Below are 71,585 nucleotides of genomic sequence, written 5' to 3'. Positions count from 1 at the left end.
GGGTTTATGGGTTTGACCAAGTTTGACCATGACCTTTACCTGGTTCGGAACAAGTGTTGTGTGGAAGCAATGATGCATGATATTTGTAACGGAAATGTTCATTATAATATATTAAAATATATTCATTGTTAACTAGGTAGTCATGACATACTGCTAGGTGTCACTCATTACTTACGAGTTATTTAATAATGAGTTATTAAATATTACTCGTTGCTAGTTTTGACAATGAACCTAGAAAGTCACACCTTAATGGTTCGTGGTAATGCTGAGAACTTTAAAAGAAATTGATAAAGAGTTATCGATATTGAATTAATACATTAATAATTGATTAATGGATTAATTCAATATTGGGTAGTTTTGGGCTTTTAAAGGCTAGCACTTTTGGGCCCAATCCAGGCTATATATATATATATAGCCTTACCCAATTTCTTAAAAGAGAGAGAAGCAATACAGAGATTAGTCTGAAAAGAGTTTCACGTAGAAATCTCTGGGAGTTCTCGCGTGCCCGATCGGTGGACAGACTAGAGGCCAGACGATTGGACGGTTTTGATTCTGCCAAAGCACGCTTCAAAGGTAAACCTTTCGAACTTCCTCTTTAAACATAGAATCATGAAAAAGTGATTTGATTCTTCCGCTGCGCCTGTATGTTTTTCTAACACATGGCACTTTCTTTCCCCATCCTTGCTACCCCAAAGGAAGTCTTTGATTATTTTCTCATAGGATGAAACGACTCCTGAGGGTAGTAGTATTGTTTGCATGGTGAAGTAGGGTATGGCCGATAGCACCGATTGAGATTACCACGAGGAACTACCTTTTCTGGTGAATCCTGGACGTTGATCTTGGCCAATTTGCTAAAGTCTCCTGAAACATTTTCTGATTTATCGACCATGGCCAATTTGCTAGTCTCTGTGTTAGCTTAATTACTTGAAAGATATTATTAGGTCAAAAATCATTTGAATTGAATCTCAAAAGTGTGCATCATGTGTAATAGCTCGCAAGCCATACAGGTGAAGTAAACTACACTAGGAAAATCATGTAGGATATGTTTGACTAATAGGGTGTTGACATAAATCGAACTCATGAACTTCTAATATGAAAATCATGCTCCATCCACTTAACCACTCCTTTCGTGAAAAAAAAAAAAAAAGAAAGAATTTTCTTAAATATTCTCAAAGTGTGTGGTCATATTGAGCGTTATAATTTCGGTATATGTTAGGCTTCAAAGCGATGAAGCGGTTGTCAACTGTGTATGTGATGAATGAAAATAAAGATGAAACGTCAAATTAAGAATAAAAGGTACCAAATTTAATGTGGTATCTCAATATGCATATGATTGTGTATTTAATGTACATTTTAGGAATATTTGTTACTTGCTAAAGTCTATTATTTATAGACAAATCAAGAATTGTCACGTAAATGTGATAGCAATTGGGGGATTCTGATGCGAACATGAGGCAGTGGATGTACAAAAGCAAAGAAGGAAATATTCTGTATTTATTGTAGCTAGGAAAAATCAGATTTTTTTTTTTAAGAATAGAGAAAAAATTCATATTATTCAAAGAAATATTCCTTCATTTCCTTGTGATATCACAAGAAATTCGATTAAAAGCATCCCCATTTTAAGACAAGAGATGCTGTGGGACAAGATCTTCTTGTGATTATCTATTTAGACAATCATAGCTAAATAAAATTAATCCTTTTTTTCTTAAATAATTTTTTTCAATACTAAGGGGTGTTTGGTATACCGCTATTAGTAGGGGTGAGCAAAAAAGCCGAACCGACCGAAAAATCGACGACCGAAAACCGAACCGACCGAATATTTCGGTTTTCGATTCGGTTTCGGTTATTAAGGTCAAAAAAATTCGGTTATTTCGGTTTTTCGGTCGGTTATCGGTTTTTCAAGGGAAAACCGAAAACCGACCGAAAAACCGAAGATTAATTTAAAGAAAACAAATCCCTTTTATATTTTACAAGTCCATAGTCTATCACATTAATTTTAATCACTTCATTTTACTAATATTATTTTAGGAATATTATATTTTCTTAATCCCAATTATTTTAAGAATATTATATTGAGTCTTATAGTTCTTATAATCCTAATATATATGTGGTACACACAATATTTTTATAATCATATATATATACACACACACATACTATACAGTGTACATATATATAGGTCTATACGTACTGTACTCATTTTCATATATATATATGTTCAGTATATTAAATATATATATGTATGAAAATATGCACAGTACCTCTATATATATATATACCTCATCATTCACTAATCCTAACCATTAGTATATAGATTTATATAAGCTACACGGTAGTACGTATTGGATTGCACGGCATTTGTTAACCGTATAATGTATACAAATCGTTCATTTATATCTCACTAAACTACTATTGTACTAGAGGATATTAATTTTAATTAATTATAAATACTAAGATATTGTTTTTTCCGCTTAATAATGTAGTTTTTTAGCATTGGTCGAATAAATAAAATAAATTTAGCTATTTTACTAAAAAAAATTCGGTTATATTTAACCGACCGAAACCGACCGAAAACCGTCGGTTTCGGTTATTTCGGTTATGAATGTTGGTCGGTCGGTTTTCGGTCGGTTATGAAGGTTCGGTTAAAATTTCGGTTATTTCGGTTATTAACCGAAAACCGACCGAAACCGACCGATGCTCACCCATAGCTATTAGCTGATAGTTGTTAGCTGATTAGTTAGTGAGTTTGACTAGTTGATAACATTAACTGATTATAGAAAACTGTACTGTTTGGTAAATTAGATGTTAGTTGATAGCTGATTACATGCAAAATGACTATGTCAAAAGTTGATTGGGAAAGTTACTTTGAGCAGCTATTTGAATTTCAGCATTTTGGAGCAATAAGTTGTTACTAATTAATCAAACACTCATATTAATTGCTTAACCAAGTCAAACAATTAATAGTGGTCAAATAAACCAAAATTGGTCGATAAACTAACTATGTTACCAAATAGAGCTTAAATCTTACCTAATGAAGCATATAATTTCTATTTAATGAAAAATCCGTAGTTTTTATTAGAACATGCACTCTAGGTGAAATCCTTCTTGTAACCTTAGTCAAAGGAGGAAAATCAACCTAGATTATCCATAATTGAAAAGTTCAAACCATAAAGTTAATACATATATAGCTTGTCGAACTTGGAAGCTTGTGATTATCAAGTCAATAGTCTACCTAACTGGCAAGGTTGCCATGTGGAACATATAATTATCAATGAGGTAGCTAATTTCACCACGAATAATTATATAATGGGTCACACTTGTGTGAGACCGTCACACAGATCTTTATTTGTGAGACGGGTCAGGTCGGGTTGAAGCAACATGCAAATGCCATGCTTATATGTGTAAATGCCATACTTGTTTGCTCAAATATAATGCTAATCAGGAATATAATTTTTGTTACTTATAAGAGAAAAAATTTCATAATAAGTAATGTTGACAAGTGTCCCTTACTTCTAAGGTTAAATATAATACTTTTGAGGAAAAATGTAATACTTTTAAATCGAGCATTACATTGAACATATAAATATGACATTTATGCGTATAAGTATTACATTTTCATCTTGACTCGACCCATCTCACGGTGAGACGGTCTCACACAAATTTTTGTCTTATATAATAAGTGACGAGTAGAGTCAATATAAGATACTCCGTATTATGACTATTATCTAGTTTATATTTTAGTACGCAAATTGAATTAAGAAGTAATATTTGATGAAAGAAAAAATAAAACAGTTACCGTGAATGGTTAATCAAATATTGGGGTACAAATGTCTACAACTAGGAGTACCTTGACCTTTAATCAAATATTGGGGGTACAAATGTCTACAACTAGAGTACCTTAACCAAAGCTAAAATGTTCAATTAGTGACTTTGAGTATGTAGCAATTTTAAATTTTTAAGTCAGTTGTCCTCTTTAATAGAGGTCTCTACAATTTAATGAAAAGATTAGTCAATATTTATTATATTCGATCAATTGGACCAAATCAATTACCAATATTTCAATAAGGAGATTAAAAAAATTATGAGATGAGTTTAGAAAGATGGTGTAACAACACTTTCTTCTTCCTTATTTTTTGTCCATATAATTAATTAGGATTTTTCAAACATTGTGTCTTAATGAACTGAGGATATTTATAATACATGAATTGACAAATATTGACATACTTGATTTGAGCCGGCTAGGGTTACAATGTGAGATCTATTCCGTGTATATTTTTATGTAGTGGTTTAGAAATTTTTCCGAGAATAAAAAATTTAGTTAAAAATTGATTAAATTTTTATTTAAATTTTTTTTTCCCACAAGGTTGAATCCCAACCTACATAGTATCTGAGATGGTGTAAATCATGGTAACTCAACTGAATACAGATGCTAGGAGGCTAGACCTTTGCTTACTGCGCACAAGGAGCTCTCTCACTTTGAGAGTTTGCTCTCATACTACCGCTAATGAGATTCAATATTTGGTCTTTTTAAACTTCATTTCATGTGACCACCTGAATTGCTCATGCGGACAATTTTTATTTAAATTTTTATTTAAATTTGATAGTGCTATGTGATGTGGTCCGACTTATAAAATAAAGAATGGGGAAATAATTGGAGAAGTATAGGATAAGGAAGAATGATGAGATAAATGTTAGGAAAGATCAAGTGGTGCATAAAGGCTCTTCACACAAAAAAGTTGCTTATAGTACAATGATTGCTTAAACTTGATGGAGAAATGTTTGGAGAAAAAAAACAAAAAAGTAGGCTTGATGCCCGAAAGAAACCACAATCAACTTGTTGCGGCCAGATATTTCACTTATTTATGCCAACTTCTGGTTCAACAAACTTGTAGTTTTTTAATGTTCTCTCATACACATTTATAGAAAAATAACTCACAAATTATACAAGAAAAGTAAGTCGTAATAGTAAAATTCTATACAACGAGATCAATCGATCGAGAAAATGTTGGTATGAATTAAACTTGTGACCTTCTGATACGAAAATCATGTTTCACCTAGGACCGCTCTAATCAAAATAGAGATCCTATACAATATCTTAATTTGAACTTTTTTTTCAAGTAATTCCAATATATATAGCGAGCGAGAGAGAGTTGTAAAAATATAAAACATTCTTTAAAAAATAAATTTAAAATTTACTTAAAATCAACTTGCGTCGTGCACATTTAGACGAAAAATCATTCACTAAATTTTTGATAAACTTCTTTCAAAATATCATTTTCAATTGTAATTAAAGCTATTTAGAATGGTAGATATGACAATCCTAACAGACTAATCACCGATCGAACAACAGTTCCATAGTCCATACTTCCTATTTTTCGCAAATGGCATCTATATCTATATATAATAACAGAAGTACCTGAACAATTTTTCCCGCTCAAACTCAGAGGCATTTTTATAAAATCAAACTCAAAATTATTTTAGTAAATTCATTGATTTTATTAATCAATCATATATATTTTCATAAAATTAGCAATCAATTATTATTAGAATTAAAATTAATTATACTTTCCTTTGAGAACCATTTGCTTCACAATTTGTGCTATATATATCACCATACTCTCTCTTTATTGTCTCACAATTTGTGCTTTATATATATCACCAAGTAGGTCCATATCAAAATACTCGAACAAACTCTTATGAACCACACCCGTAGCCGCGTATTCTGGATCACCTGCCCTCCCTGCAACCACGCCATTTTATCACTGCTCCTCCCCTGCACCGACACACTCTCCGATCTGCCCACCTCCATTTCTCCTCCCCTTCAGTCCTCATCGCAGAGTCCTCATTCCCGAATCAAACCGAACAGTTTTTCGAGTGTTTTCTAAATAGTTGTTAGAGTTGATTGGGTTAGTGTGATTTTTTTTTCATCTTATTTTTTTCATCATATTTCTATTTTTTTATTAAAATGCATCTTATTATTTATATACATAAGAACTGTTGTTCATTGCCACATTCTTGGTGGCATTTTTTAATCAATTTCTGTTAACTTTTTTAATCTTGTAGGTGTAGAAGTCTATTTTTCATATGATGTTAGTTATTGTTTCTTTTACTATCTTTTCTTATTATCAATTGCAGATGTAGAAAACTGTGTTAAACTGGCAGATTATGAAAAAATAGTTCTATATTAAATTTGTATTTTTTAGTGTGTAATTGAATTTTTTTTAAAGAGAAGTATTGTGTACTTCTTTACTTTATAAGTAAAACTAAATTTAATAACTTCCTCTACTTTTTAATAATTGACTCCCTCACAACCTATTCGTTAATAATAATAATAATAATAATAATAATAATAATAATAATAATAATAATAATAAATATAAATTTTAGCAGCAAAAGCCAAGCAATTCTCAATTTGTGAGAATTCCTTTTTAGTTCTTCCCATGTCTTACTGATGTATACTATATGTATTTATTTTAACCTTTTTTTTTGTTTTTTTTTGTTTTTACAGTTGGGCCCTATTTTTGGGATCCTGTGTAGTGTGTAGATAATTTTTTTTGAGTACTACTGACTAGTGTGTAGATAATGATTGTCAAATGAAACTGTAGTAGAATTAAAATGATACTTTAGTGTTATTATAATAAAATGGGATAAGGGTCAAATAGACTCTCAAACTATACGGCATTATGCAATTAGGCCCTCCAACTTTAAAAATCTCCAATTAGGCACTCAAACTTATTATTTTGGAGCAAATAAACCATTTAACTCATTTGTGACCTGTGATTGAAGGTCAATCAAAATTCAGTCGAACCTCCGATCAAATTCCGATCACCATATCAAAACTACAGCCACCGGCAAGACGAGTCCAGCCAGCGCCGGTCACGCCCGGCCAAAGAAGGCGGGTCGCTTTCTCCGACCGTGGAGATGGCGACCAGTTTGGGATCTCCAGTTTGGGATTGTTTGGGATCTACACTGGGTGTTTGGGATTGTATTGGGTGTACTAGGATTAAATAATACTTAGAACCCGCAGCTAGAATAAGCTTTAAAACACCCAGTACAATCCCAAACCGGCGACGATCCGGCGTCGTGATAGGCAGGGCAGGTGAATCCCGAGAAATGTGCGGTCTCAGCCTGGCCAACCATGGGTGAATGCGAGGTAGCCTCATGGTGGGGCTTCCGCCCTGTCCGATCTAACCCGCGAGAGAGAATCATGCCGCACAAACTGAAAACCAGGAGTTTCTTCCACCCTGTCCGATCTATGAAATATATGCTCACGACGGAGTTGACGGCGTTGAGCCCGGCGGTGACTAGCGAAAGGAAGAGCGCCATCCGGTTTGAGGCGATACCTGCCAGCTGAACTATGGTGGGGCTGTAATACATGACGGTGCACTGGATCTACACTGGGTGTTTGGGATTGTACACTTGGTCGCCATCTCTTGGAGATGGCGACCAGTTTGGTCACCATCTCCACGAGCGGAGAAGGCGACCAGCCTTCTCCGGTTGGGCGTGACCGCGCCGGCAGGACTCAACTGGCGCCGATGACTGTAGTTTTGATTTCGTGACCGGAATTTGATCGGAGGTTCGCCGGAAGTTTGATTGACCTGCAATCACAGGTCACAAATGAGTAAAAGGTTTTATTTGTTCCAAAATAACAAGTTTGAGTGCCTAATTGGATCTTTTTGAAGTTGGAGGACCTGATTGCACAATGTCCTATAGTTTGAGGGTCTATTTGACCCTTATCCCTAATAAAATTAGTGTGTGAAAAATAAAATTTAAAAACATAGCTCATTCAATGATGTATATTGCCAAATGAAGCTGTAGTATAATTAAGACGATGCTTTAGTACTACTATAATGAAACTAAAATTCAGAGTCATACAATAACATATATCGTCAAATAAACTTAAAGTGTAATTAAAATAATACTTCACAATTACTATAATTAAACTAGTGTGTGTGAAAAATGAAACTAAAAAATAGAGCTAATGTAATAATGTATATTGTCAAATGAAACTGTAATAGAATTAAAATAATACTTTGTATTGTAATAATGAAACTAGTGTGCAAAAAATGAAACTGAAAAACAGAGCAATATTGTCAAATGAAACTCAAGTATAATTAGAATGATACCTATTTCATGATCTACGTTGCTACATTGACCATATGGTCCTCAATAAAATTTGTCTGCCTTAGACAAACGACCCTGCCTTCACCTACTCGATCACCTTTTTATTGCATATTATATCAGCGGTACGGTTAGTATGGAGGGATTGTGTTTTATCTAATTAATTTTTTTGGTCTTGGCTTTGACTATCTAACACATGAAAAAAAATGCAGTGTTTAGATTGAAACTTATCATGTCCAACATTGCAAGGTTGTAACTAAGCAAATAAACATGGTCTAGATGGGCAAATTTTAGTGTGGATCAATACTCATATAGGGATGTGGTCCATGAAATAAGTATCATTATTTTAATTACGCTTCAGTTTCATTTGACAATATTGCTCTGTTTTTTAGCTTCATTTTTCACATACACTAGTTTCATTATAGTAATACTAAAGTATCATTTTAATTATACTACAGCTTCATTTTTCACACACATTAGTTTAATTATAATATTAGTTCTATTTTGTAGTTTCATTTTCATACACACTAGTTTAATTATAATAATGCTAAAGTATTATTTTAATTACTATCCACGTTCATTTGACAATATATATTATTGTATGGCTCTGAATTTTAGTTTCATTTTTCACACACACTAATTTAATTTTAACAACACTAAAGTATTATTTTAATTATACAACAGTTTCATTCAACAATATACATTGTTGAATAAGCTCTCTTTTTTAGTTTCATTTTAGCAATACTAAAGTATCATTTTAATTATACTACAGTTTCATTTGGCGACCATGGTCCACATAGCACTATGGACTATCGTCTACTGTATAACAACCGATTTAGATGTCGCTTGGCTTGATCGGGCCACCTATATATCTCACGGTCCAACCCATTGTGCTTGAGATCGTCTCACTGATTCTTATTCGTGAGACGTGGCGAGTCGGATCAATGTGTAAATTTAATCCTATACTAGTAAATGTAATACTAAATTAGGAATAAAATTTTTGTTACTTATAAGGAAAAAAATAATACTTTTGAGGACAAATGTAATACATTTATATTTTGATGTAAAAGTATTACTTTTTTTTTTAATCAAAAGTATTATATTTTTCCTAATAAGTAATGTTTCACTTATAAAGAAAAATGTATACTTTTACATCAAAATGTAAAACTATTACATTTTTCTCAAAAGTATTACATTTTTCTATATAAGTAATAAACATTTTATTCTTGATTTAGTATTACATTTGCTAATATAAGTATTACATTTCATCTTGACCCGATCGACCCTTCTCACGGACAAGGATCCGTGAGATGGTCTCACATAAATTTTTGTCCTACAAGACTACATTTAAATGACTTAATTGACTAACTTTCATGTATGAGAATGTCTCACGTGAGACGTATAATACTTTTTGATTAAAATGTAATATTTTTTATAAGTTCATTGAAAAGTATTACCCTTCTCATACGGTCTCACAAAATATTTACTCTTACTTTTGACACAAGAAAAAATCTTTCGTCACTAGACTTCGGCTCTACCATCCTCTGATCTATATGAGCTTAGTAGCCCATTACACACATCCAAAATGCGACATACGAGACTAAGAGAGCTCTCTATTGACATTTTTGATTTGAGCCTCAGCTATGTCAACTTAGGTAAGTTTACCTCATTGTGGTCCTTTGTCAACTAGGGTCACAAGACGAACTTCACCGAAATCTCACTTTCAAGTAGTGGTTGCAGGCGTTCCCGTAAATTAAAGACTAAGGAATTAGTTTAGACATCATCTTTAAAAAAAAATAAAAAATACAGCAATATAAATATGTAATTTATAAATAGTGCGTAAAATTATACATATTAATTCTTAATAGTATAGTGGGGGATATTATCACATATTATTAATATATGGAAGATGGGCATAAATTAATAGCCCACACGTAAATGAATCAATATAAAAATGGGAGCAAATAAATAAATAAACAGTAGTGTGGTAAATGGATATGATGTGCACAATGATGATTGGTTGGACTGTCCAAATTCTATGAAATGGATGTGTTCCAACTCAGTAATTCACTTCACGGGCAATCAAAATATAAATCATCAAAAATGTGGTCCAACTCAGCGTTTCACTTGAAAAATGTGGCTGCTGGGATTCGAGCCCAGGTCTCCACGGCCACAACGTGGAATTCTTACCACTAAACTACAGCCACTTTGTTGCTTAGTGTTTCTTTTACTATATAACATATGTTACTTGTCAACCATTTTCTATATTCCTCGTGTATATATTTATATGACAAATATATTTCAATATTTGGTACTTTTCAAACTCTTATATAATACTCATTGATAGCCGAGGTTGCGTCTCGAAAAGGAAGACTAAGAGGTCGAGACTCTCGAGTTTGGTCTGAAGACCAGCAGGGTAATGAGACCAACCGAGTGATCGAGGCTTATGGTCGATCGTTGGAGGAGTTCTGATGGGATAGTTCGCGAAGATGAAGGCTTGAGAAGACTAACAGACATATGTATTCAAACATCCTCAATTACGTGTATTAATTGCATTTTATGAGTCATTATTTGTAGCATTAACTAGGGGATTTAATGTGTAACGGTCCAGGAGCCTAGTATAAGTAGTTGTACGAATCATTTGAGAAGGGACACCTGATTTGAGGGAGATTAATACAAAGAGTTTTTAGAGAGAAAACCTAGCGTTTTACTGCTTATCTTGTAGTTTTTCAGTTGTGTTGGCTCGCCGGCCGATCGTCTGGAGATCGGAAAACCATCACTCATACTCCGTATCTTTTTTTTTTTTTTAATCACTACATTCAAAGTCAAAGTCAAAATTTGTCAAAGTAGCTTCATATGTTGTAAATTTATACTTTGGCACCGTTCACAACTCAATATGTATGTTACAATTGAATTGTATTTGCAACTTAGTAAAAACCTAAGTATTCCTCATTTTTCATATTTTATTTATTTTATTGGTTAAATCATCTCTTTTTTCTTTGCTTATTTAACAATTTATTTATAATTTTTAAATTCGACTTTTTAAAATTTAATAGTACTTTTAATATAATTTATGTTATAAACATATCTTTGTATATGACCATTATCTAGTGAAAAAGGACAATTTTTTAGATTTGTGTTGTTCACGTTCCAATATAGTACTATTCTCACTCCCCTGCCACCCCACCCTTTATGTATTGCTCTTGTCATACAATCAAGATTGATTTGCACCGATAGATCAAGTTCAAGAAAGCAAAAAATTCAACATGTTATTAGCATAAGTTCAAGAAAGCAAACAATTCAACACATTATCAACATTCTTTTTCTTTTGCACATTTTGTCTTCAATGAGTTATGGCATTGTTTATGTATAAATGTGGTGTTTTTCTTTTTTTCTTTTTTTTTTCGCAAGTTTCATATTAAACATGTTGCAAGAGGAGAGAATGTTCGGGCCTATGATTTGGCCAAGTCTACTTTTTTGTATAGAGACTCTAGGTGTTGGCGTTTTGAACCACCTGTGTGTACCTTTTGAGTCCTCTATTGCGTAATGACGGAGTTCGGTGCTTTTGATTTTCAAAATAAAATGTGGTGTTTTTCTTTTTCTTTTTTTATTTATTTATTACTATATTAGATTTCTTATTAGCTCATTATTTGTGTCTCTCTTTACATTATGCGATTGTGTTGCAATCCATGTTTTCCTCCTACAAGTCTTCATACACTACTTACACCACTTACGTTTTAATGTTAAACCTCATATTGATCTTTCTTTTTATCAACCAAGAAAATACCCCACATTAAATACAATAAATAGTTGTCTTTCTTTTCATGCATTGTTTTCGATGCGTATAAGATTTCAATGAACCATGATGTTAAAAATGCATATAAACTGATGATTTTGTATATCATGTTTTCCATCACAAAGCATGAATATACCAAGCTCGATCTTGACAAAAACAATTATTTAACATGGACTCTGGATGTCAAGATATATCTCAAGCTCACAGAGTTGAGTCACACTATCGTTGAAGAGGAGTCACAAATTAAAGCACTAACGCTCATAAAGTGCAAGCTCTTATTTTCTTACGTCACCCATTTAAACCATGACCTTAAAATTGAGTATTAGATTGAAAAAGACCCTCTAGTCTTGTGGACATGCCGGAAGGATCGTTTCGACTAACAATCATCAATAGTCCTTCCTTACGCGCAATTTGATTAGCTTAACCTTAGATTTCAAGATTATAAGTCAATAACTGATTGTAATTCAATTGTGTACAAAATAGTCTCGCAACTTAAACTATGTGAACAAGAAGTTTCAAAGAATGATTTGATTGAAAAGACTCTATTTAATTGTTACGTGAGCTAATTTCTGCACTTCTCGCTGATGAACAGTACAAGTGTACAACCAATTGTTGATGAAGAATCATAATGCACTCCAAATTGGTTTTGCATAGATGCCTAAAACACATAATGTTGCCCAATCAAGCAACTTAGGGAGGGATCGAGGAAGAAGTCGTGATTGTGGTTAGCATCAAGGTGGTAGAAATGGAGTTGACAACAATTAGATATAAGATCAAGATAGGAAGCGAAGTGATTGAGATAATTGAGAACAAATGAGCTCATCGAGAAATAGATCTAGCCAGAAACAAGTTTACTATCAATGTGGATATGAAAGACACTAGTCTTGTACCGCAAACCAAAGCATTTGGTTGAGGCTTATCATCGAATGCAGAAGAGAGATGATAAGAAACAATTGAAGAAAGAATCTCATCATGCTAGTTTGTCTGAAGCAAATGCAATGTTAAATGGCGATAAGAAAATCTTTTGCAATATGAGCTTGGAGATTATAGGGATCATGAGTGATTATTTTATGAGACAAAAGGAGTATATGTTGTAGTTCAAGAACCACATTTCTAAACCTTGCATTACAGATTAAAGATCTACATTGAGTTCACACCAAGTAAATTGATAAGCTTCTCATGCTCTAAAGCTAACAAAGCTACTAAAGACTATTTCCATGGACATACAAAGTTAAATATCAGTATAATCTAGTCTCCTCTTTTTCAACTCAATGCATACTGAAAAGTGCAGCAGAACAATCAATAATTAAGAATCCCACTGTTCAGTTTGGTGGAACAGATATGCAACTGTTAAAATGTACTACTACTATGCTATAACTTATCTACAATTCCCATGGTAATTTTCATGCTACTTGTGTGTTATTCACATTTCACAAGATGATAAGATCCTCTGATAACCCAATGGATAACTAAAAAGAAAATGGAAGAAGAGAAGGGGGCAATTGGAGATCAAAGATTCAAACAAGACCACATCTATCTGACCTGGCCGTTGTATTCCTGATTTGATTCAAGAGAAGTTTCTCGAATCTTTCTGCGGCGGGCCCAGGTCTGAGAACAAGAGGATCGCCCCACTGAAGGCAGGGATCGCCGCCCCAATCTGACCAACCTACGCACCACCCTCCAGGTGTGACGGACCCCCGGCCACGTTGAAGTATTTGCGAATCAATCAAGTCTAATAGCTGAGCGTCCCCAGAAACGTTTTCAATGAAAGCAGCCGCTCCATGTATTGCGTTAAAATCTAAAACTATGGAGTATGAATGGTCTATTTCATAGGTTTGGTCGCGACCAGTACAGCGCATGCTTGAGTTGATGATCGTACTAGAAAATTCCGAATTGCAAGCAAGGGTTTGAAAATAGCCTTTATGAGGAGACCTAGTGTTTGAGAAGTATAAGAGGAGCGTTCTTGGCAAATTTTCCCATCCTTGGATTGCGTATTCAACAAACTTTCGGCTGAGAATGACATTCGGAGAACCTGATATTTCACGAAGCAAGATTCAATCAGACATATTTTAAATTGGCATGTGGCTAACAACTCACAAAGAACTAGATAAGCATCCAGCTCCAAGCTGGCATGGTTAGCAGAATACTAGAATAGCAATAACTCGAAATAGTTTCTTGCCTAAGATCAGAAAAAAAAAATGTTGAAGGTTCACAAACAAGTAGGCAAGATTCCTTTTCCTTCGTAAAATTATACTCTGCATGGTTAGCAGATATCTTTGTCTGTATAAAAGTACTTTCTGGGACAAAAGGTTATGATTCCTCTAATTCTGGATAATAATGATCAAAACAGAAATCAGGTGACAAAATCATAGATTACCCGCTTTTGTCACTAAAAAGTACAAATACATCTGTGATAACTAATGCAAAAAATTAATCTAGCTGCGTTAATTTGATTTAAATCAAAATATTTTTCTACTATGGTGACTCTTGGTCTCTTCAGCAGTCTTTCTGATGTAACATGTACTTTGATTTAAATCAGAATATCTTGTAGAGTCTTCTTGCATACTTAAAGAGGAACTGGGATAAAAATGGCATGAAACTTACCCATAAAAATTTTAAAAGCATCTGGCATTGCGCGCTTTTTGTTGCCCATAAACATTTTCCCCTTTGTAAAAAGGTAGAGGCGAGGATCGACAATAATATCCACAATGCTTTCTGAACTGAGACATAGTTAAGGCATATAATTAGCAAATTCAACAGATTTGTTAACAGGAAAAAAACACATTTCAATCACGGTAAAGACTGAGTTCTTACTCCGTTGAGCTGATGTTTATACTATACCCCATGAAGTTGTAGCTCCTTGGAACAAAAGACATGACGTGGAGAAAATCTGTAAAAAAATAAATAAATAAATAAATAAATAAAATTAAAAAAAAAAAAAGAAGAAAAAAGCAAAGAAGTATTATGAGCCACACATCAAAATTGAAGCTTGCCTATAACAAGGGATGGCTGGATGGAAGATTGAAGGAACATCATGTAAATTGAAGATTTTCACAATACAGCTCAGGGTATGGAGGGCGATATACTAATTTATTGCATCAGTTCTACATTTACAATAGGTAAAGAGTTCATTTATAGAAGGCCTGTCAAGATTCTAGCTGTTATAAAGCCTTGAATTTGACAATTCAGGAGGACCAAACTTCACTTAGTTTTGGATGGAATATGAGAAAGAGTGTAACTGAATTGATGAAACTATCTGGAATTCTTGAGTGGGAGAAGATATAAATCAAATGAATAGCCACAATGACAATTCACAATTGTGTCTTTGCAAAAAGGCAGAGCACTAAAGAATAACCACAAGGTCACTGATCAAAGCCCTCATCCCGACTCCCACCCCACCAACAAGGAAAGAAGTACTCTACAAGCATGGTTTATCAGCTTTGATCTTGCACAAATCGTAAATCCACTCTCAAAGAAAAATAAATGTTATGGGATTCAATCGATGCTTCAGAACTGAACACCAATGATGTTTCAGAAATGAGGTTCCATCCCTACGGAGATACATTGAACAAAGTAGTGAAAACACAAGTAATTGAATAAACTTCTAACACCTTCAATTTTCCATGTTGACACATTTCCATTCAAATTTAAGGACTCCACCAATCTCAGGGAGCAATAACATGCATCAATGTGAGCCTAATAAACTGAATACACAAAGATGCCCCTAACATAATATTTTACCAAAACACAAGTACAATACTAAACAAAACTATGCTCCAAGAAAAGGAAAAACAATACCCCCACCGCTATATCCAACATCAATAAGTTGCATTCATATGAGCTAAAAAAGTCAGCATTCATATAACCATACTGAAAATTCAATGCAATAAAGGGCAACCCCAACCTGCCTTGGTAGCCACAAAGTTACAAGTTCGACTCCCAGCGGGAGTGGCCTATTGGCTTCTTGGTAACTTTGTTTGAGCAGGTCAGATATGAGTAATCTAGGTTGATTTAGCCCTTGGGTAGTGGCGTGCAGTTTCCTCATCACCCAAAAACTTTTTTTAAAAAGCCTAATAATTGCATTCCCCCAGCTACAAAAGTCAGCATTCATATAAGCATACTCAAAATTCACTGCAATAAGCCTACTGATTGCATTCAACACAATACCCCCTCCCCCAATATATCCAGCATCAATAAGATGCATTCATATGAGAGCATACTCAAAATTCAGTGCAATAAGCCTAATAATTGATGGAAATTTCCCCTGAAATGATCATATCAACAGGAAAAGATCCAATTTGCAGCAGATGATTGACCTAATGTGACTCTAGAAATGAAATGGACGCGAATAAAATATACCATCTTGGGGAATGAGGGGATAATCCGAGGCATCCAGGTTAACAAACCAATCCCAATCATCTCTCCACCGCAACAGAACAGCAGCGCCATGGAGCACGAGAGCCAGAGGCGACGACCCCTCGCCATTCACCGCATCCGCCTTCCCAACAACCTTAACATTGTCGGCGGCGACGAACACCTCCACGGAATCCACCATCCGCGCGAGCTCCTCCCTCTGTGCCCCGGGCGCCGCCAGATCAAGGTGGAGCAAGTAGTAGTTCCTGGGGTGATAGGCGGCCTGGAGCAGCCTGAAGATCCTGGGGCCGTCATTGACGGTGCCGGAGACGAAGTAGGCGATTCTGGGAGGCGGCGGGGAGGGGTGGAGCAGAGGGGCGGCGGGCGGGAGACGGAGGTGGGCGTGGTGGGGGCGGGGAGGGAGGAGGAACAAGAGGTAGAGCAGGGAGCTGGGGAGGAAAGCTAAGATGAGGATTTGCTTGAAGATGGGAGACATTGAAAATCTAGGGTTTTCGGAGTGAGAGTGAGAGTCATTCTGCAATGAAGGTAGTTAGGTTTGGTCTGAAAGTATGATGAGAAGTGGGGTCTTCCATTGATGTACAGTTTCACAAGCTTCCGTGCAAACTATGGAATTAACATCGCCTATCTTTTTTATGGATCTTTTTTTAGTTTTTAGTACATGGTGCCGCATGTTAGTAATACCTGGTAGGCTGGTACTATGTTGGTCCTATGTATTCTATAATAATTATTATTACTACTCATTTGAAATGGTAATTGAGATGTCATCACGCAATATATAATTGGTGGTACTATGTATAATATAATGGTCTTTCTCTGTTTGATTCCAACCGGATTTTTCCTTTTTCCTGCATTTATTTTAGTAATTAGTAACTAGTATTTTTTTATGCGCAATGCGCAAAAAATAAGTGACCAATATTAATACTTTATATTAAAATTTTAAATTTATTTAAGTTTTAGATGTTTAAATTATACGGAGTAGTAAATAACAATAATAAACATTTGTATAAATTTGATCTTTATATTTTAAAAAGTAACTAATATATAACTCCAATATATCATGTGTACATATATATATATTTTTTAATATTATTGACTCTATTACTATGTAGTATATATAATGTGTACATATTATTATTATTATTGAAGAATATAAGAAAATATATGGTGGATGCATGTGCATAGTAACAATAATGGAAATTAAAAGATAACGGAAGTTATAACAGTAGGGATATATTTGTCCAAAATATTATATAGTACAATTTTTATAACATAATGTATAAAAAAAAACTTAACGGAAAAAACGGACATAAATAAAGGGTATAACCTTCATTCACACTTATTATGTTTTTAGATAATATAATTTCATAAATTATATTGCATATGGATTTTTCCAAAATAATTGCAAACAAACGAGATATATATTATTAAATTAATTAAGTGATACTTTTGTACTAATATTATAATCAAATAAATGTACACTTTTAAATATTATAAATGTTTATACTTTCATCTTTAAGTTTATTATCTAAATATATAATAAAAAAAATTATTCGTATATTGCAGTGTAATTTACTAGTTATACCTACTAATTATAGTATCTAACTCTAAAATAATTCAATTATCTTGATTTAAATATTAATTAGTTGATATAATATTGGAACATGCTTTTATATATGTAAACTGGTATTTTTTAATAGTTTATTTAAAGTTTTAGTTGTATAAAGTATATTTTTTTTGGAAGGCAAAGTTCTATAAAATATATTTTTGGGAAAATGACAGTTTTTTCCCTATGTTATGTGCATATAGCACTTTTCCCCCTGTGTTATTAAAGTGGCACTTTTCCCTCAGAAATGTTAAATTATCATTGTTACCCTTAAAAATAATTATTTCATTTATTTTTCTTCTCCAACAAATTATTACGTATATGTATGGATGATCACGATTCGGTTCGAACCTAACCAAACACTGTAGCAATCATATCGAAATAGTATGGACGGTTCTGGTTACGATTCAAAACCGAAAAATTTAAAATTAAATAATTGTTGAACCGTAAACCGGAACTTAACCACAGTCATATATAGTGAAAATAATCAAACACTTATTTTGATAAATCGGTACGGTTCGGTTCCAATTTCGATTTTAAACCGCCAATCAAAACTTATGTATTTATTTACTACGTATTTATTTTTATAATTTTATTTCTTATTTAAAAATAGTATAAATTTAACAATTTTTTATTTTATTTTTTCGGTTCTGAATCGTAACCGTAACCATCTATACTATTTAAGTTCAATTGCTACAGTGTTCGATTAGGTTCGTATCGAACCGTGATCTTCCATACATATTAGTAACAATTGATTGGATAATAAAAATAAATGAAATAGTTATTTTAAGAACAAAAATGTCAATTTAACATTACAATGGAGAAAACTACCACTTTTAAAATAATTGAGGGGGGAAAAGTGTCACTTTAATAACACAGAGGGGAAAAAGTGCTATAAGCATATAACATAGGGGAAAAAAGTGTCATTTTCCCTATATTTTTTGATACATTATGTAATCTTTAAAATAAATTGTGTGCAAACTCAAAAAATAGATTGTATTTTTTTCTTGGATGGAAAATTATAATTGTTATAAAATACAAATATTTGATAGTAATTTGTCAAATTTTAATTTAAAGGTTTTAATATAATTGTTATGCATAGTGAGTTTCTCAAACTATGAAGCACAAAAAAGTCAATATCGCCTCCACTAAAATTGGAACCAATGACTTTTCATGGAATAAGGGTCAAATTGGCCACTGAACGTAACGCGAAAGTGCAATCAGGCCACCCGACCAAAAAAAAGTGCAATTACATCCCTAAACAGCGAAAATCCATCCAAATTTACCTACTAGCCAGTTTCTACCCATTGTTTCCGGTTGTTTGCTGACAGGGCGCTGACATGGCTGATTACTTGGCAATTTTCATTTTTTTTTTCGAATAAACATCCGTTCTCCTGAGCAGGCATGGTGCCGGAATAACCATTCCTGGCAATTGGGCGGCGCCGATTTGACAAATCTGTAGCAAAGATGAAATTCCTCCTCTGCCTAAACTGATAACAAGAAATTGAAAACCTTGGGGCCTGTTTACCAACAGAAAATTGTTTTCTGTTTTTTGTTTTCTGTTTTCATTCTCTGTTTTTCATTCTCTGTTTTCAATTTTTCAGTTTTGAAAACTTGTTTACCAGTACTGTTTTTCGAAAATCATTTTCCACTTAGTTAATTATGTACTCTATATATACACACACAGAAATTAAAATAAATAAAATGACTAGCAATTAATTAAGATTAAGTTATTTCATTACAAAATGTTATTACAAAACATTACAAATGTCTTCACGTACTTGTAGCAAAACATTACCAAAACATTACAAATAAAACTGAGTACATCATCAATTATTATAATTTGCCCATATTGCATTTGCAATGTCTTCACGTACTTGTAGCATTTGTTGTTGACTCATATTTAATTGTGTGGTATCATTTCCAACTCCACTAGTGCTTCCACCATCATCATCCAAAATCATATCTTGCATGTACATGCTAGCTAATTGATCATCCATATCGTTCACCCGTATGAAATTGTGTAATGCACAACATGCGATAGGGATTTGGCTTTGTCTAACCAATGGGTAAGCATTAATGGACTTTAGAATTGGAAATCTCGCCTTTAAAAGTCCAAAACATCTCTCAATCACATTCCGCAATGATGAGTGTCGATAATTAAATAGAGCTTGCTTGTTTTGGATTCGTCCTTGGCCACGAAACTCATTCAAGTGATAGGCCTCCCCGCGGTATGGTGCCAAAAAACCAGGTACATTTGGGTAACCACCATCAACAACGTAGTAATAACCTATTAATTCAAGAAATAGACTATACTTAAAGACGTACTAACTTATCGATTTAAATTAAATTTAAATACGCTAAATTAATGAATGCGCTAAGTTAATAAATTAAGTTTAATCGAATGCTCTCACCTTCAGGTGGCATGGGAAACCCACTTTCAGGCTTTGAAAGTGCATCTAAGAATATGCGAGAATCATTTGCACTTCCTTCCCAACCCGCATATACGAATGTAAACATCATGTCATGTGAGCAAACCGCCATGACATTTTGAGTCACCATTCCTCCTTTTCTACCTCGAAATGTAGTTTGCCTTGATGCAGGTGCCCAAGCTGCCACATGCGTTCCATCTATAGCACCTAGACATTTCTATCACAAAGAATGTAATATTATTACATAATTTACATAAATAACTGCTAATTTTATTATAATTTTGTACAACTACTAATCATACCTCAAAATATGGATACCATTTTGGATTTCCCAATATTTCTGGTTGCACTGGTCCTCTATTAATTGGCTTTATTATTTCACGTCCCAACCGTACAAGTGCACGTACCACACGCTTCGCACACTTATGTACAGTTCTAGTAGAATGTTGAAACCGCTCAGAAATTACACGATGTGTTAATCTATGCGTGAGAACTAGGAGACCCATTGCTAATTGTTCCTCCACTTGAACATGTCTCGTATCTTTTAACATTTCCAATCCCTTCAATGTCTCACATAGACTTTTGAACACACGTGGCACCATCCTAAAGGATTCATAACACCTAGCACTATTTCCATTCAACACTTCAGTTATATAATCCTTACTTGAAAGGATTGAGGTTCTACATGGAGTCCTCTCTACATCATCCATCAATACACATGCAGCAATAATCATAAGCATGGCTGCATAATCGTCATCATCACTGTCACTATCGCTATTAGAACTAGAAAAACACTGTTGTGACATTATCCCTGCAAGATGAAGTGTAACAAACAATTGTAAAAAAAATTAGCAATAGATCACTAAAATTTGAAACTGTTCTATTAATACAAAGTGCTAATACAAAGTGGCAATAAACTTGAGTCACATACAACAAGTCTCATTTTAAATTCCTAAGCAGTAACAAAGGTCATATTCAAAGGTCCAAAGCACTAACAACAACAACAACGTATTAAGCTACCAGTTAACAACAAAGTAACAACATCAAGTTTATCAAACACATTCACTGCAAAGATAACACCCAATCACGTTGCCATTCAGGAGGCATTTCTATGAACCCCTCACGCGTGTCAAGATTTGCCAATAACTTGAAAGCTTCATTACGGGCAGCTAGGGGAATCCCACTCATGTTTTTCAGAATCTCAATACAAGCTTTCATGGTATATGGGGTAGCCGAGGCCGTACTCATCATACTAGCATCTTCCTTGGCTTTTCGGCGTTGTTCTTTTGAAGTCATATTGAAATTCATAGTATCCATTGCATTGCTTATCTTTTCCCTCATCTTCTTGTTACTGCTCAACTTCGCGCTACCAAGAATATCCATCATCTCATCCACACTCCTTTTTCCTTTTGAACTTGATGGTCTTGCATCATGTAAGAACTCATCCTCGGCAAGTCGTTCCTCATCAGAGTTAAGTGGCATTTGCATGGACGAGTTGGCTAGACCTCCAGTAGCAACAGATCGGGCAAATACCTCAGCCATTAGCTCGTAGTGTTTGCAACCATTTCTCTTATAAGACTTGAATTTAGCATGCCTCTGTTTCAATAAAATAATAAAACAATTCAATTAAATAATTCACTAGCATTATTAAAACAATATAACAAGAGTTTGGGTTCATACCGCGTAGAATTTTTTCCATGTATCCTCACATGCCTCCACAGTGTTTGTAAGTGAATTGTATGTTACCTCCGTATGAGAAATCAACTCAGAAAACTGTCGGTACATCAATTTCAACCTGTTACACTTTCCTTTAAGTTTGTTCATCCCGTAACTAACACCAACTGACTGCATCATCTCCCGATCAACATCATTCCATTCTGAAGGTTTTAATGAAAGCTGTCCGTCGGGGTTTTTTTTACCCTTTCATTCAAAATTCTCAAAAATTGTATTACGGCTGTATCGGGCCATTTTGTCTCTTCCTCATTTGTTTCTTCTAAGTTATTCATCTAAATGTAAGTTATAATAGTAAATCACCATGTAAAATACTCTCTAGTTCTAAAACTAATCAAAACTAATTAATGCATAAACTCCTNGCAGTAGAATTGGTATAAACCATGAGTCTAACTAGATCAACTTATCCAAGCTTTCTGAAAGTGTTATAGACTTTAAAGGTGGAAAATATATTGCAAGCTAAAAGACATGAAAGGTGGAAGTATTATGCATGTATACATATACAAGTCAAAGTTCAGAGTCACTCTAAAACAAATATATATTCATTTTTAAAAAAAATTGGTATTAAAACTCAAGCGATGCATTAAACTGGAGCATCGAAAATTCCGCAGATATTACCATTGATTACTAAAGCAATCTTGACATGAAATGGAGATACAAAAAAACACATCTACGGAAACCACATGATTCAATACTATGCATATAATTGTCAGTCCAACTCCAAGAAAAGAAGAATTTAATGCACTTCAAAATTGAAATAGATGATCCTATTTATTCAAGAGTAACAATTTTTACAAATGATGCAGTGGATGTCATTCTGGCATTTCATGCAATATTAATGCATAAACTGTGAATTTATAAACTGCTAATGATATAAAAGACTCAGACATAGTTATGACAGTTCTTCAATTCTGGAACCCTAAACAATGTTTTATAATTTGCACTTTGGTGCGATTCATTTCTTCTTGAAGTATTGCATGATTGTCTGATATGAAGATGTGCAAATTACAAATATGTTTGATTTTAGTTTTCTTGCTAAGTTTCTTTAAGGTTGAAGGATTTCTTCATTATGGAATATCACGAAATGCAAATCCACAACTCCAAATTGGAGATGTGACCATTCCCCAGTTTTGGGCTCACACAAGCCTCTGGAATTGGCAGGTCATAATACACTCACAACCCTTCTTGATTCCTAAAGTTGTTTCAAAGAAAACATAAACTCAACAATTAGAAGAAGAAAAACAGGAATCTTGAATGCCATGTTGATTAAGAATCCTAATGGTTTTTTCTTCTAAAATGACCTGCACTTAAAGGCCAGTAGAACACCAATCAAGCATCATCCATGTTCCAACACAGCTTAATCACTGCCAAGAGTAATGGTTTTTTCTTCCCTAATTTTGTCTAGGTTATTTTAGAATTTTAGAGAGTAATGTCATTCAATACCTAAACCCATATGGTATGGGTAGCTATGTATGACCCTAAACCCATAGAAAACGCAGAAATCTGTACAACTCATACACCATATGTAGCACACCCAACTACCAATTAAGCAAAAATACACTGTAATGGTTTTGAGATCAAGAAAGCTTACCCTAGATCGAGGTGATGGGCACGATCCAACAGACGACTTTGGTGACTCCGTCTTGGGAGTGAACTGACCGCCGTATGACCCTCGGAGGAGAGCCGCGTCGGAGGAAGGCAGAGTTCCGTCGGAGGAGAGCCGTGTCGGAGGGGGCAGAGTTCCGTCGGAGGCGAGCCGCGTCGGATGATAGCCACGCCGGAAGAGGGTAGAGTTCAGTCGGAGGAGAGCCGCGTCGGAGGGGGGCAGAGTTCCGTCGAAGGCGAGCCGCATCGGAGGAAAGCCACGCCGTCGGAGCCGTCGCCTCTGCCTCTCTGATCCAGGTCGCCACTGCCTCTTTGGTACAAAGAGTAAATGAAGAAGAAGAATGCGTCTCTGCCTCTCTCCTCTCTGGTACACTACTCTGAGGAGATGAAGAAAAGGAAAGAAAAGGTGAAAGAAATTGTTGCCAGTAGGAATCGAATAAATGATCTCACCCAACTTTTCACTGTTAGGCACTGTTCATCCGTGTTTTCAAATCAGAAAACACCTTTTTAGGCTGTTCCACTTTCCCTAATAAATAGAGACAAGTTCTCCAATTTTCAAAATGAGAACAAAAGTAAGTAAACGTGTTTTGACTTTTTTTTTTCCTCAAATTTCCAAAATTTTCAGAAAATCAGGAAAATTTCCTCCAAGTAAACACACCCTTGATTTCTTGAATAGATGCCATATCAGACCTCTCTTTCATCCCCCCTCCCTAGATTTTGTCGAGCTTTTTAGCCTTAACAATCGGGTTGGCTTTGGATATGGAATCCTGAGCTGCCTTCTGATAATCGAACTGGCATTCGTGTTTGTCAAAGTAGCGATGAACCGCGCAGAAGAGATTCCCGCACCGACAGCTAAAACCCGTTAGCCCCACTCGCTTCCTGCAGGCGCTGCACCTCTTCGGGCCGTCCTTCGTGTTCTCACCACCATTGTTCTCGGGTTGTGTGCGAGAGTCTTGGGCGGTTACTGCGCTGGACTCTGCAGAACCGTCGTGGGAGCTTACTACGACAACATCGATAGACTTCCCACTGCCGTTCATGATACTCTCGATGGATGAAGCGGCGAGCCTAGCCTGCTCTTGCTTCAAGACTGTATCCTTGTAGCATTTAGAACACATGTTCATGGTAGCTACGATTCCAAAGAACCCGCAGTTGTTGACGCAAAGGACGGGAGCTTGGATGCCAGCTTCGTTCTGCTCCATGTCTTTGAAGTTTCCTACGCCACCGCAATCAACACGTTCTTATCTTCTTACTGCAAGAGCCGTAGGAGCGAGTCCATCACTGAGTTCTTCGACTCAGTGGTCCCGATCTGGAGTCGAGTGATCAGATTCCTCGTCTCCGCCCTAATCGTCTCCCTCTTCGAATAACTACTCCCCGAAACGGTGCCGTTTTCGCAGAGAACCCCGCTCTTTATCAAAACATCGAGGTCTTTGCTAAAGGCTATCGATTTTCGCGGACATAGAGTCGATGTCGTTCAGCGTCTTGAACTTCCCGCCGTGAAGGTTAGGGTTATGGCAGCGAGCCGAGAGATAGCCCGTCGGAGAGCGGGCGGAGAGCGACCAAAGAAGGTCCGCCGAGAGAGGGTTGCCATTAGCCGCCGCGGAATAGAGCATAGGGATATGAGTTTGAAGAGCTTCGTTCTCATGAGAGACCATTTTCCCTTGAAGCTTTGGGTTTCAGTAATGGAATCAAGGATGGACAGTAGTTCTTTGAGCTTCTTCTCTGATGCTTTCATGGCGGCTCCTGGGGAATATGAGACAAAGGAAAAGAAGGAATTAAGTAAAAAATTGCCATGTCAGCGCCCTGTCAGCAAACAACCAGAAACAATGGGTAGAAACCGGCTAGCAGGTAAATTTGGATGGATTTTCGCTGTTTAGGGATGTAATTGCACTTTTTTTTGGTTGGGTGGTCTGATTGCACTTTCGCGTTACGTTCAGTGGCCAATTTGGCCCTTATTCCACTTTTCATTTGAGGGAACCACAATGATGATGTTCAACCACAAGGTCTTTGGCATGCATAGTGGGTTTTAATTGTCACAAAACACAAATGTTTGAATTTTTCATCAAATTTTAAATGTTTGTATATTATCGCCACAAAACATAAAGATTTGAGTTATTTTATTTTATTTTTTGTCAATAAATTTCACTTATATTGGATATTATTAGTTTGAGTAATAATGATATTTAAAAAAAAAAAAAGCATGATAGCTGTAAATTATCTCTTTTAAACTCCTCATCCCAATATGGATGCATTAACCAATTATAAAGAAACAAATTAGATTAACAAAATGGGACATAGAGATTACTTTGGTATTCTAACTTAAAGTCAAAGTTCAATGTAACTTAATTACATTGTTGTATTGATTTCAACATCTACCACATGCACATGCAATTACATTATATTAGGCCTTCCCCTGTAAAAGAATTTTAAGAAAAATGTGATGAGGTGGAAGAGTGATAAGGGGGAGAGAGAAAGTTTGGATACGTCCTACAAGGTACCGAGTTTTAGTCATAATGGTGGGGGCCATATTTGTTTAAAATCGATCTCCATGCACGTGTTGCCTGCAAGTTGCGCGCTCCCGGGCGCGTAAGTGCTTTTATTTTTTCCTTTTTTTTTTTACTCCACCCTCATTTTCTCATTCCTAATCACACTTACAAAAACTCATCAAAAATCACACCAAAAATTCTACTATTGAGGAAGGCCTTAATCTCAACATCTACCACATGCACATGCACCCGACCCAACTGCCTAATTCGATTAGTTTATAAAGTCTCCTATCTATAATCGTTCAAAACTAGTTGACTTTTCAATTTATGCTCTCATGTGCTAGCTAGCAGCCTAGCACTATGCATGACTATAACATTGTATTATTTGTATATTAGCTCCACCAATTCACACTCCCCAAATGTATGTTTAAACAATCTACTTGGACATACATAATAGTATCAATAATATTGGGTTGGGTAATTAATTGCGACCAACAATACAACCACCAAAATGTATAATTGTTACATTTATAATAATTGCATTATTAGGTTAACTACTTTAAGAATATCAAGAGAAGAATAAATATTCTAATAATAAAAAAATTCCACACTCAAACCACAATTAAATTTCCATGTCACAACTCACAATTAAGAGGCAAACAAACCGAGGCGAATTTTGACCTAAAGTAACTTGAGTTTGAACTCAAAATAGTTATAGTGGCTTACATTAGAGATCAATATCGATCAATCTTAAATATATAGGCTCTAATTCGCCTTGTTCATTTTTATAACACGCAAGTTCAATGTGATTGGCTCAATGTCACCAGGGCATCATGTTCAACAATGTTATCCTGACCTATACAATGTTCATAATATTTGTTCTATATGTTCATAAAAATAAATTTTAATATGCATAAACACTAAAGTGCATGTACATCATATGTATTTTCATTAACTCTATAGTAGGTTTATAATATTGCTTTTATATATTCATGAAAACAAAGCTTAATGTATATAAACATTGCACTATAGACACATCATGGTTAATAACATTCATCTTGTACTATGTTCATAATCTTTGTTCTATATGATCATAAATATAAATCTTAATCTTAAGATACATAAACACTAAACTGCGTATTCAAAAACAAAAAAAAAAACACTAAACTGCATGCACATTATATATATTTTTGTAGTAGGTTCATACTGGTCATTATATTTGTTCATAACAACAAAGCTTAATGTACATAAAATTACATTGCATGTGTATCATGTTTAATAGCATTCATCCCATATTATGTTAATATTTATTCTATATGATGATAAACCTAAACCTTAATGGATATAAATACTAAAACTGTAGGTACATATATACATCATATTTATTTATGCAGTAGGCTAATAATGTTTCTTCTATATATTCATTTTTTTAGTACTATTGACTCTATTATTTGCTTCTTCTTTTTTTTTTTTTGAAAGCAAACCCAAGAAATTTACTATAGAAGTGCAGAAATAGAGCGAGGAGGGACAAAGTCCTAATATAGAGGCTTTGTTTGGCAGAGCTTATTTAGGAGTTTATAGCTTATTTTAAGATACTAATAAGTCATAAGCTCTGTTTGGTAATGTTCCTAAAATAAACTAGTAGCTTAAAATAAGAGTTTATTTTTAAACGCTACCTAATATAGCGTTTCAAAATAAGCTAGTAGCTTCTTAACTTTTTTTTCTATCTTTAACCTTATTATTTTAAAGAAATGACATCATTTACCCTTCCCAATTAAAACCTTTTTGGCTAAGCCTTTCTGACTTTTTTCTCTTCAATTTGTCATTTGCGTTTGAACATTGATTTTTGTATGAACTAATCTTATCATTCTTATGAATTATAAACATTTTGTTTTATTTTATATGTTTTAAAATATATGTTCTTACTTTATATTTTATTAAAATATATTAATTTCACTATTTTATATTTTAATATATAAATAATTCTATTTAAATTTAAAACTATTTAAATTGTATGAAGATGTCTTTTCTAGTATTTTTACATTTATCAGCTTATCAAAAAGTTAATTTTATCAAATACTTTTAAACATAACAGCTCTTCAGATTTCAGCTTCGAGCTTATAGTTTTTCAATTTTCAGCTACTTTTCAGCTTCTAGCTACATTTTCAGCTATGTTTGCCAAACATAGCCTAGAACGCTAGATTGAGCATAGGCAGCAGAAACCAGAGCATGAGCAATAACATTTGCCATTTTAAGAACTAAACTAATATGACAATTTCAAAAAGAAGGCATAGAAACCTTGCATGCATCAACAAACAAACCAACATAAGAGAAATAAGTAGGCCACACCACACACAACCCGCTACGGAGCTGAGAACAATCCGTGCATAACTCAATTGATAGCACACCCCTATTCTTGAGCCAAGACAACACATCCTCATATGCTATCTCCACTAGTGTTGAAAAAATCGCGCCTAGGCGCTAGGCGGAGCCCGACCGCGTCGAGGAAGGCCGAAATTGGCCTCCTCCGCGGCCGGGCGCCTGGGCCGCCTAGGCCACCGGCCGGCTGGTTTTTTTTTTTTTTTTTAAAATTATAAATCTTAAACATTTAAACTATTAATGTTATAATGTATTAACTAATACTCTAAGGGGGCGTTTGGTTCACAGAATCTTAGATTACCCAGGTAATAAGATTACTTCCAGGAAGGTAATGTGAGATTTTAGGAATGTAAGATTGCCTGATGTGTTTGGTTTGGGTTGTGGAATATAATATTACTTTGTTTGGTTAAGGGTTATATTTTAGGTTATATGGGACAATTTACTATAATGTCCATATATATATATATATTTGTGTGCCATTATTGTGTGTATTTTTATTTATTTATATGTATGAATGTATTGATACTTTATATTAAAAAATAAATATATAAATATACACTCATGTATATTTGATTATATAAACATATATTTATTTTATATAGGTTATTGTGTTAGTATTATTATTATTATATATAAGGATTAGTTAACAAGGGCAAAGTTGGAATAATTCAAGGTAATCTTAGATTACCTAAAGGGGTAATCATATTACCTTGAAACATTACCGCCACATCAGCTTTGAGGTAATATAACATTACCAGACTCAGATTACCTAGGTAATCTCAGATGACCCGAACCAAACGGCCCCTAATAGTCTAATAAGTAATAACTAATAAGAAATAACTTAATAAAATAATAAGTAATAACTAAATTAAACTAATAAGTAATGCACTAATAATTAATAAATAATAACTAATAACTTAATAAGTATTAACTATTTAACTATTAAAGTGTAAAGACTTACAATATTAAACACTTTACAATTATTAACACTTAAAATATTTTTTTTAAGTTTTTTTTAAATAAAAAAAATCTAGGCGGCCCCAGGCGCCTAGAGGACGCCTAGCGGTTTTTGCAACCTTAGTCTCCACCATAAGAGGAGATAAGCAATTGGGAAGAGGACAAGCACACGCCGCTATGAACACACCATCTGGCGCCACAAAAAATTGTGTTATACTATTGAATATAGAGCTATGAAATTGTGAATATAAATTTATGAAATTGTGAACATAGAATTCTGAAATTGTTAACATAGAGTTATGTAATTGTGAATATAGAGTTAAAAAATTATGAATATAGAGTTTAAAAATTATGAACATAGAGTTCTAAAATTGTAAATATAGAGTTCTAAAATTGTGAACATGGATCAGAGTTCACCTTGTAAGGTGGACCCGGATCCATGGCATAACAAGTGGGTGTTAAGGATTGTAAAATTAACCATGATCTATAATATAACGATGGACTAATATCCTATTATCCTCCACGTCACCAACTAACCTTTTTCTGTAGAAAGCCCGGCCCATTTCTGACATAGGATAAAATACAGGCCCAAATTGTTTAAGCGAAGGCCACTTTAGTCATTTCAAGCACCTCGGAGCAGAACCCTAGCGCTTCTCTATATTTTGTCACTCCAAAACCCTAGTCTGCAGCAGCGGCAGTCCGATCGTCTCTTCTTCGTCTTCCTCCAGGTGCGTTTACTCTCTCCGTCACTGCATTTTAATGCGTTCTATGCATTAACTGCATGAGATCTGCGAATCACTTTGTGATTCGATTTTTGTTTGACGTTGATTTGCTGTTTTTGGCTGATTTGATCAGGTAGGTTTCGTGTTCGCGCAGCAACAGCAATGGCTCCGAAAGGTACTTGGCTCGAAGAAATTATAATTCCGTGGTTTCTCTTGTGTCTTTGTTTTGAGCATCCTTGAATAGAAATGATTCATCTGCTTTGCATGACTCCATGACTATATATAACGCTATACCTGAACTGAAATTTGTTCTTCTGTTTTGGTGTGTTTGTATATTTCCTCGTTTTTATTTGCTGTTTTCTTATGCGAGTATGTCAACTAAAAGAAACGCTGTTCTCTGTAAATTTTAATTTTACGGATGTAGTGAATTAAACGTCAGAAAGTTAAGTTATGTAATGTTATGTTCATCCCATTTCTATGATAATCTCTAGATACACTGGGTGGGCTGTTAGAAGAAAATTTTGTATTGAAAAGTTGAACTTCTACTTTAACTGAGAAGCTCTAATTGATTGGACTTTAAACCTGATTTGTTAAGTCTGTATTAGTCTGATTCCTCAATTAACTTATGAGGATAGTAGTTTTCATAGTAGAGTAGACTCTGAGTTAACTTAAAAGTTCATGGCCTAAATATTAGCTTAAGTATCTCGAATATTTCCAAAACAATGTGTAGGTTAAAGAATAGATTATTTTATGTATAATCTCAATATTTGGGTTACTTGATCTTTTTATCAAATGCCAAAATAATTTTTTCAAGATCTGTCTTTTTTTTTTAGTATTAGTTTGGATGTATGTACTGAGTTATCATTTTTCTCCATTTGAATTATGCATATTTGTTGCAGCTTCACTTGCTTTTTCTGTGAGTATATTTACCCATCTGGTCTCTTTTTATAACAGGTGAAAAGAAACCTGACCCTAAGGCTCAGGCTGCGAAAGCTGCCAAGGCTGTGAAAGGTACAACCTTCAAGAAGAAGACTAAGAAGATCCGCACAAAGGTCACCTTCCACAGGCCTAGGACATTGAAGAAGGACAGGAACCCAAAGTATCCCCGCATCAGTGCTCCACCAAGGAACAAGTTGGATCATTACCAAATCCTCAAGTATCCATTGACCACTGAGTCGGCAATGAAGAAGATTGAGGATAACAACACCTTGGTTTTTATTGTTGATATCCGTGCTGATAAGAAGAAGATTAAGGATGCTGTCAAGAAGATGTATGAGATTCAGACCAAGAAAGTCAATACTTTGATCAGGTAGATACTGTAACTCTGTTGGGATTGACCTTATCTGTTTGCTGGTTTGGATGGTTTTACTTTAAGTAATGCCTCTTTGTTCTGGCTATATACTATTGACAAAAGCGTTTGAAAAACCTCAACTTTGGAGATTCTTGAAAAAGAGGATTTTTGTTACTCCACACATTTTTTAGTGTTTCGCTTATCTTATGCCCCAGTGGGATTGTGCTTGGAGTAATAATAAGAATAAGAAGTGCTGTTGTAGGTCAGGAGTGATATATCATTTGTGTTTTGTTCTGTGAAAGTAATCCCTCCCTCTTTCTTTTCTGTCTATGTAGGCCTGATGGCACCAAGAAGGCATATGTTCGGTTGACCCCAGATTTTGATGCACTGGATGTTGCAAACAAGATCGGCATAATCTAAGCGCAGTATTATGTTTTTCTGTCCAGATACTATGTTGACAATTTTGTTATTGTTTGTTATCAATAGATTTGAATTGCTATTCTGGCATTCTCTTATTGGTGTTTTAACTATAGTTTATATCAATTCCTGCTGTTTTCTACTGTCCATGAGAGGTCCTAAGTGGCTTCTACTAATATATGGTTTACATTTGATTCCTTTGAAAGTATTGCACAGCTTCTTTGAAACCAATTCACCTTCTTCAGAGACTGAAGATGGCATTTATATTAGTTTAAGCATTAAATAATCATTCTTCTCTGCTTCTTTAACACTATTGATCCATTGCATCCTTTATAGTCAGACCATCTCTACTGCAGTGCTGCTTGAGTTCTAGGAGTTTGTTTTTGTTTTGTTTTGTTTTGTTTTTTTTTTACTGCAGGGAAAAAAAAACTTTTTTGCCTCCATTTACATTCCCTGCTTTCAGTCATTTTATTGAACACCTTCCATGTGAAGATTTAGCACACTCCAAGTTTAGGTCACTTTCTTTTGCCTTCACAGTATTTTATTGAACACGTTCAATGAATTTTCTTGGTTTATTAGTCAACTTCCACATAAGCTAAAGAATGGGGAAAAAAAGAGAATTCATTCATCCAGCCACTTCATTACTATCAAATGCCACAATTTAATTACAAAGGGAATGCTGTCTCCTAGTCCTAACCAATGAGAGGAGAGAATGTTGTACAACACTATCAAGTACGAGTCTGTGCACTTGCATCATGTATCCACGATCTTTGTGGACCTCGCAAGCTCTTTGCTCTATGTACTTTGGTTTTTGTGTGGGCAACGTGTTTTCGAGCTGTTTATCCTAGTCTCTTTGTGGATTGTCATTTCCTTTCTCAGTGGCCCTCATAGGATGTCGGCAAGCCTCATAGGATGTCTTGAAAGCCTTGGGGAGAAAGTGGACTTTTTAATAGATAACATTGTCACTTGGGCCTAGGGGTCCTTTGAGGGAAGTAGGCCTTGAACCACAGTACATTTTTAATATACTAAAAGTACATTATTTGTGTACTGAAATATACATTATATAAAACAATATATTTTTTCTAAATGGAATAATATTCAAATTGGTCACTGAACGTAACCTGAAAGTGCAGTTAGGCCACTGAACGAAAAAAAAGTACAATTTCACCTGATAGCAGGTTACCTTCTATTTCATCACGTTGCTTGCTTACCTGGATGATGATGTGGCATTTTAAAATAATTTTTTAATAATAAATATAAAAATTCATAATTTAAAAAATATTAATTTTAAATATTTTTAATATTAATATTTTAATATTTTTAATTAATTTTTATTTTTAAAGTATTATTTAATAAATATTAAAAATTAAAAATTAAAATTAAAAAATATTAATTTTTAAATATTTTTTAATATGAATATATTTTTATATTTTTAATAATAATTTTTAATATTTTAATTAATTTTTTAATATTTTTAATTAATTTTTAATTTTAAAGTTATTATTAAAAAAAAAATCAAAATGTCAACTCACCACCCATGCAAGCAGGCAACCTGATGAAATGGAAGTAACCTGCTATCAGGTGAAATTGCATGCATTTGGAGTGTTCAGTGGCCTAATTGCACATTTTTTTCGTTCAATGACCTAATTGCACTTCCAGGTTTCGTTCAGTGACCAATTTGAACCTTATTCCTTTCTAAATATAATGTACATTTTTAATATATTAACAATATATTACTGTGTACTGAATTTGCATTATTTGATAATATGGTACACAATAATGATCCGACCTTAAATTCCTTGAGAGTTCAAGCCATTGGGATTTTGGTTTATCCCAATTCTTGGGCAAATTATGCAAGGTGGACCTGGGTCCAAAATTACGTCGTTTTTGTCGTTTTTTTTTTTTTTTTTAGTAAACATATTGTTGAATATAGAGTTGTCCAAAAATGTGTGAATGAAGAGGTTTCAAAGTGTGAATGTAGAGTATAGAAATCGTGAATGTAAATTTATGATTGTGTGAATGTAGAGTTGCCCAGAAATGTGTGAATATGGAGGTTTCAAATTGTGAATATGAAGTATAGAAATCGTGAATGCAGAGTTATGCATGTGTGAATCTGTAATAGAGTTAAGAAGTTCTAGCAACTTGTAGCCCTGTAATGTGTGAATGTGGAATTCTAAGTTGTGAATGTGGAGTATATGACCTGTGAATATAAAGTTTTGAATGTGTGAATGTGGAGTTTATAAATTGTGAATGTAGAGTATAGTGTATGTGAATGTAGAGTATAGTTACTAAACATATAATCCTGTAATGTGTGAATGTAGAGTTTAGAAATTGTGAGTGTAGAGTATAGTGTATGTGAATGTAGAGTATAGTTACTAAACATATAATCCTGTAATGTGTGAATGTAGAGTTTAGAAATTGTGAATGTAGAGTATAATGTATGTGAATGTAGAGTATAGTGTATGTGAATGTAGACCCAGGTCCATCTTGCAAGGTGGACCTGGGTCCACGGCATAACAACCCCAATTATTGTATCGCCAACAAAAAGATTCATCCCTAACAACAAAAAATTGAAATCCTTCAATCTTTTAAAACATTTATATGCATAAAAACCATCCATAATTACATGTCCAGTAGCTTCTCAAAGAATAATATATAATGAAATTTCCGGATCAACTATTCACAACAATTTTCATCTTCATAGCTATAAAAGATTTTTAAATTTTGTTTTAAAACACCAAACACAGCCTTCGTCTACAAGATGTTGAAAATCATTCTTAACATTCAATCAAAAAGAGAGTTAAAAAAAGATGTTGACAATTTCCAATCAATCAACACTTTTGACTCACGGGAAGCAATAGATTCTAATGGAGTGTTTGGTATGATGGAATTGTAAATCCATTCTTATGAAATTTTATGGAATAAAAATTCCATTATTCTAAAGTACTGAATTGCATAATATGAGACACAGAAACACATAACACAAGACACATAGACAGTATTTTATATTTACTTTAGTTTATGTACATAATCAATATTCTTAAGGTACAAAATTGCATAATATAAGACACAAAAACGTATGATACAAGACACAAAAACACATAGTAGAACACACAAAAGCTCTTGTTATATTTACTTTATTTCAGGTACAAAATTCATATGCTTAAGGTATAGAACTGCATAACACGAGATACATAAACGCATAACACAAGACACATACACATGCTTTACTGTTAAAAAAAACTTGTAACGTGATTTAAACAACAAAAAATTACCATCAAAATTAAAATTCAAAACTACGTCGTTTACGACTAAGGTCCACGGTATAACTATTAACTATTGCTTGGGGAGAAATTAAAGTGGACTTTGAGAGATAACATTGACAGTTGTTGGGAAACATGATGAGTACATGGGATTCCCGGGGATCATTTAATTTTATTGGATAATTCTTGACTCAATAGGGTAAAGAATGAAGAATGAAGTAAAATAATGCATAAAAATTTGAAATCCTTCCATCTTTTAAAAGATTTATATGCATAAAAACCACTCATAATTACATGTCCAATAGCTTCTCAAAGAAGAATATATAATGAAATTTCCGGATCAGCTATTCACAACAATTTACACCTTCATAACTATAAAAGATTTTTAAATTTTGTTTTAAAATACCAAACACAGCCTTCGTCTACAAGATGTTGAAAATCATGCTTAACATTCAATCAAAAAGAGAGTTAACCAAATGTTGGCAATTTCCAATCAATCATCACTTTTGACTCACTGGAAGCAATAGATTCTAATGGGGTGTTTGGTACGATGGAATTGTAATTTCATTCCTATGAAATTTTTTGGAATAAAAATTTCATTATTTGGTTTAGAGTGGACATTTCACTCCCACATGAATGATGGGGGTGGGTTCGAGCCTTAGTGGAGACAACTGTTGACTCTTTGTGCTTCAGTAGGTTGAGAAAGTAGCTATGAACAGATACTACATTGTAACAGAGTCAGTAGTACTAAAAAAAAAAGAGTGGGCATTTTAGGGTTCGGTTTCGGTTTCAGTATTAGAAAAAGTGATTCCATTCGGTTCAGTTTCGGTTCGAATTAAAAAAGTTCGGTTTCTGTTCGGAATTAGTTCGGTTCGATTTAAGAACCTCAATTTTCAACATTTTGTAATTTTTCAAATACACTACCAAACAATATATATTCACATTAGTTCAAATCCTAAGTCTAAACATTATATAACAAAATAGCAATTAATAATTACCAACGCATGACCGTGTCAAATAATTTTCAAATATTCAAAAAAATTTCCAAATATTCAAAAAAATTTCCAACAAATTGGAATTGAATTCTAGTAAACTAGAATTTAAATTCCAGTAAATTAACTGGAATTAAAATTCCAGTTTACTTAATTCCAGTAAACTAGAATTTTACTGGAATTAATCTAATTTAAATTGGAATTAATTTCAGTAAATTGGAAAACTGTGATTTTAATTTGTTATTGATTTATATATATTTAAAAAAAAAGAATAGTTTTCGGCTCGATTTTTAACCGAATTGAACTGAACTGTTAGGTTCCTATAAAACTCATACCGATTGATTCTTCGATTTTAAACCGAATCGAACCATTTTGCCCACCCCTAATTTGGGCAATCATTATTGCATAGACCATGGTCCACACAGGTGTGTGGTCCAAAAATAAAAAGTACATTATTTTTGTACTGAAGGTACATTATTTTTATACTGTATGTACATTATTTTAGGGTACATTATTTTTGTATTGAAGGTACATTATTTGATATATACTGTCAAATAATGTACCTACACTACAAAAATAATGTATTTTCAGTATAAAGATAATATACTTTCAGTATAAAGATAATGTACTTTTTATTTTTGGTCCACACAGCTCCATGCAATAATTTGCCTAATTTGGGTGAAGGGAGATGCAATTCCTAAGATCCCCCAAAAATTACAATTCCACATGCTGCATAATTGAATTTTCATCGTAAATTACAATTTTGCCCATTATTATTATTATTATTATTATACAAAGACATTTTAGTTTTTATTTATTTCTTCCCTTTCAATTCCTAACAATTCTATTCCTACATACCAAAAAATGGAATTTAAAATTCCTACTTTATTCTTTTATTACGGAATTACAATTCATTTTCTCTTAAATTTTTAGTTCTCTCATTTCAGCCACACGCCGCCCCTAATATAGACGGTGGTGCTATGTGGTTTCACATCGGGCCGGTGGGAGAAATCAATGTGTTTAGCTGTTGGGTGCCCTCATTTTTGAAAAAACAAAAAAATCAACACTTTTGACTCAATCAGCACTTTTGAAGTTATTACTTAAAAATAAATAAATAAATAAAATATGAAGCTTGTTTGTGGCTCAGAATGATCAGTCCATACTGAACAACATGAGCATGAATGATAAACCGGGCATCATTGGATCAATGTCGGACCGTTGTGGGACCAACGACACCGATCCGGCCCCATTGTGATATGTCATATGATTATAATGCTTCAAATTTCAATGGGTCGGTTACTTACTATCCACTGGCCGGTCCTTTTCTTTTTCGTACTCCGTATTTGATTTTCAACGATTTTCTTTTTGTAATAAAAAATTGCGATGTATTATATTGGTGTGAGAATGTGAGATATACGACAATGTGGATTGGACCTCAATATGGGACAATACCGTACATTTTATTGTGTTTAGATTGGTTTGACCTTGTATACAACGTTAGCTGTGCAATTGTTATACAATATGAATCATGCATGGTTCATATAGTTGTGTGAATCAAGATTCAGAACGCTGTTGTTTTTTTAATGAAAGAAATGGTATCCATTATGTTCAATCAATTTTGTATTTGTGGTGCGCTCAATTTTATTTTTTAAATATAAAAACGGAAAGCAAGTTTTTGGTTTCATTAAATTACCTCTACAACGTGCTGTTGTTACATCTCTGGGGTTCAAAACAACTGTGTTTTTCTCTTTATGACGCCATTGTTACAAGCCTAAAGCTAAGCTTCATTGAGTGTGTATAAAATGTAGTTTCTATTATTTAGGGTTTATAATCACTCGGAACTAAAATGCAGTTACAAATCATTCTGAAACCTATGAGATGATTATAATACCTGAATGATATTATATGTGTATATTGTCAAATGAATATATAGTTGAATTAGAATGATACTTTAGTGATAGTACAATAAAATTAAAGTATGTATAAAATGAAATTGAATAGTTTGTCTCACATATTGAGTGTATATGTAATGTCATCAAATGAAATTGTAGTCAAATTATAATGATACTTTATGGCGTTGTATTGAAATTATAGTGTGTATTAAATGAATGAATAGCATGTCTCATATATTGAATGTATATTATTAAATGAAATTGTAGTTGAATTAGAATGATACTTTAATAGTGTTGTAATGAAATTACAATGTGCATAAAATAAAATTGAAAAGCATGTCTCATATATTGAGTGCATATTATCAAATGAAAATGTTGTTAAATTAGAATGATACTTTAGTGGTGCGGCAATGAAACTACTATGTGTATTAAATGAAACTGAATGATCCACACAATTATTGAACTATATGGTTAGGTTACTTCTGTCTGTCAATTGATCCATGGGTCGATAAAAGAAAATACACTTAGATAAAAGAATATGAGAGATATTGGATGAGAAGAAAATGAAGCAAATATAAGAGAAGCTTCAGTCCTTATACTGTGGACCATGGTCCACAATGCATTGTGGACCATGGGTCATGGTTGATACTGCAGTTGTGTTGAATGATATTGTAGTTGTGTTGAAAGGATACTGCAGTTGTGTTGAAAAGGAAATGCAGTTGTGTGGAACAGAGACCGTGTCATTCATTTGGAACTGCAATTGTGTTGAACGGATACTACAGTTGTGTTGAAAAGATACTGCAGCTGTGTTGAACGGATACTGCAGTTGTGTTGAACGGATAAACGACATCTGTTCCGTGCAACTGCAGTTTCCTTTCAACACAACTGCAGTATCTTTTCAACACAACTACAGTATCCGTTCAACACAACTACAATATCAGTTATGATCATAGTCCACGATATAATTTGCCGAGAAGCTTAGGAGAATATTGCAACGAAGATAAGAGAGGCTACTACATATACCTTATTACTGAAACTTTCTGTCTACAATTGTTTATGGTAATCATTTTTTCCTAAAATAATTCAAACAACGTCGTATTGCTTCTTCATGTAATTTGAGTTGGGTCGGATTGAGATGAGTTGGATCGGGCTGAGATAGTTCATACTTACATTACTTCTATTATATTTTACAATTTTTTTTAAGCTTCTAAGTTAAGAATATAGTTATTTAAGTTTCTTTTACATATAAGATAAAATTGATCTCAACAACAACAACAATATTATTATTATTATTATTATTATTATTATTATTATTATTATTATTATTATTGATGGAGGATAAGCTAAGGCTCGGTACTAGAAACTCTGCATAAACAAAAGGGACGACTGATGAAGATCAGAAGGAAAGAAGAACATAGAGGCCAAGCTTGAAAGACTTGGAGGAAGCTAGGCACGGTGATACGGCGTAGGTCGGTCGATGATGAGTCGGTTGGCCGAGGGTTTGTTATAGAGGTAACAAGACAGCTGAAGATCTTAGACTGAGAGTGACTGAACAATGCTATTGAAACAGTTAATTACTAGGGAAGGAAGACGGGCTAAAGGAGAGGAGTCGGCCTGGACCGACCTAAGAGCCGTAGTCGAGGTAAAGAATGCGGTTGTGAGAGTTTCCTAAAAGAGTCAGGCGGTGGAAGGCGGAAGATATGGAAGGAAGATCGAGGTAGATTAGGAAAGTGTCCACATATAATAAGGAAAGAATTCCTAACTTGAATATGGTAGTTTAGGGTTCTCAAAGTGAGAAATCTCTCTTAGCTTGTATAAATAGGGGTGTAAGACCTTGAAAGAAGAATAAGCGATTCTCTGTACTCACAAGCAATTCATAATACAAAGAGGGCCAAAACGCCTCTCTAATTCACTCTCAAACACTTAGTCGATTTTCCAGTGGAGTTGGTCTACCGTTCGACCATACGTAGTTGATAAAACCAACAATTATTATTATTATTATTATTATTTTAGTATTATTATTGTTATTATTGTTGTTGTTGTTGCTGTTGTTGTTATTCTAAAGAGTCTATAGATGAATTACAATAACCATTATGTATTATTAGTTTATTCATTGTAATGTGAACTAGTTTTAATTTTTTAAAATTGTAAGTTTCTAATTTTATAAATTTTAACTTTATTAATATATAAATAATATATAGTTTAATAATTTTATAAATATGTTATAAAATTCAAATCTTATAAGGAGTAATTATAATTATAATTCAAAAATTATAAATTATAATTTATAGACATAACATTTTTAAAAAATTATTAATTTAAATATTTTAATAGGTTAAAGTGGTTATATTGGGTTAGACCAACATAACCTACATTCTACTATGGCTTGCACTACAAGAAATCTTTCATTTCCCGACGAAAATTTTAACGACGCTCTAAAAAACGTCGCTAAATATAACAATTCGCGACGTCATATTAAATAACGTCACTATATATTTTGGTAGAGACAATAAAAAATTTGTAATATTTACTGACGAAATATAATATATTTCGTCAGTAAAGATTTAGAATCAATGACATTTTATAATAAACGTCCCTAAATGTTTTATTTTAAAAATCATTTTTAGCCTAAAACGTCAGGAGAAGCAAAAATATGTTGCGGGAAAGATTTTTTTCATTTGGCGCCATTAAGAAAAAAAATATGTCTAATAATCTCAGTACACTACCAATACAAGTTTCCATATTCTCACTACACTACCATTTGGGTGAAGAAGGATTCCATAGCCGTTTCCGTAGCAGCAATCGGGCAGTATCATTCGGTACCGCTCCGAGACACACCTCAGTTTCCACTGCGACCGCTCCGTTACACCACCGCCGATTCCACTGCGAGAAGACCGTAGTTTCCACAGCAGCATCGCACTCTGCATCTCTAGTTTTCCCCTCATCTCACTACAATAGAGTTTCTTCACTATTTCATCATAATACCTAGCCTTCATCTCTGCAAAATCCCAGTGGAAGTCTTCCAAAGGACCCAAGCTTACAAGAGAAGATTCATGTCCAGGTAAATACAAACCCTAATCAACTAATCTCCACCCAATTGTTGGTATTATTTTTGCTCTCATTAGTTAGAATAGGATAGCTTTCTCTCTAGCTTTTTAATTTTTATTTTTTTTACTTTGTTGCGATTTGTTTATTATTATATATATATATATATATATTTAAATTTATTATGAATTATTCATACATAGGTGGGGTGGTTTAGAAATAATCATAATAATCTAGGGTATTGATGCAACCTGCAGTTTTGGCTGCCGGATGTAGCAGATTTGGGAGTAGGATTTGGGTTTTTGCAGGAGGTTTTGAGGTGAGGTTGTATGTTGGTTTTGCAAGGATTAGCTACTGCAGTTTTGGGGTGGCTGTAGGATACAGTTAGTTGCAATCTTCTGTAATCTCTCTGCAGATATGCAGCAAGCTTGAGTGTGGATTGGTTGTTGGTTTTGATTGATGATGGATATTGAGGTTTTGTGTTTGGGTTTGATGATGGTTTCAACTTATTAAGGAGGAATGAGGCCTCTAAGAAGGCTTAGGAAGCAGCAATTTGTTGTAGTTTCTGCAGGTTCTGGAGGAGGCAGCTAGTTTTTGCTTTGCTAGATCTGGGTGTTAGTTTTGGCATATTTTGCATAAGGCTTGAGGTGTAGTTACTTGTTGGTTCTGGAGGAGGCAGCTAGTTTAATTTTTACATATTTTGCAGATGGTTGTGTTAGTTCTAAGTATGATCTAGCTGCTAATAATTATTAGTCATTTCCTTTTACCATGATTATTAAATATGGGCATATATTTGTCAATGGTTCTGACTTCTGGACTAGTGCATTTTCTAGATTTCTACCATTCATTACCATGGGAATAGATGACTTGGTTTTGTTCACAGGTTAGTTGACCTCTTTTAGTATTTTGGCATTTTATTCTATTTTCTCTTTATAGTTTGCATATGTAATAATTAATATGTTCTGATTAGAATTTAAAGGTATTTTCAGTATAGTTCTAAGAAGAATTGTAAGGTGTATTTACCTAAACCAATTGGCAACAAGGAGTACGTATTTCTGATGATTTACATATATGATTTTGCATTTAATATAATATTTTTCATCATGTGTCACCTTAAATGACTGTGGAGTTTGGAATACTTCAGGTTAAACTTGATGAATTTGTAAAGCCCAGAAATGCAATTGCAGATTACAGAACTGACATTACAGGAATTACTGCAACAGATTTAGATGGAGTTACTTGTTCCTTGGCTGATGTACAGGTAAATCTTGTTATTTGGGGTGTCCTAGATTTATGCCAAAAGATCACTCAAACTTTTTTTTTTTTTTCGCATTCCTACAGAAATTTTTTAAAGAATTTGTTATCTCATGGAAAGATATTGGTTGGCCACAGCTTATACAATGACTTTCGAGGTAAGCCAACTAGTCAAATGTTATTGCGTCCATTTTTGAATTATTTTCAGAAGTTTTGGTCTATGCCAAGTGTTAATTCCTAGTATTGCTGCAATATTTGAGCATAATGAAGTAATTTTAGGTGCTTGTTTGGCTTTTTGAGCATAATAAAGTAATTTTATAGTAAGATGTGATGCAGATATTTTGTAAATTTATCCTATCCTCTCCTTATTTGATAGCATTATATATAAACGTTCTTCCTCATCATTGTATGGTTAATTTTACTGATGTAGTTTTTTACCTCACTTATATCAGAATAAACCATGTTGATCAAATTCTCTGGAAATTGATACTCCTTTGCTCATTTCTATGTGGCAAATGTATTTCTCAGTTTTTAACCTTCTTTGCAATATAGTTTTACTCCTCTATATTGCAGTGTTTCTGAAACTCTAATATTTGTTATAGCTTCAGAGACTCAATTTTAACATTGACATGGCACATAGACAAACATGTACTAATCCTTTTTAAGCAATTTGTTATGCTTTGTTTATACCGGACATTATAGAATCAATTTCATTTTATTCTTGTGGTGCATTTAGCAACATATACATTTATTGTTATTATCAAGATAAAATGGTTTGTTCTTCTTTCTAGGGTAACAATAATGATGTAAACTGTTGGAACGGAGACATTGAAGGCCTGACTTGCACAAGTATATTTGATTATTATTATATTAACAGTGTTGGATGATATCTAACCATGATTTCATAGCTATCAAATTATGTCCATATCAAATGATATCATTGCCTGCTTTAATCTTTTAGCTATTTCCGATCACTTTCATCTCGATTTAATTGCATCTTATTTGGACTGAATTTATACTGTGAGTGTCAGTAGTTGACAAGAAGTATTTTTGTTTGCCAGGTTCATCAAATTGCAAAGACAAGGTCTTATTTGTCAATTGTCATATGAAGAGGTTTGCATATTTTACTTCATCTATTGTTGTTTTGCTTATTCAATTCCGGTAATTGGTAATTTGTAATAGAGGCTAACAGCACATTCCATGAAGAGTACAGGTTGAATAAAGGGGTTAATCTTCTTCCTTATGCTACTTGGATAAGGAATGAAACCTTGTTTTTCGAGATAAGTCAAGAGCCAAGCAAGAACATAGAGGAGAGGAGCAGAGGAATAGGGAGGATTCAGTATGCAGGTTCTTTCATTTTTCTACAATATGATTTATTTTCTTGACATGCTTGTGAATGGATTAACTATATGCTGGTGCGAAAGATACCACTAAACAAACAATAATTGGCATATTGCCTTTGATTGAATACTTGATTTCTTTTCATGAGACAAAGCTTAAGTTTTTTTATTAATGATATGGCATCATCAAGATTGGCAACTTGATCTACAAAAAGGTACATATTGCTATTGATTGAATACTTGATATCTAAATTTTTATTGTGGTTTTCTCTAGAAATTTTTTCATAGACTTAGCAAGTTTTATTTGTTTTTATAAAATTTCAATTTATGAATTTAACATACTAGCTTTGGATTCTCTTTTGACATTTTGTTAGAACGTGTGGTGGTAATGTTTAACATATGAAAATTTGATTTTTTTAAATAATGCTTGTCATAGTGAGAATACTTGTTTTCCCTTTGCTACCCCAAGAAATGTTTTGTTTTAACAGGATCATTTAGCATTTTGCAAAGCAAATTTTTGTTTTTATTATTATCTATTAATCCTATTATGTGTCAAGTTGAAGTAGTTGAAGACCTTTTTGTATTCTTCAAGTGCTCATAATAAAAGAATATTGACAACTTTTCAAAGAAAATTAAAATTGTCTCATCTTTAGCTGACATTCTTGAGAAGTTAGATACTTCTAAATGTGGAGATTTTGCCATGAATTAGCTTGGATTTGGCCTTAGCTTGTAGAGGTCTTCATGGGAATTCACCAAGTTTTTACAACTTAGTTAATGAGCTCAAGGGGTATACCAACATTTGAAGGTATAACCAAAGCTTAGAATTTTATTTATCATTTCTTTGTTATGTAAATTTTGATTTTGGGGAGTATACGGCTAGAATGGAAATTGATTACATGCTATAAGCAACTAATAAATGAAAAATTAGCAAAGAAAAGTTAGGTTAGAAATTAAATATAATCACAAGAAAGTATAAAGCCATGTAAATTAATTATTTGATTGAGTTGAATATATAGTTTTGAATAATTTATTACTCATGCTTGAAAAACATTTATGTTTTTTTAGTGACAGGGAATTATTGCATATCTAGATGCACTCATCAAATCAGACTTTCTTCCCAAGACAAAGGACTTTCAAAGTGCCGGCCTCAATAGTTTTGTTGAACATTAGAATTATTATCCATCTTTATGTGCATAAAATTGTATATATTCCCTTGTCTAGACTAGCCTTATTTAAGAATCATTTGTATCACATTACATCCTTGTAATTCAATAAATATTATATTATGAAAAATATTCTATTTTGAACATTTAATTGATGCTAATATATTTTATTTTCAATTATATGAAATTGTTGTGTAAACCTTTTTATATACAAGTATATGTAAATTATCATCAATTATTAAGAAAAATTGTAAATATCTCCAAATATAAAATTTTGTGATGACAACGAATATGGAAAAAAGCGTTAGTAAATGTCTTTTTATTGACAAATTTTTATTTTATTGACACATATCATTTTTCGTCACCAATTAAATTTATTCATGACAAGGACATAATTGAATGGAAAACGTCAGTAAAGACACATTTGCTGACGAAATATTTTACTTCGTCACAAACTATTACTGACGTTTTTGTTAATATTTCGTCTCAAAAAAGTACGTATTCCATGACATTATCAAGACCATGCAAAAACGTCAGTAATTGTAATATTTTGTGACGAAAATTTAACTTCGTCAGTAATACCTTTCCATACGCCGCTAAGCCGACGATCCGGGTGACGTTTTTATTTCGTCAGTAAAAACATTTCGCGACGTATTTTTATTTTTATCGACGTTTTTTAAACGTCGCTAAATGTGAACATTCTTGTAGTGTTGACATAATATGATCAACAATTCAACATAGTGCCGGTTTATGTGGACTTGAGCCGAGCCGATATAACACGACCCACTTGATACCACTAGTGTAAGATAATAATTATTACAATTAATTCGTATTGCATGGTTGGGAGTTGCTTATTATTGTATTACAACTAATTTAGATGCGAGTTCGAGGTGAACTGTTATACAAAAGGGAAATGTTATTGCATATATGATATTAATGTTATGACATTATAATAATTAAAAAGATATTATATGTTCTAAATTATTCAAAATGTGTTGTGTTTTTCATCAAATGGGTGGTCAAATGAATAAAATATTATTCTTGTATCTAAAATTCATGAGTTTAATTTTTATTAATACCTTGGTAAATCGCTCTCCTGGGAAATGTGAATTTACCCGTATGCAATGATTGTGGGTTTAATTTTTATCTTCGCCTAATTAAAATGTGTTGTGTGTGTGTGTGTGTTTTTTTTTTTTTTTTTTTTTTTAAAACTTTGGAACACACCTATTAAATTGAGACAATTTTCTTGTCGGCCTCTTGTTTCACTAAGGGCAATGGTAATATGAGATATTATTTTATTGATTAAGTTATTGTGGATTTGTAGTTTCAATTCATTCATAAATAGTCAATGAATATAAAATATTTTTACACTTGAGTTATCTTTTATCTTCACATATACTCTACATATCAATAATTCTTATGCTATAATTTCGTTTTGTTTCATTCTTTTGTGTGTGTCACTAAAAGTTTAGGTAGGTGATAATATGTCACCCTAATCAAGGATTAAGTTACTAAGACAATGGTCTAATAGATGATTTCATGAGAAATCTCACCCAAAATTTATTTCTATTTGCAAGGTGAGGGTTCGATTTTTACCATGCATGAACATTTGGCCAGATTTGGATTTGAATTGATTTTCTTGGGTGCAAAAGTGTATAGTTTGGTGTTGAGTTCGCCTCCTTATGGGCTTGAATACGGATTAATGAGGGTCAAAATATTTGAAACTAAATTGACTCAATTTATCTCCTTATGAACCTAAGCAAGTTTATGAGATTTAGAATATAGTTCATTGACATGATGGATGCCATGTGAATCAAACTTATATATATAATTTTTAGTTGTTTTTTTTTTTGTTTATATATATAGTTATAAAAAAAGAGAGCAAAATTAAAAAGAATTTGTGAGTTACAAGAGAGAAAGCACAATGTATAATTTAACAATGCATATAATTATACCAACACATTTTAGATATATGTGTTTCATCATTAAGGACTAATATCATATTTTATCATATTTTAGATAGAGATTGGAGAGATATTGAAATTATCTAAGTTAAAAAAAAAACACTGAAATTGAAATTAAGAAAACTAAGAACGAGTAATATTACATATACTCCTACTTTCTACTCACTGCTGAGCTAACATCATTTGATTCAATTAAACAACGAAGTGAGCCACTGTTTTTATTCATTTACTTTTATTTATCCAATAAAATTTATACATGTTATAAGAGTTATGCTCCATGAGAGTACATATATAATTTTCTAACCCAATAATGGAATGGAATGAGCGTGGGGCCAGCATATAACTTGGTCGGCTATCAAACCCAATGATGATTGATAACCAATTAATCCAATTATATAGGGAGTTGTTGAAATCTCCACTGTAAGAAATCATAGCCGGCTTCCATAGCTGTACCAGACACCGACAGGTGGCGCTTAAGTACAGGGCCCCATCCCCCTGTTTTACCGGCAACCCATTTTACCGGTTCTTGGCCGTTATTTCAGGTGTATAAATACAGTTGCTCCCTCTTCGTTCTTCAACCAAGAGTGCGCCATTTGCTCAACCAAAAATATATAACCACTCAGCTCCATCTGAATCTTAAACTCCACCGGAAAATTCGACAATGCCGATTCACCGGATCGCCATCGGCAACCCCGGCGAGGCCGCTCACCCCGACGCCCTCAGGGCCGCGTTCGCCGAGTTCTTCTCCATGGTCATTTTTGTTTTCGCCGGACAAGGCTCCGGCATGGCTTTCAGTAAGTTTTTCTCTTCAATGCCGTTGAGAATTTTTCATGAAATTGTAATTTATTAAATAGGGAAAACGACACTTTTGTCATCTGAATTGTTTTATTTTTGAAAATTTAATCACAGTAAGTTAATTTAAATAAATTTAGCCTGTTGATTTTAAATGATCAAAATAATATAGAGAAAAGAGTTTATTAATGGTGTTTGATAATTATATAACATCAATGACTAAAAGTCTAAAAGTCTAAAAGTGAAATATAATGGCCAATTAAGGAATTAAATTTGTTTAAATCAAATTTGTATGGAGTGATGGATAATGGATGGGTTAATTGATTGCAGCTAAGCTAACCGACGGCGGAGCTTCGACGCCTTCCGGGCTAATAGCGGCGGCGCTATCCCACGCAATGGCGCTCTTTGTGGCGGTTTCAGTCGGCGCCAACATCTCCGGCGGCCACGTGAATCCCGCGGTGACATTTGGAGCCTTCATCGGAGGACACATCACACTTTTAAGGAGCATACTGTACTGGATCGCCCAACTCCTCGGTTCCGTCGTCGCCTGCCTCCTCCTCAACTACGCCACCGGCGGAATGGTAAAAAAATATATAACTCAAAACCCTCCCAATATATATATATATATATATATATATATATATATATATAGTCAGATCAAATAAGAACTATTCTTTTTATGAGAACTATCTTATACAATCAGTAATATTGAATTGTGCAACTCTTACTACCTGATTAAGAGACAGGATGAGAGCTTCGTAATTAATTTGAACTTTGGATTATGCAACTTGTAATGCGTGGTTGTGCAATTGCTGTTACTGAGTTGTGCAGTTTCACAATTAATCTGAAATACTAATGATTATTTACAAGGTAATATCTGTTATATTTTCTTAATGTTTTTCATTTTAAAGAATCAATGCTGGTTATATCTTGATAAAGCTGTCGTCACACTACATAGTAATTGGCTGGAATGCTCCCCTATAGTCTCAAAACCAGGGCCGGATTTTAGGGCGTGCAAGATGTGCAACCTCACAGGTTTGGGGGGCCCTAGTCCAGCCCTAACCTAATAGGTAGTATATGTATTTCTGATTATATTGACTCAAAATTAAGTTTTTTTTTTTTTTGTGTTTTTCTCTTTGCAATTTTTTTGAAATTCTTAATTTATTTATACTTTGATAGAGCCTCACTTAGTTATTAGTACATGGCCCCGCAAATCAAAAAACAGGCTCAAAACATCCTTAAACTCCCTGAAAATCTGAAAAAATTTGCCATTTTGATTGCAGGAAACCTCGGGATTTGGACTCTCAACCGGTATAACGACCTGGAACGCGGTGACGTTCGAGATCGTGATGACATTCGGGCTGGTCTACACGGTGTACGCCACGGCCGTGGATCCAAAGAAGGGAGATTTGGGAATCATTGCGCCCATTGCCATCGGTTTCATCGTGGGCGCCAACATCTTAGCCGGCGGGGCCTTCGACGGCGCCTCCATGAACCCCGCGGTGGCCTTCGGGCCTGCGGTGGTCAGCTGGACATGGACCCACCACTGGGTTTACTGGCTCGGCCCCTTCGTCGGCGCCGCCATTGCCGCTCTTGTCTATGACAACATCTTCATTGGAGGCCACCCTCATGAACAGCTCCCAGTCACAGACTATTGAGAAATTTGGTTCCCTCATTTTATATGGGACATGAAGTTTGGTGGAGGGTAAGAAAGTGTTTATTATACATTATTTGGTGGGTTTTTGATCTGCTGTTTTAGCACTTTGAACTGTTCTTGTTGGATTTGTAATCTTGTTTTTTTTTTTTTTAGTGTTTCTCCTTTCCCAGAATGTTCTGTATCTTGTTTTGGTAGTTAATGATTGATTGAATGTCTGTTTCTGTTTCATAGTCAGATTTAGCAAATTACAAGGTTTAGATCCATTGATCAATAGGTAAACAGATGAGATAGTAAATTAGTAATTAGTAACAACTTCACTTTACTCTAAGCCTCATCAAAGAGAATATTTAGTTTGGCGAACCCGCCCTAACCAAATTGGTTAAGCTGGTGACTTGGTAACTACAAAGTTATAAGTTCGACTCACACGGATTATTGGCCTTTTTAGTTTGGGCCAGCTAGCTATAAGCAACTTAGGCTGGTATACCTCATTGTGGTTCTTTATCGACTGAGGTCACAAGACTGGTTTACCTGTGCATACTATAAGGTAATGGCTACATTGCGAGTTTCTCTTATCACTCGAAAAAGGGGGTATAAACCTCAGTGATATCTGTCATTCTTTTCCATCATTTAAGTTAAGGAAATTTCAAAAAAGGCTAAAGAAAAAATGGTGTGTCTACAACATATGAAGGTGGGGGGAACATAAACCTGCATTGTCCTCAATTTCTTCCACAAACTTGTAGGAGGCCTTCTTGGATGCTCCATTGTTTGGGTTTCCTCTGCCTTTGTGTCTCGGGATCCTTATCAGGCACCTCGGGTGGCTTCCTTTCGTCGCTATCACCATCCGGGGCTCCACGTTGAACCCCTTAACCAAGCGTTCCCTCAACGAAATGATCCTCTCCTCACCATCTGCAAACCCTTCCAGCTTAACCAGTTTCAGATGGCGCAATTTCGCCTGCTTTCTTTCTTTGTTGCAGCAGCTAGCCATTCTGCTTGGCTCCGCGTTGAAGCTTGAAGGATCAATCTGCAGAAATATGGATGCTGTTAGCAAAATACCATAAAAGAAAGTAAAATTGTAGGATGGATTCAATATAGTATATAGATTACAGTTATAAAAAGCCTCTGCAATGAAGGGGAAAACTGCAGAAATGACATTATTGCTGCTTCGATGTTTTGTTCCGAGCTATCGATCCACCACAGCTCTTTCAGCTTGGTGAACCTGAAATTCTCATGCCCATTGCACAGCCATGGCATCATAATTTCCTGCAAAAATTCATTTTACTCAGCTCAGAATATTGTCTAAACAACAACCATTTTAAGGATTGTCATAGGAAGACAATATATAAAAATAACCTTAAAGATCCATCCACTCAGTGTCAGAATCTTGACATCTCTCATTGCCAGCAAAAGGGCATTGTAGTCCTGGTACTTGAAGTGACCAAAGCCCGGGCCTTCTCGGCATTCCAGCTTAACATCCTCCAACGACTCCACACCCTCGAGCGAAAACCAGCAGAGGGGACCTCTGAAGCGAAACGTCTGCAGCTCATAAGCCTCAATAGCGAGAGATTTCAGGCGGGAACAATCAATAACTGTCAAATTCTGCAGCCTTGAGGCAGCCTCGAGCCTCAAAGACCTCAGCCCCTCGCACTTTCGGATGGTTAGGCTCTCGATGAACCCCAAGTTCGATGCAACACAGGAAACCGCATCACTTGTCAGGTAGTTCACAGATGTTAAATCGAGATTCCTGATCGAATATTGTGGAGAGTGATGCAGATGAGAAGTGGTGGTGTTCAGTATTAGGTGCCAGCCAAAATCTCTTGGGAAATCTAGTTTCCCTTTGGAGAAATCGAGGTGGAGATTGGCTTTCAACCCGAGGGAAGCCACGAGGACAAGGCCGCCGCTGCTGCCATAGCTGTACTGAAGCTTCCTAGGATGCTTGAAGGGACATTCAACATCAAAGTTGGAGACTAAATCCCCAACAGCACAAAACATCCCTTCTTTTGATCCATTTAAGGTTAATGTTTTGCCCCAAAAATCGCTCCACCGGGTCGACAGAGCTGCAGTTTTCACTGCAGAATCCAGGGGAATCAGAGACAGGATCTCACTGAGGATGTCATCTGCCAAATTGCTGATGAAATCTTCTTTTGCTTCTTCATCTGAAAGATAATCACTGCTTTCAAAAAACAAAAAAAAAAGTCAAAATCTTAACAAATACGAAGATTTAACCAGACAAAAAAGAAACATTATAGGATTTTGATTACCTTAGATGAGGCAGAATATGATAGTTGCAGCCATGTCTTCTGCCATCATCATCCTGCAGGACATGCTGCCTATGACTGTGACTCTTGTTTTTCTTATTCATCTTTTTGCCCATCTTCGCTAAAACCTTAATCAATAAGGGTTCTTGAGGTAGGACCATATAAAGTTTAAAATTGGATTATTGTTTTTTTTTTTTTTTTTTCTTGTTTAACAAAAAGACAAATTGACTTGTGTTATAATAATACCAAGTCAAGAAACTAAAAAGCAGCTTTCATTTCCATTTTTCTGAAAAACTCAAAAGTGAAACATCAACAAGAAGACAGTGAATTCAACATTTTTGGTAAGCCCTATGTGACAATTTTAAATGCTCCATATATATATAAAAAAAGAAAAAATAGCACTTTTACCCCCTATGTTATGTGCTTATAGCACTTTTCCCTCATGTGTTATTAAAGTGGTTGTTTTCCCCCTGAGTTATTTTAAAAGTGGTAGTTTTCCCCTGTAATGTTAAATTGACATTTTTGCACTTAAAAATAACTATTACATTTATTTTTATTCTCCAACCAATTATTACTAATATGTATGGAAGATCACAGTAACCTAATCGAACACTGTAACAAATTTGAACTTAAATAGTATAGACGATTATGGTTACGATTCAGAACCGAAAAAATAAAATAAAATAAAATAATTGTTGAATTTAGACTATTTTTAAATAAGAAATAAAATTATAAAAATAAATAAATAAATAAATAAATAAGTTTTGATTGGCGATTCAAAATTGAAATTGGAACCGAACCGTACCGATTTATCAAAATAAGTGTTTGATCATTTTCACTATATATGACTGTGGTTAAATTCCGATTTACGGTTTAAGTGTTTGATCATTTTCACTATATATGACTGTGGTTAAATTCTGATTCACGGTTCAACAATTATTTAATTTTATTTTTTTTCGGTTTTGAATCGTAACCAGAACCTCCATACTATTTTGGTATGATTGCTACAGTGTTTGGTTAGGTTCGAACCGAATCGTGATCATCCATACATATAAGTAATAATTTGTTGGAGAAGAATAATAAATGAAATAATTATTTTTAAGGGTAACAATGTCAATTTAACATTTCAGGGGTAAAAATTGCCACTTTAATAACACAGGGGAAAAAAAGTGCTATATGCACATAACATAGGGGGTAAAAGTGCCATTTTCCCTAAAAAAAATAACTTTGACTTAATATTTACTGGTTCAACTATGTTATATACTTGTTGGTTCGAATTCATATGTATGCAATAAACATCTTTGAAAGAGTCGCTTTTAAATAAGAAATCTTAATACTTATTCGTGCATAATCTTTACAGTGGCCAATTAACTAAATTGTTTCTATTATTGATAAATTGTTGATAACGAGTTACTAATCACCTACAAAAACAATACTTAGAATATGTTAAAATCAAGAAATCAAGGATCAGAAAATTCGATTAATTAATCAGTAGAGTTATTAAAATGCCCTTAGCTTGTCAAGTCAGTTCTCAATGCCACCTAAAAAGGTGGGGGTGGGTTGAGAATTTAGAGGCCCACCAAAAGGCGGACTACACGAGCTTGCCCTACATCTCCACTTGAGTCACAATAAACATGTAGTCTTCTGTAATATTGTACAATTAAGTTGATCTCCACTTAATCAAATTGAACTCAAAGTGCTAGGCCCGCTTCTCTTCATTAAGATTGTTTAACTTCAAGTATTAAAGTGACCTCAATAAATAACTAACCGTGACCAAAGAATATTGTAATCAATTTGACTTAACATAACACTTTAGTCGATCACACTTGTGCAATTATATATTAAACAAACTTTCTTTACTGTTATCCAAAATAAAATTACATGTAATATATTCATGATACAATTACAATTCGATCACTAATTCTATCAAGTCAAAAAAGAAAAAGAAAAACAAATTAAACAAATAAAACACCATTTAGCTCACTTAGAACAAAATAAATCAATTCGAAAGGAATTGAATATTATTGTAAAGTGTAAACTTTGTGTAAACGGCAAGTAGTTAGGTTGATGGTGAGTATGTTAATTATTGCATTCTCAAATTTCCCCATAACTCAAACATTCATTGTGTCGTTTACGAAGAAACATTGAGGTTTGTTTCCAAAATAGGAAGATAAAACCAATGTTTGTTCCAACAAGGTTTCCAGCGATGTATTGAACTTTTTGAGTAAAATAAAAGCATAATATAATATAATTGTTTTCCCTTTTAGGCCGGCGTTTTCCCTATTTCGACTATCTGTCGAGATACAAATAATTTGTTTAAAATGAAAATAAAAATCGAGATACAAATCTACGTCTACACTTATATTAAGAGTCAATATTGTTAGACCCCTAACTGGAACTAAAAAAATGTTTGGTGTAATAGTTTGCTATAACATATTGTACTTTGTGTTCTCCTTATTGTGTAACCTCCAATTAAATTCCTAATATATCCTAATCATTTATATTTTTACCAAAATCTTTCTGTTAAATATAAAAGAAGTTTAAGTGTTTAACACTAAATTCTTTAGGCAATTTGTTTCTTTATTGCAGTTTTCAAACAAATTGGAAATATTCTATAATACAATTCTGTATAAATTTCTAACTTAAAATTAGAATATTGAAGTCTTAATAGGATTCTATAATGCAATTTTGTATAGATTCCTAACTAAACAATTATTATACCCAAAACAATAGTATATAAGCCCCTCCCCTTCTCACTTGTATTCACCCAAAACTAAATTTAACATATTTTACAACAAACCATCTACTTAACATTCTATAGGTATGATTGTCAAAATATTATCATGCTAATTTTATTATTTGTATTTGTACTCATAATGATTACAGTTTTAAAAAAAATCAATGATAGTATACTCATTAATTAGTATAACTTCAATATCGTTATGTAAATATATCTATTGTATAATCTGTTCATCTATACTTGTATCCTTGTATGTAATATTGTGGTTCTCATTATATTCCTATATAATCTACACATTCTAGTTAATCTTAACTCCCTAATCTATGGTTTTTGAATTTATGTTGTGGTTCCCATTATATTATTTCATAACATCCTTTATGAACATATTTCCCATGGTACAAGGATATAAGTCATGACAAATGCAGTAAAGTTAATTGATATTGACACACAAACCGTGGGTTGGAGTTGTACAGTTCATGTCATTAAGGAAAACGAACAAAAAAACGCTATTGGAACGCCTGAGAAAAAGTATATTCTCACCGTACTCGAGGATGAAATAGTAAGTAAATAATAAAAAATTTCTCCCTTTTTATTATTATTATTATATTATTATTATTATTTTATTTTATTTTTTATCATTATTAGTATTATTATTATTATGAAGATACTCTCATTCACCACCAACATCATTGTAAATGCTATATCTAAATGCAAGGAACTCGTGTTCAATCAATAGTATTTGATAATGACATTGGACATTGATTTAATCGCTCAACGCGCGAGTGATAACTAGTAATAAAGAATAAGTCTATAACTATACGTAAAATAATAATTAGATTGTTAAATTATAAAATATTTTAAGTAGACACTTGTTAATTAATGCAATTAAGTTGATAAGTCTGTCATATGCAATTAAGTCAATTAGCTTTAAACTCCATGTATACACCAGTTAAATGTGATATAGCGTCATATTTAACGTTGACATGTATAGTAGAGTGTTTTTTTTTCCAATCAAGCATCCCATTTCTTCAATTTTGGCACCAACGAACTTTTCTGTCTAGAATCTAGATGACAGAAAGGCCATGCAAAGCCATTGCTCTTTTTTTTTTGTTTTTTGTTTTTTGTTTTTTGTTTTTTGTTTTTTTTATAATTTTATTTATTTGCACAAAGATGCGACTTTAGCCTTAACTCCCTTAAATATCACATCTACATGCCAGGTAACTATGTAAGTGCATTTTAACCAGTTAATCCTTCATAACTAGTGGCACTCGGTGTCCTGGTTTACACTCACACATGAATGATGAGAGTGGGTTTGAGCCTTAGTGGAGGCAATTGTTGACTCTTTGTGCTTCAGTAGATTGAGAAAGTAGCTATGAACCTAATTATTTTAATTTAATGAGTTGATGTGTCTAATGTTAACTTAAAAAAAAATTTAGGAGCCTTATTGATGTTTTTCTTATAGTTTGAGAGTTTATTTGACTTTTTTTGTCCTTTAAATTTTAAATTATTATAAATTTGTTATAACACTAAATTTGTTCAAAAAATAAATTGATCCACCATTACTTTCCAGGGTTAGTTCAGTTTGTTTGACCAATTACCTAAAAGTCTTGCTCTAGTAATCAGAAGAGATGAAAACTCTTTGTATGCATAGTGCACATGTAGGAAGGCGGGGTGGGGGTGGGGGTGGGGAAGGGAGCAGTAGGATATCTAATGTATCGAAAAAATTGATCTACTATTGCCACTAAAATTATATTGTCATGATGTTTCTCTCACTGTCACATTCACATCCTGCATCACTACCACTATTACCCGATAGCATAAATTTTTAGAAAATTAATTAAATAAAAAGATAAAGGGGTCGTTTACTAACTTGGAAAAATGAAGAATTTTTCAAAAAAAAAAATGGAGTAATGAAGAAGTGAAAAAAGGAAAAATGGAGAAGTTGTTTACTAAGTTCATTTTTCCAAATCCATTCTCCACTCCATTTCTCCAAATCTTATACAAAATTGGAGAGATGGAAATTAGCTCTCTCTAAATGGAGGAATGGACATAAGCGTGTGGATTCTATTTTTTTTAACAAAGGTCTCCGGTTCGAGTCAAGCTAAACACATTTTTTTGCTTCTTTAGGATTATGTCATTTCTTTCATTGCTCCTTCTCTCCATCGCCACTCTCTTCTCTATCGCTGCCCTTTCTCTCCATCTCCCCTTCTTTCTTTTCATAAGCCTTCTTTCATGTACAACAAAGAAGAACGTAGCAGCACTCCGTCAAGCCACACATTACTCCGGCGAGCCTACATTTTCCGGTGAACATTTCATCTCAAAAATTCAACACGGACTCTCCAAAATCTTTCGTAAGATCTTGTTCAAGTCCACAAGTAATTATCTCAACCTATTTTATTTAATTTGATGAATCATATCTCATTTTTGTAAAGCTTTAATTGTGAAATTTGATTTTGATACATCATTTTTCTGTTGAACAAGTAATTAATATTTTGGACAAAATTAGTTATGATATTAGAACCCATTTTGAGATTCAGCTTGTGATTTTAATAGCAGAACCTCAAATGAGGTTTTGATTTAGAACCTCGTTTTGAGGTTCTGATGCAGATCAGAACCTCAAAATGAGTTCTGATTGCAGAACCTCAAAATGTGGTTCTAAAATTAGAACCACATTTTGAGGTTCTGATTTTAGAACCTTTTTTTAGGTTCTGTTGAGGTTCTAAAATCAAAACCTCAAATGAGGTTTTGATTGCAGAGAATGATCTCATTTTGTAGTTCCATTTTGTATGTCTAATTTTTGTGAATATTAGTTGAAAAGTTAATGAAAATTGTATATGAGTAACATACGGAATACGCATAACGAAGATGCAAAGTGGTTGGATAGTACCCTTGTCGTTTTTCTTGATATTGTATACGATAGGATCAAACAGCATCCTAATGGACAACCTGTTTTTAAGTCCTCTTCCTGGAATGAAATGAGTCAAGAGCTTAAAGACAAAACAGGATGTGTTTATACCGGTATTCAATTGTGTGGAAAGTATAACAGATGCAAGGATTTACATAGACGCTTCTTAGAGGTGTTAAACCATATTGGAGTAACATTCAATGCTGAAACAAATAAGGCTGAAGCGGATGATGTAGTTTGAGAAAGTTTCTTCAAGTTTAGGAATTCTGCACTCATGGAAGAATTATTATTTGGACACCCTACAAGATGCTATGAACAATTAAAGGTGAAACTACATGTATTCTTTTCTTCTATGTAAGAGGTTGAAGAAAATGAAAGTGTTAAAGGATACAAGAAATGTTAGTGCAGAATAACAATTGGCTATTGGACTTAATGTTTTATGCCAAGCATGCACACAACGTATTGTAGCTGAAAGGTTTCGACATTCAACTGCAACTGTTCATAAATGTGTGAAGATCACGATACGAGCGCTTGTAAGATTAGGGAATGATATAATTAAGCCACAAAATAGAGGACCTGTTCAACCAGAAATCTTGCGAAATCTAAAATGGTATCCTTATTTCGAGGTATCATTATTATTATTATTGTTATTGTTGTTAATATTATTACAATCTTTATTGTAGAAATGTATAGGCGCCATTGATGGAACACATGTGGCAGCTTGGGCACCAACATAAAAACAAAAGATATATCCTGGTCGAAAGGCTCAATGGTGACTCAAAATGTCATAGCTGTTTGTTCACATTACATGATGTTTACTTACGTACTCGCAGGATGGGAGTGAAGCGCCAATGATTATCGCATATTTGTAAATGCAATAACAAAACCTGAACATGGATTTCCTATGCCTTCCCCAAGGTATGATATTGTTCTCTTCTTGATCATCTTTTTTTTTTTTTTTTATAAACGAAATGAGTAAATTACTTTGTTGAAAATTATAAATAGGTTATTAATTATGTGCATCAAGGTTTAAAAAGGCGCTGGCAAGGCACGCCTCGGTCCGAGGCGTATGGCAAAGGCCATGAGGCGCACGCGTCTTACGCAAGGTAAGAGGCATCCGCCTCAGCCGTATGAGGCGTAAGTCTGAGGCGATAAGCCCATTTCCCAACCCTTTCATAGTCCAATTTCTTTGTTAAAGCCCAATCAAACAAAACCCAATCCAAATAGGAATTATATTCACTATATCCAACCCTAAGTTGGTTCAAAATAATTATCTAAAACACATTAAAATAAAAAAACCAAAGCCCTCGAGACTCAGCCTCTACGAACCAAGCTAGCGTCCGTGAACAGTGCGGTTGTGCGAAGACCTTCCGGCGACCTCCACGGCTCTGCGAACCTCCGGCGACCTCCACGAATATGTGTATTGTTATATATAATATAAACACACGGTGGCTGTTGTATCTTCAAAATAATTTATGATGTATGTGTGTATTAGTGTATATATAATATACTACTGTGGTAGTGGCAGTGTGCCACACTGCCACCACTCTGCTAGTGAACAAAAATTTGTTTTTTTTTTAATTTTTTTAAAAGTTAGTCCTTATTAGTTTTCATTAGTGATTAGCTTAGTTGTTTAAATATTAAATTAATATTAATTATTTGTAAGTTGATTATTTTTAACAATGGTGAACAAGAGTAGTAGTGCAAAAAGTGGTGTAGTGAAAGATCCGGCTTGGAAACATTGTGTTGAATTGGTTCATGAAGGTAGAGTAAAGAAGCCTTACAAATATGTCATATGCAATTATTGTAAAAAAAACTATCACAGGAGGGGTGTCAAGGTTTAAACATCTTCTTGCCGGGACAAATAAAAATGTTGCACCGTGGTTAAAGTACTCGAAGAAATTAAGCGAGAATATGTTGATATTTTGAACAAATTGGCAAATAGAAAGAACTTAGCACAAATGGAGTTTGAGCAATGTGTTGAAGTTGTTTCATATTTTGGAAGTGGGAGGGAAGGTGAGCATGAAGACAAGGTTGCTTCTGGTTGTTCAATTTCTAATAGAGGTATCCGATATGGTGAAAGGGAATGCTAGTGGTGATGAAACAACCACTATCATATCACCTCAAAATGCAAAGGAATTACGTAAACAAGTTTGTTTAGATGTTGGGAGGTTTTTCTATGAAAATGCAATATCGTTCAATGTGGCAAGGAGTCCTTCATTTGTGAGCATGCTTCGGTCAGTTGGTGCATATGGTCGGGGATTTAAGCCTCCTAGCATGTACGAGCTTAGGACTTGGATTTTAAAGGAAGAATTTAAGACAACCGAAGAATTTGTTAATGACATTAAGAGTACATGACCATTAATTCGAGTTTCAATCATGTCTGATGGTTGGCAAGATGTTAGACATCGGAGTCTAATCAATTTCCTTGTTAATAATCCTAGTGGCACAGTATTTCTTAAATGTGTTTATGTTTCTGAACATGTTAAGGATGCTAAATTGTTGTTTCAGTTCCTTGATGAAGTTGTTGAGGAAGTTGGAGAAGAACTTGTGGTTCAATTGATCACTGATAAAGCGGGGTTAATGCTTATGGAGAAGAGAAAGCATTTATACTGGACTCCATGTGTTGCACATTGTCTTGATTTAATGCTAGAGAAGATTGGAGAGTTGTCACAACACAAAAATGCTTTGATCAAGGCAAAGAAAGTGAGCAACTACATTTATAATCACTCTTGGGTCTTGAGCTTGATGAGGCAATTCACGAATAGAGAGCTTATTAGGCCGGCTGCCACTAGATTTGCCTGCATATTTGACGATGCAAAGCATTTATCAAGTGAGGCAACCATTGGAAGCTATGTTCACTTCTGAAAAGTGGACAAACAGTAGTTATGCAAGCAAAGCTGATGGGAAGGAAGTTAGAAAAAATAATTTTGAAGGATAACAACTTTTGGCCTAGTTTGATTTATGCTATCAAGACCACAAAACCATTGGTTGAAGTGTTGAGGCTAGTATATGGAGACAAAGAGCCTGCTATGGGTTTTCTTTATAATGCTATAGATGAGGCTAAAGAAAAGATAGCAAAAAACTTGAGTGGAGAAGAAAAAGATTACAAGGAGATATGGGAGATCATTTATGACAAATGGGATTTTCAAATGCACCGACATTTGCATGCAGCTGCTTACTATCTAAATCCCCGTTGCCATTATTCTCCTGATTTTTCTACACATCTAGAGATCAAGTTTGGCTTATTCCATTACTTAGACAAGCTCATACCCAATAGAGATGACATGGAGAAAGCGGACCTACAATGTAATGCTTTCCACAGTCGAGAAGGATTTTTTGGCTTGAGTCAAGCTAAGAGCACTGTCCACAAAAGAACTCCTGGTAATATAAAGTTTAAATCCTTACTTAAATATGAATGTTACTTAATTATAGTTAATATTATTACTTTTTAGTTGAATGGTGGACTCAATATGGAGATGGGACTCCCGAGCTTCAAAAGTTTGCAGTTAAAGTGCTAGGCCTCACTTGTTCTTCATCTGGATGCGAGCGCAATTAGAGTGCATTCAATCAAGTGCACACTAAAAGAAGAAATCAGTTGACCACTACAAGGATGAATGCTTTGGTTTATATTCTATACAACAAGAAGTTGAAGGTTGAAATCCTTAGCAAATGAGGAAGATAGCTTGTTGAATGATGAGTTGCCATCGGATGATGAATTGCTTGAGGGTGAAAATGATGAAGATGATCCACATCCAAGTGCAGTGACTTTGATGTTGATGTTTTTGAGGGAGAGCCATCACAAGCAACTCAGCCAATTGCATCCTTAAGCAAGAATGCTAGTGCTAGTGCTAGTGCTAGTGCTAGTGCTAGTAAGGGAAAGGAAAAGTTGAGGCTAATTGATGAAGATGAAGATGAATGGGAAGATATTGATCATCATGGTGGAAGTGGAAATAAGGATGATGAGGCTAGAGAATACAATGAATTTTCAGATGAAGTTTCATTGTGATTTATCATTTATGATGTGTTTGGTTGTTTATGATGGATTGTTATGTGTTTACTTTAGACTTATATTATGGTTGGTGTGTTTTCTTAAGACTTTTAATGATGAATTGTTATGTGTTTCTTTGCCATAGACTTATGAATATTGCTTATAGGTAACAGATTACTAGGCTACATATTATTAATATATTCTGTGTAAAATCTGAGGCTTACGCCTCACCTCAGATTACAAAACGCCTCGAGGCATGCCTTAGCCTTTTAAAACCTTGATGTGCATAAAATTTATATAGGTTATTACTATGTTGTCGATGCCGGTTATCCAAATACTCCCGGGTTTTTGGCATCTTATTGTAGGGAGAGCTATCACTTAAATGAATTCTGTGAACGAGGACGAATACGGAATAAGCAAGCTCTATTCAACTACCGACACTCGTCCTTGCGTAATGTCATAGAGAGGTGTTTTGGGTTACTAAAAGCAAGGTTCCCAATTCTTAAATACATTCATGGTTACCCGTTGCGAAGACAAGCCCAAATCCCTCTTGCTTGTTGTGCAATGCACAATTTTGTACGGATGCATGATGCTATGGATCAATTATTTACCGAATATGAAAGGGAAGACATGGAAATGCCTAGTAGTAGTGAAAGTAGTGGTGGAAATGACCCTATAGAATTAGATATGTCTCAACAACATGTTATGCATGAAGTTCGAGAAGACATAGCAAATGTTATATGGGGGGATTGTAATAAGTGATTTGATACGGTACTCAAGCCAAGACCCTAACTCCACCACAAAAGCTAGCTCATGAGTGGAGGTTTGGCCCCAACTTAAGTACCACTCCACAATCTCTTGTGGAGCCGATATGGGATCGTATCATTGCCCACCCCTTGAGAAGCCGGCGTCCGCGGCGGCTTACTCTAGACGGCTCACACTCCGGACTCTTCTCGGCACCAAGTAGCCCTTTTCCCCTTTGGATGGCTTCACTCTGGACCTTATCAAGCACCAGGTAGCCCTTTTCTAGGTCGCCCCCTCCGCTAGGCCGGCACCGGAAGAGTGGATGGCTTCACTCTGGATAGCTTTCACTCCGGACTCTTCTCGGTTCCCTTTGAACCTTATCAAGCACCGGGTAGCCCTCTTCCAAGTAGCCCTTTCCCACCACACTCCGGCCTCTCAATGAAAGCACCAATGATACGGTACTCAAGCCAAGACCCTAACTCCACCACAAAAGCTAGCTCATGAGTGGAGGTTTGGCCCCAACTTAAGTACCACTCCACAATCTCTTGTGGAGCCGATGTGGGATCGTATCATGATTCTCTTGTTTTGCAACTAAAGTATGTAATGATTGGAATAAGTACAATGTATTTAGTAATATATTTTTATTTACTTTCATTAATTTTACACATTTAGTATTAATTTATTGATTTTTTATTAAAAAATTGAATTTGTAAACTGAAATTTTAAAATTGGAGAAATGAAAAACTTGAGAAATGAAGAATGGAAAACTGGTGAAATGGAGAAGGAAAACTAGAAAAATCGAAAACTAGAAATGGAAAAACAGAAAAATGAAGTAAAACTTGTAACCAAAACACTAGAAATATAAAAAATATTTTTTTTAAAAAAAGAATATTATTTAAAATTTCAAAAATAAGCTATATGCCTATAAATAATAGGGAAAATTGCGAGTTCAGTCCCTGAGTTTTAACTAAGTTCTGACTCAGTCCTAAGATATGACTGTATCTGAATTTAGTCCCTTAGTTATTTGTAAAGTGGTGAGTTTAGTAGCTGACCATTAAATTTGACGGAAAAATTTAAAAAAAAATTAAAATTTGAGGGGTAATGTAGGAAATTCACATTTTATTCTCTTTATTGTATCAAAACCGCTTTCACAACATTATTTTTTACTTCTTAGCCTCTTATTTCAAGATTCTTCAATTCTAAAACATTTCAATAATTTTAGTATGACTTATTAGGAACCTAGCTCTCGTATAACAAACTTAAGACTTAGCACAAACAAAGAAATACTTTATCATTGTCTTCAGGAGTGTGAAACACTATCCTAACAATTTTCGATTTTCTTTACTAAGAAACAAATGTAATCAAACTCGAACTTTTGAGATACAAAATGATGTCAAATTTCTCAGGTTGCTATTATGAGAAATTCACCAACGGAATAACTTGAGATTTTTAGTATGTAAAAAATAATTATTTTGTATGCAGTAGTTTAATCAATAATTGTTTTTATAATTTTCATAACTGAGTATTAGGTTCCTCATTCATTACTTTGGTTTTTAAAAAGACAGAGGAGGTGATGGATATATATAATATAATTTTCATATATTGTCATGATATACGATTCTTGATTAAGTTACTGCAGAGCTTACGAAAGAAATTTACGTACTAAAAATCTCAAGTTAGTCCCTTGGTGAATTTGTTATAAAAATAACCTGAGAAATTTGACATCTTCTTGTATTTCAAAAGTTATGGTTTGATTACCCTTAATGTTTAGTAAGAGAAATCATAAACTTTTAGGATGATGTGTTTTACACGCCTGAAGACAATAATCAAGTGTTTCTTTGTTTGTGGTAAGTCTTAACTTTGTTATACGAGAATCAGGTTCATAACAAGTCATACTAAAATTATTGAAATACTTTTAGAATTGAAGAATTTGAAAATAAGAGGCTAAGAAGTGAAAATTAATGTTGTAAAAGTGGTTTTGATATAATAAAGAGAATAAAATGTGAATTCCTACTTTACCCCTCAAATTTTAAATATTTTTTAATTTTCCGTCAAATTTAATGATCAAGAACTAAACCTACTTCGCAAATAATTGAGGTACTAAACCCGAATACGATCATATCTTAGGGATTGAGTCGGAACTTGGTTAAAACTCAGGGACCAAACTAGCAATATTCCCTTAATAATATTTGTCAAACAATGTGGATTTCAATTTTATGCTTCAGAAAAGATAAAAAGACATTACGACGTCGTTATGTTGAGTAGGGGTTTTCGTGGGGTTTTGCTCTCCGCCCTCCTTTACCTCTGCAACGATTTTGCTGTTGTTCTAAACCTCTCCTAAAATTCCCAGTATCAAAGAAGGAAGATCACTCAAATTGAAGAATGGTTTTATCGAACAAGAAGCTAAAGGAAAAGCTAAGGGCTGCGAAGGCCGAATTGTTGGCAGAACAACAGGTTTCAGGGGGAGACCCAAATCCTAAAACTGAGGAATCACTCAAAACCATTCTGAAATCTGTGGCCCAGAAACCCAAATTGTCCAAGAGAGAAAAGCGACGGGAAAAGGCGCAATCTTTACTGGAAATTTCTGCTAGTATTGCGGGGGTTGGGGGAGAGAGTGGCAGTGGCAGTGGAGATGTGAAGGGGGAGAAAGAGGGAGGTGGGTCAGAGGAGAGGAATAAGAGGAAGAGAAAGAGGGGGGATAACGATGGGTTAGAGAGTGGGCAGGAAGTGAAGACGGTGGAGAAAAAGACAAAGAAGAAGAAGAAGAAGAAGAAGAAGGTGCAGAAGAAGAGTAAAGGGGAAAAGGAGGAGGGAAATGAGGAACTGAAGGAAGGTGTGAAGAATGGAGAAGAAGGAGTTTCACAGGCAATTCAGGCTAGTGAATGGTATGTTATTATGAAATGGAAATACCCAATTTGTTACTGTACTGTCTTTGAGGTTTGATTTTAGGATAGTATATGAAATTGGTACATGTTCTAACTGTCTTCATCATTCAAATTTACCTTTTGCTAGCAGGTTGTGTGTGAGCTGAGTTATTGTTTTGAGATATGATTTGACTTAGAGTTAAAGTAGCCTTTTTTTTTTCTTCTTTTTCTTGCTACCTGTTGTTCTGAGTACAAAAGGCCTAGGTAAGGGCACAACCTTAGCCAAGTTGGTCAGACTATTGACTTGATTTTGGTAATCACAAGATTAAAAATTCGACTCTCAGCGGGAGTCGGGAGAGGCCTATTGGTCTTCTTAGTTTGAACCGGTTAGCTATAGGCAGCCTAGATTGATTTATCTCGTTGTGATCCTTTGCCAGCTAGTGTCACAAGGCGGAGTTTACCCAATGCACACTCTCGGGTAGTGGTTGCAGGTTTACCTTGTCACTCGAAAAGGCCTAAGTAATGCTGATGATGTTATTCTTTGCACATTGTGTCTTGAGTCCAATCCAGATCCTAGTCTGTCTTGATTGGTAAAATGATGCTAGTTTAGAATGTATGTGTGTGGCATAAGTTCAAGCAATGGCAGTCTACATTTTGTAGTGAAGCTGAGGGATTGAACAGGCCTGCTTTGAGGTGTGCTTGGTTAAGGGCATGTAAATTTGAACCTGGGAAACATGAAGGATTATGTGGCGATTTACCTTTCTTTAACTCATTGGAATATAATTCATGTGGATTTCTTGCTTAGCATTGTTGCGCCTAAGTTCAATTTCCCGCTTGTTTACGTTGTATGAAATATGATTCCTGTTGTTGTTGCAGTAAAGAAAACGCTGATATCTCTACAAAAGTTTATGTTGGAGGCATCCCATACTACTCCAACGAGGATGATATTAGGAGTTTCTTTGAAGGCTGTGGCACCATTACTGAAGTTGATTGTATGACATTCCCAGACACTGGAAAGTTCAGAGGCATTGCCATCATCAATTTCAAGGTAGGATGTGCGCCTTTTGGGATTCTTTGTTATTATGTTTGCCATATCAAAACTTTAGATAAAAGATTCGATTGATAACCCTTCAACACTTCTTTGCATTTGGTTGTGTATTTATGCACGCGAAAAACCATGTCTTCAGCAGAGCATTGCTTGGTCTTAAATACTGAAAGAGTCTTACACAAAATTTATCTCCGGGCTTGGGCTTATTGGTTAACCTCTGTGGTGTACGACTGGCTTTTAGGTGCTGCTTAGCGGTATTTCAAATAATAAGTATTCAACTGCAAATGGGTAGCTTGGAATATGCTAACGATAACCAGGTCTCTTTATATGAACATTACCTTACAGCAAAACCAAGCTAATATTTATAGTCGTTTACATGATTAAATATGTCTTGCCTGCTGATTCTTAAATATTTGTCTTTTGCTGGTAGAAGCCATGAATTTTGAATTTCCGTTGAGCAAATTTTGTATCAACATGTAACGAACAAATTTCTTTACCCATGTAACATTGAAATCGATTTTTACTTTGCCAAGAATTATTTGGAATATCAGTGAAAACCAATTTAGCCTAAGGTGCCCCGTTAAGGTTCTGGTCTGAAAGGCGTGGGTTCCAACTTCCAATCAAGCACTCAACAAAAAATTCTTAGTCATCAAAAATAAAAATAAATAATATGAAAATACCAATTCATAGAGGGTGAATGATTCTTACTATTTCCTGTAAAAAGCGAGTATTGAAATGTATATATCCTGCATAATGTTGTCGATTATCTATTAACGAAAATGTGTTTACAGACTGAAGCAGCTGCTAAAAGAGCCTTAGCCCTTGATGGATCTGACATGTAAGTTACATATTAGCTTGATGATTACTTACCTCTCGGCCTCGTTATCATTTTGATGGCTGAAAAACGCTAAAACTTGATGCAGGGGCGGACTGTTTCTGAAAATCAAACCACACAACTCATCTAGAGTAAACAAAGGAGTAAACAAAGTATCAAACTTCTCCCCGGCTGTTGTGGAGGGTTACAATAGGATCTATGCAGGAAACTTGTCGTGGGAGATAACCGAGGATGATTTGAGGAAGCTTTTCTCTGATTGCCACATAACAGCCATCCGATTTGGCGAAGACAAGGAAACGGGGGAATTCAAATGTTATGCCCACGTTGATTTTGCCGATAGCCCGTCTCTAAATACAGCATTAAAACTCGATCAGACGATTGTTTGTGGAAGACCTGTTAGGATAAGTTGCGCTGTCGCAAAGAAGGGAGCGGTAACAAAATCAAGATCTACCCAAAGTGATACTCAAGCAAAGAACGTTATTGACGGTTCAAAAGCCACACCACAAAGTACTCGGGTTGACACACCGCAGATTACTCCAGTGGACACGCCACAAAGTAATCAGGTCGAGACACCACAAAGCAATCAGGTGGACACTGCTGCAATGAACGCGCTTAATGCAAAGATAAGGAGGCGGACGTGTTATGAATGCGGGGAGCGGGGCCACCTTTCTTCATCCTGTCCCAAAAAACAAGCAGCAGAACAAGGAAACCAAGCTGCAAGCTGATCTTGGAGGAGATTGGTAAATTTTGTTTTTTTCTGTTTTATGTAGTTTGAATACAACATTACTCAAACAAATCACAGATGTTGTCTTCTATTAGCTTTGATCACTGTTTGAGAAGTCAATGAACTGAAAAATATGTTTTTTTTTCATTATTGTACTATATGGATTTATTTATTTTTGAGCCACTTATTTGTCCCTTTTATTTCATATAGTTTCTATGAGTTGCATACATAAAAATTAACCATTTCAAGAAGCTCAATACAGGCTTCCTGAAAGGGTTATTAGTAGTTAGTTGTGGAGTTTGCATGTTAAATGTTGAGTTTGCATGTCTAGTCAGCAAGTTACTGATGATAACATGTTAAAAGTTGTAATTGCATTTTTTTAAATGAAAGTTTTAATTTAAAAGTTTAATTGATTTTTTTATTAGGGTTCAATTACCTTATTATTATTACTTGGAGAGTTTATTTGACCTTTATTTTTAAAATATATTTATAATTTAAGAAAATTTTATGTGCTAATATGGATACGAAGGGTCTTTTTCTTTTTCCTTCCAGATTTTTTTGAAAACAAATAGTTGGTACAACTACTGGTGTAAGACACTTTTCATGATTGGACTAAACTTTCTTTCATAATTTATATTTTATAATACGAGTAACTTTTAAAATTTTTAAAGTTGTACAACTTATTTAAACTAGATTTAAATATATAGTTAAATCTCAAACATTTAGCAATTAAATAAATATCTAATGAAAAAAAAATAGTAAAATTATAAAGAGATAAAGACGATAAAAATAGTTAGTATTGTAGGCATAGAAATTTTGACAAGATTGAAGTAGCTAATAATATGGGACTGCATATTATTTAAACTTGTACATCAATGAATTTAATTAATTTGGGCTATGTTATTTACAAAATTAATTTAATTATTTGACAAATATTTAGTCAAATTTTATACATACATATATATATATATATATATATATATATATATATGTATAAAATTTGACTAAATATTTGTCAAATAATTAAATTAATTATATTTATTATATTTTATTTTAAATAATTATAATTAAATTTAAATATAATAAAATCTTGAACTTGGATACAATTATGGCAAGATTTGTTTTGGATAAACTCTTAGTATTTATCTTAAATAATTATTTATTTATTGGATAAATATTAAAAGAGTTTGGTGTGGACTGGAAGTTACATTTTCTCCCCTATAAATAGAGCCCTCATTTCATTATTTGAATCACACTTGAAGAGTTGAAGACACCTTAAAGATATTGAAGCCCTACAGAGTGCTTTCTTAACATTAATTTTAATTTTGAAGTTGACATCCCTAGCTGAAGATCAAGCCGTTTGAAACCTCCTTCAATATAATCTTTGAAGTGTTTAGTGAAGAAACATTTTAAAATATACACACTGTAACTCGATTTTAATTTGTTATATATATACAATTTCGACTTTTGTGTTTAATGATTTTGGCATGCCCAGTGGAACAGCTCTGCCTCTTATCTCTTCACTATCGATCTACTTCAACAAGCAACTTTGCCAGTAATCCGAATGGCGTAAAAAGCTCGGTGTCCAAGAAGTCCTATGCCCAAGCTGCTAGTTCCAAGTCTTCATCGTTAGCTGGTTATGAAGCTAGCCAAGAGACCTAGGGACCATTAACTAGGAGCCGCACAAGGAGCTTAGGAATGCATATCGCATGAACCTGAGTCAATCGTTCGATGCATGATTTAAAGGCTCAAAAAGGCCCCTACCGTCCCAAGGAAGGCTACCTACGTTGCGGGTCCACCATCTTTGAAAGGAGCAGTTGATAGCGGGATAGAAAGAGTAGCTGATAGCGGGAGGTCGACTGCTTCGATAGCGGGAGGTCGACTGCTTCGATAGCGGGAGGTCGACTGCTTCGATAGCGGGAGGTCGACTGCTTCGATAGAGGTCGACTGCTTCGATAGCGGGAGGTCGACTGCTTCGATAGCGGGAGGTCGACTCGATAGCGGGAGGTCGACTGCTTCGATAGCGGGAGGTCGACTGCTTCGATAGAGGTCGACTGCTTCGATAGCGGGAGGTCGACTGCTTCGATAGCGGGAGGTCGACTCGATAGCGGGAGGTCGACTGCTTCGATAGCGGGAGGTCGACTTCTTCGATAGCGGGAGGTTTACTTCTTCATAGGAAAAACCAATAGTGGGAGGCCCATTTGATAGCGGGAGGTGACTTCTTCATAGGAAAAACCAAGAGTGGGAGGCCAACTTCTTCGAGATGAGCAGTTGATAGTGGGAAGTCAACTACCCCAAAAGGAGCGGCAAATAGTGGCATTTCAACATCTCCGAAAGAAGCGATTGATAGCGATAGTCCACCATCTTTGAAAGGAGCTACTGATAGCAGGAGTCTAACATCGCCGAAAGAAGGGGTTGATAGTAGGAGTCAAATATCCTCGAAAGGAGTGACGAATAGACATCTCCGAAAGAAGCGATTGATAGCGATAGTCCACCATCTTTGAAAGGAGCTACTGATAGCAGGAGTCTAACATCGCCGAAAGAAGGGGTTGATAGTAGGAGTCAAATATCCTCGAAAGGAGTGACGAATAGACATCTCCGAAAGAAGCGATTGATAGCGATAATCCACTATCTTTGAAAGGAGCTACTGATAGCAGGAGTCTAACATCGCCGAAAGAAGGGGTTGATAGTAAGAGTCAAATATAGCGATAGTCCACCATCTTTGAAAGGAGCTACTGATAGCAGGAGTCTAACATCGCCGAAAGAAGGGGTTGATAGTAGGAGTCAAATATCCTCGAAAGGAGTGACGAATAGCGAGAGTCCAACATATTTGAAAGGAGCAGCTGATAGGAGGAGTTCAACATCCGCAATGAAAGAGTTCAAACCTCTATTGAAGATCAAGTCATTTGCATCCGAAGTTCCTTCAAACGAAGAACAAACATATAAGCTCTTCTTTGAAGACCAAGTCATTTGAGTTTTGGAGGCCCTTCAATGGAGTGCTCAAGGTATCCAAGTAAAGAATTGGAGGACTACACAGAGATCTTGTACCTGCACCGCATTGATACTACTTGTAACCAACATTTTGAATTTCAATATATATGTAATTCAATTTTATTTGTTGACAAATATATCAAAGAAAGAAGATATGGTTTGTTTTTTTTTTTTTTTTAATTTATTAAATTGTAAGTGTACAAAGAGTAAGTACAATGTGTTAATGTATAAGCAAATAGAGTTATTTAATGGTGATATAAAGTTATAATGAAAGAAAAAAACTAAAGGTAAAATTAAAAATAATTTATAAATGTAGAAGAAAATAATTATAATATATAAGCTATCACTATTATAATTGTAACATAATTACACCAACACACTCTTTTTATTTTCATTAATTAGAACCTTATTATTAATGACTAGTTTTACCCGCGCATTACACGAATGGGCTAATACCCAATGTTTATATTTAAATAAATATTTTAAAATATATCAATGCAAAATTATATAGGAGAAGTTCATGCATAGGTAATTGAATGTCGAATTTGCTTATTTAAATAAGTAATTCAAAGTATATGAATGCAAGATAATATAGGAGATTCATTATAATTGTCAATAAAATAAATGCTTGCAACTTTATAAAATCGATAGTCTAAATACTTAGTCTAAAAACGATAGTCTAAATAAATATTGCTTTTGGTTTGAATTTCTCTAAATCTTCTTAATTCTCTTTTGTTCAATTGGAGCTCATGGGGTGTTATCATTATCAATTATTTGGACAAGGGTCTTATCCTTTAAAGTCCAAGTGTAGTTGTATTTTTGATCAACAACTTTATAGTTAGGTCGTGCAGGTTTGACAATGACATTTGAAATATTATACTATGAGTTGGTTTGTAGAATGATATCATACATTCCAATGTCATGAATAAACACTATTATATTGCTTGAACTCAAATTCCCTACATTTAAATATACCATTTATGATTATACCATATATATATATATATATATATATATATATATATATATATATATATATATATATATATATATATATAACTCGATCAATTTTTTATTATACATTATTGGGAATGATTTAAGTCATTATGACATTAATAATTTTTGTTTGTATTCTATAATGGTACAATTATAAATTACTTTATAAATATTGCAATATTATTTTTTTATTAGGCAAAATAAAATAATTTATAAATA

General features: G+C 34.2%; 7 protein-coding genes, 1 long non-coding RNA gene and 1 other non-coding gene across 10 annotated transcripts; 5 read left to right on the top strand and 4 right to left on the bottom strand.

Moving 5' to 3' along the window:
- Positions 1-5,655: 5,655 nt before the first annotated feature.
- On the top strand, positions 5,656-7,785 carry LOC116018823. The gene is made up of 2 exons (XR_004098608.1): positions 5,656-5,906; positions 6,787-7,785. It is a non-coding gene; the product is annotated as an uncharacterized LOC116018823 (long non-coding RNA).
- A 2,471-nt stretch (positions 7,786-10,256) lies between these two features.
- TRNAH-GUG lies at positions 10,257-10,328 on the bottom strand. The gene has a single exon. It is a non-coding gene; the product is annotated as a tRNA-His (tRNA).
- A 2,813-nt stretch (positions 10,329-13,141) lies between these two features.
- LOC116019157 (beta-glucuronosyltransferase GlcAT14B-like) lies at positions 13,142-16,915 on the bottom strand. Its single transcript, XM_031259279.1, has 4 exons — positions 16,277-16,915; positions 14,732-14,807; positions 14,522-14,637; positions 13,142-13,949 (listed from the first exon to the last, which is right to left on the bottom strand). Exons 1-4 carry the CDS (start codon positions 16,764-16,766, stop codon positions 13,435-13,437), a joined length of 1,197 nt encoding a protein of 398 aa, XP_031115139.1. The 5' UTR covers positions 16,767-16,915; the 3' UTR covers positions 13,142-13,434.
- A 2,206-nt stretch (positions 16,916-19,121) lies between these two features.
- LOC116021110 (zinc finger A20 and AN1 domain-containing stress-associated protein 4-like) lies at positions 19,122-25,060 on the bottom strand. Its single transcript, XM_031261720.1, has 2 exons — positions 24,321-25,060; positions 19,122-19,405 (listed from the first exon to the last, which is right to left on the bottom strand). Exon 1 carries the CDS (start codon positions 24,859-24,861, stop codon positions 24,373-24,375), a length of 489 nt encoding a protein of 162 aa, XP_031117580.1. The 5' UTR covers positions 24,862-25,060; the 3' UTR covers positions 19,122-19,405; positions 24,321-24,372.
- A 5,035-nt stretch (positions 25,061-30,095) lies between these two features.
- On the top strand, positions 30,096-32,116 carry LOC116018828 (60S ribosomal protein L23A-like). 2 transcript variants are annotated; one of them, XM_031258832.1, is made up of 4 exons: positions 30,096-30,209; positions 30,337-30,378; positions 31,158-31,512; positions 31,830-32,116. In XM_031258832.1, the coding sequence occupies exons 2-4, from the start codon at positions 30,366-30,368 to the stop codon at positions 31,912-31,914; spliced, it is 453 nt and encodes a 150-aa protein (XP_031114692.1). In that variant the 5' UTR covers positions 30,096-30,209; positions 30,337-30,365; the 3' UTR covers positions 31,915-32,116. The 2 variants fall into 2 exon arrangements, with proteins under 2 accessions (XP_031114692.1, XP_031114693.1); XM_031258833.1 differs by having other exon boundaries at positions 30,125-30,209; positions 30,341-30,378.
- A 15,293-nt stretch (positions 32,117-47,409) lies between these two features.
- LOC116018943 (aquaporin TIP1-3-like) lies at positions 47,410-49,501 on the top strand. Its single transcript, XM_031258998.1, has 3 exons — positions 47,410-47,618; positions 47,947-48,197; positions 48,900-49,501. Exons 1-3 carry the CDS (start codon positions 47,486-47,488, stop codon positions 49,272-49,274), a joined length of 759 nt encoding a protein of 252 aa, XP_031114858.1. The 5' UTR covers positions 47,410-47,485; the 3' UTR covers positions 49,275-49,501.
- A 200-nt stretch (positions 49,502-49,701) lies between these two features.
- On the bottom strand, positions 49,702-51,676 carry LOC116018942 (F-box protein At2g39490). Its single transcript, XM_031258997.1, has 4 exons — positions 51,532-51,676; positions 50,624-51,440; positions 50,378-50,533; positions 49,702-50,294 (listed from the first exon to the last, which is right to left on the bottom strand). Exons 1-4 carry the CDS (start codon positions 51,642-51,644, stop codon positions 49,947-49,949), a joined length of 1,434 nt encoding a protein of 477 aa, XP_031114857.1. The 5' UTR covers positions 51,645-51,676; the 3' UTR covers positions 49,702-49,946.
- Positions 51,677-60,061: 8,385 nt separating this feature from the next.
- LOC116019683 lies at positions 60,062-61,182 on the top strand. The gene is made up of 3 exons (XM_031259973.1): positions 60,062-60,557; positions 60,629-60,687; positions 60,934-61,182. Exons 1-3 carry the CDS (start codon positions 60,062-60,064, stop codon positions 61,180-61,182), a joined length of 804 nt encoding a protein of 267 aa, XP_031115833.1.
- Positions 61,183-64,186: 3,004 nt separating this feature from the next.
- LOC116019224 (nucleolin 1) lies at positions 64,187-67,562 on the top strand. Its single transcript, XM_031259370.1, has 4 exons — positions 64,187-64,793; positions 65,649-65,820; positions 66,612-66,658; positions 66,744-67,562. Exons 1-4 carry the CDS (start codon positions 64,291-64,293, stop codon positions 67,378-67,380), a joined length of 1,359 nt encoding a protein of 452 aa, XP_031115230.1. The 5' UTR covers positions 64,187-64,290; the 3' UTR covers positions 67,381-67,562.
- The last annotated feature ends 4,023 nt before the right edge of the window (positions 67,563-71,585 follow it).

The sequence above is a fragment of the Ipomoea triloba genome, chromosome 5, assembly GCF_003576645.1.
Source record: "Ipomoea triloba cultivar NCNSP0323 chromosome 5, ASM357664v1".
NCBI classification, from domain to species: domain Eukaryota; kingdom Viridiplantae; phylum Streptophyta; class Magnoliopsida; order Solanales; family Convolvulaceae; genus Ipomoea; species Ipomoea triloba.
This window is presented reverse-complemented; position numbering and strand designations above follow the sequence as displayed.

Excerpts from the sequence above, each read along its gene's own strand:
- LOC116019224 (XM_031259370.1), top strand. The coding sequence starts at position 64,291 with ATGGTTTTATCGAACAAGAAGCTAAAGGAAAAGCTAAGGGCTGCGAAG. Across the intron at positions 64,794-65,648 it reads GCAATTCAGGCTAGTGAATG|TAAAGAAAACGCTGATATCT; the intron begins GTATGTTATTAT and ends TTGTTGTTGCAG. Across the intron at positions 66,659-66,743 it reads GCCCTTGATGGATCTGACAT|GGGCGGACTGTTTCTGAAAA; the intron begins GTAAGTTACATA and ends AACTTGATGCAG.
- LOC116019683 (XM_031259973.1), top strand. The coding sequence starts at position 60,062 with ATGCAAGCAAAGCTGATGGGAAGGAAGTTAGAAAAAATAATTTTGAAG. Across the intron at positions 60,558-60,628 it reads TGTCCACAAAAGAACTCCTG|TTGAATGGTGGACTCAATAT; the intron begins GTAATATAAAGT and ends ATTACTTTTTAG. Across the intron at positions 60,688-60,933 it reads TTCAAAAGTTTGCAGTTAAA|TGCAGTGACTTTGATGTTGA; the intron begins GTGCTAGGCCTC and ends TCCACATCCAAG.
- LOC116019157 (XM_031259279.1), bottom strand. The coding sequence starts at position 16,766 with ATGTCTCCCATCTTCAAGCAAATCCTCATCTTAGCTTTCCTCCCCAGC. Across the intron at positions 14,638-14,731 it reads ATAAACATCAGCTCAACGGA|TTCAGAAAGCATTGTGGATA; the intron begins GTAAGAACTCAG and ends ACTATGTCTCAG. Across the intron at positions 13,950-14,521 it reads TGCTTTTAAAATTTTTATGG|GTTCTCCGAATGTCATTCTC; the intron begins GTAAGTTTCATG and ends GTGAAATATCAG.
- LOC116018828 (XM_031258832.1), top strand. Across the intron at positions 31,513-31,829 it reads AAAGTCAATACTTTGATCAG|GCCTGATGGCACCAAGAAGG; the intron begins GTAGATACTGTA and ends CTGTCTATGTAG.
- LOC116018942 (XM_031258997.1), bottom strand. The coding sequence starts at position 51,644 with ATGGGCAAAAAGATGAATAAGAAAAACAAGAGTCACAGTCATAGGCAG. Across the intron at positions 51,441-51,531 it reads CATATTCTGCCTCATCTAAG|TGATTATCTTTCAGATGAAG; the intron begins GTAATCAAAATC and ends TTTTGAAAGCAG. Across the intron at positions 50,295-50,377 it reads TGCAGAGGCTTTTTATAACT|ATTGATCCTTCAAGCTTCAA; the intron begins GTAATCTATATA and ends ATATTTCTGCAG.
- LOC116021110 (XM_031261720.1), bottom strand. The coding sequence starts at position 24,861 with ATGGAGCAGAACGAAGCTGGCATCCAAGCTCCCGTCCTTTGCGTCAAC.
- LOC116018943 (XM_031258998.1), top strand. The coding sequence starts at position 47,486 with ATGCCGATTCACCGGATCGCCATCGGCAACCCCGGCGAGGCCGCTCAC. Across the intron at positions 47,619-47,946 it reads AGGCTCCGGCATGGCTTTCA|CTAAGCTAACCGACGGCGGA; the intron begins GTAAGTTTTTCT and ends AATTGATTGCAG. Across the intron at positions 48,198-48,899 it reads ACTACGCCACCGGCGGAATG|GAAACCTCGGGATTTGGACT; the intron begins GTAAAAAAATAT and ends TTTTGATTGCAG.